General features: G+C 50.0%; 1 protein-coding gene and 1 long non-coding RNA gene across 2 annotated transcripts; both read left to right on the top strand.

Moving 5' to 3' along the window:
- Nucleotides 1-34492: 34492 nt before the first annotated feature.
- Nucleotides 34493-39728, top strand: LOC122393929. The gene is made up of 3 exons (XR_006258778.1): nt 34493-35553; nt 37123-37401; nt 38744-39728. It is a non-coding gene; the product is annotated as an uncharacterized LOC122393929 (long non-coding RNA).
- Nucleotides 39729-50394: 10666 nt separating this feature from the next.
- On the top strand, nt 50395-71784 carry LOC122393940. The gene is made up of 2 exons (XM_043390422.1): nt 50395-50530; nt 70172-71784. The coding sequence occupies exon 2, from the start codon at nt 70174-70176 to the stop codon at nt 71668-71670; it is 1497 nt and encodes a 498-aa protein (XP_043246357.1). The 5' UTR covers nt 50395-50530; nt 70172-70173; the 3' UTR covers nt 71671-71784.
- The last annotated feature ends 305 nt before the right edge of the window (nt 71785-72089 follow it).

The raw sequence follows: 72089 nt of genomic DNA, 5'->3' as shown, positions 1-72089 counted from the left end.
CTAACCACTTGCTCTAATAAAATGGCAACATGGGGCTATGTACCCACTATTGCACAGCCTGGTATCAAGCTGGTTGATATGTGGAGGATAATGAAAGCACGAAAACTTTTCTTAAGTGAATAGGAGCGCTGCGTCTTGTGACTTTGTCAAGACTTTAAATTAAATGATTGTGATTTGTGCCCATTACTTCAATTAATTATTATTGCTAGTTTTGACCTTTTTAATCATCAAGTTTTATGTGTACCAATTTCATATGTCTGTGTAATGTCTGTGCGGCTTTGTGCAGTGTGTGTGTGTCTTGAAACAAGTCAATTTATTTTGTACCTTTTTTGTACTTCAACAAATGTATGTCAAAGGACGAAATTGTCATGTCTATTATCATTGACACTACTACAGCTAACTTTGCCCATATTCCTATCTTTCAGAGGCATTCAATTCAATCTGCTTTCCAGTGCAGTACCTAGGAGGCTGCAACTGTAACTCGCACAAAGGGATCAATTGTGTCACTTCATCAGCCTACAGTAACAGCCCATCTATAATCAAGATATGGATGAAGTGGCATAGAAGAACAACCAGTGCAAACATGAAAAGATTGTATTTTGTTTTGGACTATTTCTTAGCAAAACAGAACAGTACACTTGCTGCTTTTTATGTTTGCCCTGTGTGCAGTTTTGAATAATATAACTATGAAATGCTTTTGCCCACTATTCTCTTTACATAAGCTTCCTTTGTAATGCGTTTTGAGTTTACATGCATGATGTAGGCATATTTCCCTTGGCTTCATAAAACCACTTGCAAGCTTTTGTTATGGACATTGGTGCTATATATGATGCTTCAAATGTGTCCAGTAGTTGATGAAGGGAAAAGAGAAGTAGGACAGCTGATAGCTATTACCAAAAATATGTGCTTGTCTGCACTTCGGGCTGTTCCATCATATGCATTATGCAACCTCTATTTACTTCCTTGAGTTAAAAACACCTCATCTTTTGTTTCTTTCCTGTGTGCCCATTGTTTCCGTGGTGCTATAAATGTCAGGTTTGAAGTTGGTATCCAAGTGAGCAAAATGTGCATTATTTCAGTCCGTCTTGAATCATTCGTCTTGAATTATATCCCTAACTGACATCCTGTTATTTGTCCTGCAATGTATGTGCCTGTGTCCGCCCTTACCTCCGGCTTTAGCCTCAAACCAGCCCTGCTGAGATCTGTCGCCGGCGCGGTGTGTCGCAACGTGCTGTTTCTCCACTCCAGCCGACAGCTGCTAGGAATCGTCCTGTGTCATGCGCCATGCGACACAGCAATTGTAAGCTTCAGGTCACATTCGGACTGATTGGCTCCGCGTATGTGCATCCGGCCGGGTGCTTGTCGATATCAGGGACGTGGGTCGGACTGTTGTGGCGGCGTGCACTGTGGTGGTTGAAGTTGTTGTATTTCTGTTAGTGAAAAGCATTAACCCGCGCCCAGCTGGGGGGGTGTTTGAACACCCCCCCTTGTGGTTTTTCGCGAATATCTCAAAAACGGCGGCGCGGAGCCGCTCCGTTTTTGGTACAACTTATCATACATCAATTCTACACATGTTGTGAAAATTTCAGACCAAGGTCATTCAAGGTCAGGTCACCAGGTCACTTGAAGTGACCTCACCTCATAACAAGTTTCAATGTCTGTCATAGCTACACCGAGTGACCGATCGCTTTGAAACTTTCAGCGATTGCTAAGAGCAATAGCATGTACAAAATGTATATCCCAGAATTTTGATATCGATGACCTAAGGTCAGGTCAATTTTGCGACCTCCCCATTATAAGTCAATGGGAGAAAATTGAAATGCGCCTCTTTTGGACGAAAGACATTATAAACACTCCTAAACACCGAATTACAAGTGGTTTAGACACACTGAACATGAAAATGGCGTCCGTGACCCTTGTTTATGCCCTGAGGTCATCTTAGGTCACGAATGGTATCTAACAGTTTTTCGCAAATAACTTTTGATAGAGGCATGCTAGAGCGATGAAAACGCCTTAGATGTGTTCAGCTCGACGATACGGATCGACTGATATGCAACATGACCCTTTCCGGTCAGGTCATGACCTTGACCTGAGGTCAAATTTTCAAGTTGACCTTTCAAGGTCAAGTTATAGTTCATTCGATGCGTCTTGACGAGAGGAACACGATGACGGTAAAAGTAAGCTCGTACAGGGCTTGGGTCAAAAGTTATTGCAGAAAAACTGTTTCCGAAAAAATCGGCTATTTTTGCAGTTTTTGCCCCCTGCAGGCAAAACCGTTGAAGTTAGGTCAAATCTGAGAGAATTACTCAGAAAGGGCGTTAATAGGGCTATCGAATGCGCTTTTCCGCGGCGCTGTAGCTCTATTGGTTCCCGAGTTATGCGTTGGCTTCTTGGAAATTTTCGACATTCGACCTGGAAATCGGCGAAATTTTGCCTTCCATGACCTCTGGTGACCTGACCTTTGACCTGACCAAAAAATTGACCGAAGTGATTTCGTCATTATTTTTGACGCTCTTTCGAACGCCGCCTTCCGCGTATCGCTACGTGGCCCAGGAGCCGAGTTACAAGGGGGGGTGTTCAAACACCCCCCCCCCCAGCAGGGCGTGGAAATCCAGGACCCCCAGCCGGGCGCGGGTTAATACATAACTGTGGCCGCAGCCCAATGTTATTGTGGATTCAGAGGGAGTGGCCAGTCAGGAGGGCCCCATGTGGGTATGGATCCAGTGTCCACTGGGATTGGCTAAGATTTCTGGCGATTGATAAACGCTTCTATGATAGTAGACCTATTGAGTTATGAGGGGAGGTCACGTGACGGACCTGACCTTACTAAACTCTTGTGAAAACACGACACATACGAACGGTAAGAAACCGACAGCTCTTCTTTCTCCCAAGTGTCATCTTTCTGTGAAGGATTTCTTGGCACTGAGTGTTCAGAAATTGCGTTGTTTTTTGGACTGTGCAGAGGCTCACGAGCGACAACATAGGTCAACAACCTGACGTACCTTAAATATGCGACATGTACCAGAAGATCTAGCCTGGTCAAAAGATTGGACATGTCAAATTTCAGCTCTTTAGCTCAAAAGAATTTTGAGCTATCGTAAAAAACCGTTCAGTGTGGCACCATATCGCCTCCCCGCGCGGTCGGAAGGTAAAAGTTCGCCGGCTCTAACTAAACAAATAGTCGTCGCATCGCAAATTCATTGACGGCGTTTGAAGCGTCGTTCAATTTACTTTCGAAACATATCCTAACATTAACATTTAACTGCCTAACGCAATCTCCAACAAGCAAAAGTTCCGTGCATTCATCCTCATACAGTGTTAGCGGCCGCCGGCCGCCGGCCGCTGACCCACATTCGCGTCATCAGGGAATGCTGCAACTAATTTATTGTTTCCCACTTTTTTCGAGCGTTCTACCTGGTTTATATAGCCTTGGTGAAAGGTGTGGTGCGCAGGTCGGGAAGGAACATCCGACTTGCTTGGCGAAACAAAAACAAACTGAAAAACGCGCTAGTCAGGTCAGCCTTCTCACCTCCTCTCTATCCGGGCGCCAGTCGCGGGTGCTACTGCTGTAAGTGTGGCTTAGCAGGGAGATGCACGACCAAAAATGTGGTTTACAGGATCACGTGTACTCTCTGCAAGGAACAGCCGGCTGTGTATGTGGGAGAGAGCAAACGTCCTGTCAGACTGCGTTTTAACGAGCATGTGAGGAACATGCTGAGTGCGACTCCCGACACCCCCCTCGGAGACCACTTTAGAGTGGCTCACGGTCAGCTGTCACTAGACAGAGGGGCGGATCTACCACTTACGGTGGAGATACTGCACCAGGCTCTGGACTACCCAGACAGAAAGATATCAGAGTACATCACTATCAGAGATTTGGAGCCCTCCCTGAACGAACGTCTTGTGTCTTGGCCTATCATGTACCTAAGTGTGTAAGATAGTGTATGCAGCGTGTGTATTCGAGTCATCGATCGTATCGAATATTCAAAAAGTGTTATGATGAGTTATATGTCCTGATTTTGTCTCGTTTTCTTTTTATCGCTCGTTTTATATATGTGTGTACGGTACATCGGAAACATCTTAGCATAACCAAGGATGTTTTTTCCATTGAAGTCTTATGTAAACAAATACCGCGAGATGAACTTCGAAATATGAAAATAGGCTGCCGTCTGTCTGCTGTAACCGTTTTTGTCTTCTACATTGTTCTTTCTTTCGTTTGATAATGGTCTGTTGGCCGAAATATCACGTAAATAAAAAGGTAACTTTGCATTAATTTTGGTATAGACTCGAGGAATAAGGTCAATGTTTTTCTTTCATATAACTGTATCAATCATGTTCCTCGCCAGAGCACTGGCAAACATTAATACCAAGTCACTTCGGCCGGCGCCTGGGGCTAGCCGCCCGGCCCGGCCCTCCGACTGGCCGGCGCTACAGCGAGCGTAGGCAGCGGCCGGCGGAGCGCCCACCAACGCGATACAAGGCACACAAGCATCACAGCCCCGTGGTACGCGACGTAATAACAAACACAACAATCAATAACAAGTAACAACACAAATATACTTCTTACGCGGCGGCACACCAAATCACGCCGGGACTGTCGCGGATGGGTCCCGACGGGGAGGGGAGGGGAGAACGCCGCCGCCGCCTAGCACCGACTGCAGCGCCAGAGCTGCCGGTTTACCTCTGCAGGGGGCCCACACTCCACACATCCGAGTGGAGTGACTGTCTCCAACGACCCAGGGGCGGAGCCGCGAGGGTACGTCACCAACCCCTCCCCGAAGAGCCCCAAATGGTCACAAGGGGCTGCACAGGACCGAAGTCGCAAAATCCATCAGCCATGGACGGGGACGTGGAAAACACTCAAGTAAAAGGTTACATCCAACGCTGGACGTCCAATCGTAGCTAATATACAGGGTGGACCAAAAAGGATGGAAACATTTTAAACTCGTATAAAACATGTATCATTGCATGCATGTAACTGGGAATGATACCAAACAAAACAAGAGTACATTTCGTGGAAATTCATAATGACATCACTCTCATATGCTTTCTCTCGTTTTCAGTCTCTCACAGCAGATGTTCGAAGTGACCACCTTCGCGAGACAGGCACAGAGCGACCAGCCTGGCTGCTGACACGATAGCCCGCTTGTATAGCTCACACAGCCTTGCTGATTGCTCTCTTCAGTTCAGAGGCTTTCTGGACCTTCCTTGTAGACCTGGCCCTTGAGATGACCCCACAGTAAAACATCCATAGGGGTCAGGTCGGATGAGCAGGTAGGCCAGTTCCGACTGGCACCGCGGGATACCAGCCGGTCACCAAAGTGGTTTTCGATGCACTTTAGCGTTGTTTTTGCTATGTGAGGAGGCGCACCGTCTTGCTGGAACCACATAAGGTCTATGATGAGGTTGCCATGCTTCGTTTGGACTCGCTCTCAGAACTTCCTCAGCGCCGCCTGGTAGCGCTGTTGATTGACGGTCACGGTGTCGCCGCTTCCATCCTCGAACCAAAGTGGAACCACGATTCCTTTTCCGCTGAGGTCACACCATTTCGGTGACCTTGCTGCTGTGCAGTGACTTCTTTATCATCTCATCTCAAGGGCCAGGTCCAGGCCCATGTCACTCCACTTTTGATGACATCATAAGGGGGCCTCAGGACAATTAATGGCGCGGTGCGCCACAATCGCTCCCAAGCTACTTGCCAACAGCTGCCATTTTTGAAAATATTATTTTGAAATAAAGTTTTAAGTAATGAAAATATTGTAATAAAGTTGTAACTTAAATCTATACCATATCTCAAGACTTAATGAAAAATGATTTATCCATAGTAAAAATATAAGCTTGATGCGTTTTTACGTTGCTTTCCTGCTGCTGCAGAGGGTTTTTAAATCGTCTATATCTTCAAAACCGGCCATTTCTTAGCATATTGCTGCTCTTTTTTGTCGCTGGAAAATTAGTTGGGCTTTTTATTGACATCAACGGCTGAGCGGTATGTGTAGAGTGCCATCAATAATCTTCAAATGAAGTTAGTAATTTTTACGTTGCAAAGGAATGGAGTAGGTACCCCTTGCGAGTATCAGGGGTGACGTCACTCAGGATCTGCCTCTGATTGGTCGACGGGGGAGTGACTGTACCTTCTATAGATGGCCTTGGCCAGGTCTACAAGGAAGGTCTTTGTGACCTGAAGAGAGCGATCACCAAGACTGTGAGAAGCATACCAGCGAACATGTGTCGTCGGGCTATCGCGTCAGCCACTAGACCGGCCGCTCTGTGCCTGTCTCGCGAAGGCGGTCTCTTCGAACATTTGCTGTGAGAGACTGAAAACGAGAGAAAGCATATGAGAGTGATGCCGTTATGAATTTCCACGAAATGTACTCTCGTTTGGTACCGTTTCCAGTCACATGCATGCAATAATGCATGTTTTATGCGAGTTCAAAATGTTTCCATCCTTTTTGGTCCACCCTGTACAAGAGAACTACAAGAAACCAGTAAAATTTCAAGACATAAATTGCATCCCAGACAGGGTTGTTACGAGCAAAAACCCAACCCACTGGGTTTTTGGGTTTTTGGGTGGGTAATTGAAAGCAAAAACCCAGGGTGGGTTTTTGCCTCGCTGCTCTCGGCGGAGGCTGCCGGGCGCGCCTCGTGTTATAGACGCCCTGCAACATAAGGCGCGAGATGCAGCGGGCCGCCGGCTAGGCTGGGGCAGGGGGGGGGGGACAAAGTTTAGTTCATACCAGTCTGGCTGCTCCCGTACCTACGTCGCCAAACCAAGAGAACACCCGAGGGCATTTACGTGCTGAAGATCGGGAACATCCGCGATATTCAAGAACGCCTGTGGCCTGATCTGCGCATAGCTTCGTGGAAAACTGGACACCGATACATTCATCAATGTCTCCTGTAGCGACTTCCGGTTCCAAAATATGCATAAGTAGTCAAAATTTCGGATGGCAGGGCAAGAAAGGCGACTCTGAAACTCGGTTAACAAGAGCGTTTATACTGTGGTTTCGGCGGCATTATCACTTTTACGCATCCGTGCGCTCCCTCCCAGCGCGGCTGAAGTGCGACCGACGAAGAGGTTGCTAGGCAACGGTATTTGCTTGGGCTGTTCTATGAACTCAGGTTTCTATAGCAACCCCGTAACAAACCAATGAATCTGAACAGGTCTCCATGGCAACCACGGTACAAACATTGATATAGAACACGTCTGGTAAAATCAGTTGCAACTATCTTTAGCCACCGTGGTTGCAACGATCATAGGGCCTTGGGCTGGGGTTAGTCGGCAGTCAGACCCCGAGTGAAGTAGTGTATGTGATTTACTACAGATAGATAGAAGTTTTTCCGTTGTTCGCCAAAAAAGTAAGATGTCAAGAGGTGGGAGGAGTAAGGCCTCTGAGTGGCTGGAATTTCAAGCTGAGGATGGAATGCAAAAGTGTCAACATTGCGAACTGTTGGTGGCTCCAAAAATCGAACGGCTACGGAACCACCTTGGGAAGTGTGAGCAATATCAGGCCAAGCGCCTCCGAGCCGCTGACGATCCACCTGAGGAAGCGGCTCACGCATCCACTTCAAAGAAGCGTCCGTGTTTGGAGGAATGCCCGAAGCCCGCCGGATCGAATGTAAGTGCTGCCAAGGCCCAAGTAAGCATGGACAAATACGTTATTAGGACCAGCTCCACGATGAAAGAAAAGCTGGACGTGCAGTTCGCCCGTGCCATCTACGCCTGCAACATCCCATTCAGCGCGGCCGAGAATCCGGAAATGAAAAAGCTCATGACCATGGCGAGAGGAGGATCGTACAACCCGCCGACACGTCAGGCGCTGAGTGGAAAACTTCTGGATAAAGTCAGCGAGGACTGCGAGGAAGTGATCAAGGAAAATCTGAATGGTCGCCAGGTGACCTTGGTGCAGGACGGGTGGTCAAATGTCCACAACAGTCCCATCATCGGGTCATGCCTGCACACCGGAAAGAAGGCATTTTTCGTGCGAGCAGTAGACACTGGGAGTGAAAAGAAAACAGCCGAGTATATCGCAGAGCTCACGAAGACCGAGATAGAGAGGTGTGAAGTGCAGTACGGCTGCAAGGTGATCGGCTTCGTCTCTGACAACGAGGCGAAAATGCTCCGAACAAGGGCCATCATCCAAGAAAGTAATGGGATTGAGGTGGTCGGATGTGCCGCGTACTACCTGAATCTCGTCCAGAAAGATGTCACGCCCAAGACAGTGGTGGCTCGCGTGGTCGAAGTACAGAAGTACTTCAAGAACTGCCATCAGCCACAGGGCTGGCTGAGAGAGAAGGTCGGAAGCGTGAAGCCGCAGCTGCCCAACGACACACGCTGAGGCAGCCATGTCGCGTGTGTGGACACGTTTCTGAGAAACTACAGCCACTACATCGCCATCAGGAGTGAGCACTCTGACGAGATCGACCCAGATGTCGCTAAGCTCATCGACAACATCGCGATCTACCGGAATGCGAACACTCAAAACTTTTTTACTACCTCCTGGAGGGTTCATTTTCATCAAACCAGCAAGATAAGAGTATATTGAAAGGGTAACTCTTTGCTACCATTATGTGCATAGTAACGGTACGTGGTTAATATGAACTTATTCGCCAGCGAAGAGTATTATTACCATGTAAATATCAATATTACTCTCGCGATCCAGAACATCACGAAAACTCTTTCCTTCTGGGTATCGTGACTCGTGTACAGATAGTCGTTTCATGCGTGGATCTTGTTTACCCTCGTGAAGATGATATTTGAAATGGAATCACTCAGCCAATCAGAAACGAGATCGGCCGTTTGCGGTTTGAAGGCCGCGCGCATCTGTCAGTTTTCGGCCGTTGGTCTCCGAGAGCGGATGTGAGCAGTGTCGGTGCCGCGCGGCGTGGCCGTTGGTGATTGTGCTTGCGTGTTGTTCATCGCCTATAGAGCCTCTGCATGGACATTTTATTGTAAGTACCGATGTGCTAGAGCATTGCATGCCGTTGAGTGGTGCTAATTTGACCTGGTTAACAGGACCCCGTGCACGGCCACGTGGCCTAGGTTGTGAGTACGTACATTAATTTTGTTGTGATGCTACAAGCTTATGCATTTTGTTGGTGACTTCGAAAAAGCCTTGCACTGTAGTGATCCAGTCTCATTATCTCACGCAGACGGGCGACCACCCAGGAACGCCGTCGCTCTCTTCAAATATTGTGCGCTGTGCCTTATCCAATATGAGGGCGCTGAATGTCTTGTATTCACATTAAAAGTGCATTCAAGTTGTATCGTGGTGTTTATTTACCGCTTGTGCATTGCTGAACGCTTCGTATAAATTCGTATGCATAAGTGAAGAGTCTCACAATGTTCATGGCCGGTGTGCCCCTCGTATTGTTTGTACGGAAGCCAAATATACATTGTTGCTCTTGAAGCATGTTTTTTTAGTTGGTGAGCTCCGGTTAACAGAAGCTTCGTGAAGCTTCTGAAGCAAGCGTCTGTGAGTCTGTTACCATCCTCTGGGGGGCTTACACTAAAGGAAAGAGTAAACATTACCATGTGACAAAGGGTAGGCCAGAAGATAATACTCTCTGTAGGAGGGTAAAGCACAGAGTAGATGATGCGTTACTCCCTAGAAAAGGGTCCCGTTTAAGATTTACCCTTTCAAAGAGTGTAACCCAAAAAATGTTACACTCTAGACAAGAGTAAATCAAAAGAGTTTACCATTCAGAAGATGGCAAAAAACGTATGTGTGTCATGTTACCCCTCCCTGGCGAGTTTACTCTTCATGAAAGAGTAAAATTTACCATCTGGAAGGTGGTAAAAAACGTCTGTGTGTCAAGCTACCATGCTATGGCGGGTTTACCCTTCAGGAAATGGTAAAAAAGTTTTCAGTGAAAAGCCTGCTAGATCAGCTCAAGCTCGTGGCAATCGCCCTGGACAAGCTCCAGGCAGATGCGTGCAGCCTCGGTGACGGTGTCCACATCTGGCTGGAGCTGGCTGCGGCAGAAGAGTTGAAGCCGTACAGAGACGTCATCATGAAGCGGTTCAGCCAGTGGCTGACTCCGGCTCACATGGTCGCCTACATGTCCCATCCAAAGCACAAAGGCCGGGGTCTCACAAGTCAGCAAGAGGAGACGGCTCAGCAGTGGCTTGCGCAGAAGAACCCACAGTTTCTGCCACCCCTGCTGATGATGCAGATCCAGGACGAACGCCTGCCCAAGACCATGTTCATGGAGGAGGTCGTGTCGTCTCTGTCTCCCGCCTCATGGTGGCTGCTGATGGGCAAGAAGGTCGCAAAGGAGGAGCCACTTCCAGATGGCCTGATCGAACTGATGTCGCGACTACACCGGCTCCCGACAAGTTCTGCCTCCATCGAGCGTCTCTTCAGCTCCTTCGGCCTTGTGCAGAGCAAGATTCGCAACCAGCTCGGCAATGAGAAGGCAGCCAAGCTGGTCAAGTGTTACAGGATGCTACGCTCCCCGACCGACGATGATTGGGAGTGAGAGCCGAGTGCCGGGTCCGTGGCACTCCCCCGACGCCCGCAATCGCATCGTCGTCACACTATATACATAGATCGTGAGTGAGGGCAGTCATGCCGTTATCCCGCGTCTGTTTGGCCAGCGCGCCACTTTCACGCCAGTGTTTTATTCTCGTTTATGCCCAGATGCCAGTTGCCACCGTCGAGCAGCTATTGCAATTTGTTATTTGTCAAGTAAGATTGTGTTTTCTTTGAAATAAAAATGTTATGACAAAGGCATGCTGTTGTTAACTCCCTTCATTTTTAGAAACAGAACCATGCCGAGCAATGATTCGAGTGAAAGGCGATAGTGTAAGGCTACCTTAGGAAGCAACAATGCAACAAGGAAGAGAGTCAGTTTGGCGCTCATCATAAGTGCAAGAACAAGTGTCTTTGCAGCTCGTATCCTTCTGTATAAATCATTTATAATACGTAGATAATGGTGATGGTGAACATTAGCTCATTCACTCTATGATACTTTAAAACGGGCTATTATATCAATAACTGATTTGATTACCACCACTGCTCGACAGTGCCATCGACGATGGCAGAATGACCAGTGCATCATCATGGAAGTACCTTCTGCACTGGAGATTACATACCTAAGTGCATAGCACACAATGCTACCTGCTGGAGGTCCACCCTAGAACCTAATGAAACATCACAGCTAAAACAACCAAAGTGTGAACAAAAATATCAAAAAGCCTCCAGTAATATCAAAAACCCACAAAAAAAAAAACACGAAAAACCCACCAAAAACACCAAAAACCCACCAAAAACCCATGAAAAACCCTGGGTTTTTGCAAAAACCCAGGGTTTTTGGGTTTTTCACCAAGAACCCTGGGTTTTTAACAACCCTGATCCCAGATGGTACCCTAGCAAGTGGACCAATCACAGAAGAGATGCTGATGACGTATCGGAGTTGTAGAGAAACCCCCGCCGGAGGCTGACGGACATATAGAGGATTCTTCATGGCTCCGAGTGGAAGATAAGGATATCTTTTCCAAGCGGGTTACTGACATCCATAAACAACCATTAAAAATGTCGTTCGGTTATTGACCCATCATCACTTGAACTCTTGATTTTTAGCTTTGACCCCTCGAGACCTTATCTTCGCATCTCAGAGGGATGCAGAGATAACAAATTCTTATCTTTGCATCTCAGAGGAGTGCGAGATAGAAATATCCCTGCACTGTAGACTCAATGAACCTCAACTAGAAAGATATCCCCGGGACACTCCGGCCGAGTGACACAGTACACGCCCGATCCCATCATGGAAGTTCCCTGAAATTATCCTGGCGGCTGGGCGGGTTAATTAAACTGGGATTTAAGAAATTTATATTGTAACGTAGTAACGCCTAAAGAATACAGCTAAATATCAGTATCGGTCCAGGCTGGACGCGGGCTTCCAAAGCTTATTTAGGAATATTGTGTGTAGATTTTGACTGTTTGGTTGGTTATTATCCGGAAAATGCGTTGTAACTTGGAAAATGATTTAATCAATGATGGAAACTGCGGAAAAGGAAGAACTTTTCGTTAGGAATCAGGGCCTTCGTATGTTGGCGAGAAAAGCCGGCACATACAGCGTAATATTTTGTTTTCAGTGATTGAAAATGGCTTAGATTTCGGAACGTGTAATAAGATAAGATCTGTTTATCTTTGTTAGTTGGAGAACATGCGAATGATTAAATTTTAGGTAACAATTATCAATGCAGAGTATGATATCAGTTGTAAAGGAAAATGTTCATGATCCATCGTTACTGGCGGAGAAGCTAATCATTTTCTCATTCTTTTATTGTTAACACTTGCTCGCTTTGCTTCGAAAATAAGAAATATATCAATCTGTTATTTTCATTAAGAGTCTTGAGGGAAATTTTGGGAAAGGGTAGGAAATTATCAGTACGAAATGAAGGAACGGAAAGAGAGGGAGAACACGTGGGTTAATCGGGACGATCGGGAAAAGGGAGAAACACGGGCGGCAACAGAGAAAGACGGTAGCCGCGAACACCGACCCATCCCGGCACTGCACGCTGGGCCGGCGGACCGGAAAAGCGCTAGAAATACCCCCAAGAGTGACTTTCCACACTATGAACAAAATATGTATCATTCGATCCCAAATTGATCAAAGCATACGATTCTGATGCCATTTTTGCCCTAAGGTCGAAATTGAGGTGGTCAGTTGTCACCAAACACAAGACTATTTAGACCCGCTAGTGGCCACCACATTCGCCGATTTTAATGCCAATCTTTAGTTGATATTTATTAGTTGACCAGTTGTCGTTTTGAACGCAATTTTCTGTCAGACTAGTTCAGGGCACTGTTGTTCACTGTACCAACAACATTCTTACATATTGCATCGCTTTTCTGCAAGATAAGCTAGCTTTTTGCAAGCAGCTGCAAGACCTAAATAAAAATCATATCTAAATTTTTAAATAGACTTTTATAAAAACGTTATTTCGAGCGGCTAAAAATGAACATCTTATACTGTCACCTCGCCGCTCTACTGACGGCCCGGCGCTCTTTAAAGCGCCGAAATTTATGAAAAAAGAATGTTTATAATCTGAATAAAATATATATCCCTTAGCTCAGAATTGATCAACGCACACAATGCTGTCAAAATTTTTGGGCCAAAGTCAATAATTAAGTCATTATGAACCCCGAAACACAAGTCAGTGAATATCCACTTGCTAAAGCTAAAAATGTGTTCATATTTGTACAGAAAGCAACCCTGAGCGTGAAGGAATCAACCTGAATAATTAAACATGCCCAAAAGGCTCTGGAGTTCTTTGGCTTGGATGTGTAAGGCAAGTGACACGGCCGAGGGGAAAGCGTTCCTGCAGGCTGATTGCGGGCTGATCGCAGGCTGAATGCGGGCTGGTTGCGGGCTGATCGCATGGGCTGGTTGCGGGCTGGTTGTTTCTGACTGGAGACTTGCAGGCTGATTGCTCAGAGTAAAGAGGAAGGTGTATTTTTTTTTTTCAGGTGTATCAAATACTGTGTTTGCGCAGCAGATGTGACGGCGCAGGTCGATAGCCATGCATGGGAGGTTCAATAGACGAATGAACGGGAATTTTGCGGTATTGCAATAGAACTGAAAGGGTTCTACAACCGATATTCAGAACACAGGGTGGTTTCCCTATAGACCTCAGGGACTTCTTCACAGACCCTTTGGGGTTCTTATCTAGGTGCTAAGAACGCTCTTATTATAAACCCTAAACCTCATAAGAGTCTTTGGAAGAATCGTGTGGATTCTTTTGATGAGAATGCGAAGCCGTCTACGTGAAGAACCATTGGGGTTCTGAAAAACGGTGGCATAACATTTTACCCCACAGGGGTCTAAATACCTCTGTACGTTCTTAACGTTCTTCCAAAGTGTTTTCAGTGCACTGAAAACAAGTTGAAAGAACGTAATGCAAAAGCATCTTAAAATATTCCACACTTAGGTTTTTTGGGTATTAGGGTAAACTGGCTTAGAGGCGAAGCAGAACGTCTGGCTTATGAAGAACACACACAGTGTTTCACATAGACCGAAGACACGTGCTGCTTCTTCGCGTGCAGTCTTAGCGGCCCCAGGGGGCTTCAACTCGACCAACACCGGTTCTTCTTCGTTCTCCCTAGTCACGTGATATTACGTCACACAAAGCGCGCGAAAGATAAACCCTTTGAAGGTTTTGCACGAACTAGCATCGGGTTTAAGAAGAAGGGGTTGTGGTTTGATCAGTATAATGGCTTTCATCAAGACCACGCCCGCGGTACCACGTTCTAGCGTCCACCGGAAGCGATCGCCATTTTTCGATCGCGTTGGATCACGCTTTGTGCAGTGACGAGCGGCTGGTGCAAGATTGGGTGAATGGCAAGTAATCGAATAGGTATTGGAGAACTGAAATAAGGTTAATTTTTGGCTTGTCAAGTGTTGTGTATTATTTATATTACTTGTGATTGACAATGATAAACAATATCACAACGCTCCTCAAATGTATGGACGGATGCATTGGATGAAGAAAATTCATATGCAAGACCAATCAATGCGTTAAGTATTTATACAACAACGTGCTCTTTAGTTAGACTTTTTTTAGAAATGTTATTTCGAGCCGCTAAAGATGAGCATGTCATGCAAACAACTAGTCAATTGTCTGCCATGCCCTATTAACGATTATTGCCTATTACTGCTACTTTTCGGGATATCGTCTGCTAAGTCACCTGATATAGCTGCTATGCCACCCTACCGCGGTAGGGTGGCATAGCAGCTATATCAGGTGACTAAGCAGACGATATCTCGAAAAGTAGCAGTAATAGGCAATAATCGTCAATAGGGCATGGCAGACAATTGACTAGTTGTTTGCATGACATGCTCATCTTTAGCGGCTCGAAATAACATTTCTCAAAAAGTCTAACTAAAGAGCAAGTTGTTGTTGATTATCACTGACTTGTGTTTCGGGGTTCATAATGACTTAATTATTGACTTTGGCCCAAAAATTTTGACAGCATTGTGTGCGTTGATCAATTCTGCGCTCAGGGACATATATTTTATTCAGATTATAAACTTTCGTTTTTCATAAATTTCAGCGCTTTAAAGAGCGCCGGGCCGTCAGTAGAGCGGCGAGGTGACAATTGCCCCTACATCATGTGGTTTACTGGCGCATATCTCGAAAAGTAGCAGGGAAAAGCAGCAAAGCACCTATATGGAACGAAAGATGAGTAATCAGAGGCTAGTATAAGATGTTCATTTTTAGCCGCTCGAAATAACGTTTTTATAAAAGTCTATTTAAAAATTTAGATATGATTTTTATTATGGTCTTGCAGCTGCTTGCAAAAAGCTAGCTTATCTTGCAGAAAAGCGATGCAATATGCAAGAATGTTGTTGGTACAGTGAACAACAGTGCCCTGAACTAGTCTGACAGAAAATTGCGTTCAAAACGACAACTGGTCAACTAATAAATATCAACTAAAGATTAGCATTAAAATCGGCAAATGTGGTGGCCACTAGCGGGTCTAAATAGTCTTGTGTTTGGTGACAACTGACCACCTCAATTTCGACCTTAGAGCAAAAATGGCATCAGAATCGTATGCTTTGATCAATTTGGGATCGAATGATACATATTTTGTTCATATTGTGGAAAGTCACTCTTGGGGGTATTTCTAGCGCTTTTCCGGTCCGCCGGCCCAGCGTGCACTGGTCGGAGGCTGAGGAGCAGGCGCGGAAAGGTTCCAGAAAAGGGTGAGTGATTTTCTTTCATTGCAATGTGATTGTGTCCGAGATCAGTGGAAGGCTTCTGTAGAAATTTCAGTAGGGTGGCTTAAGTGAAAATATATCAGGTTAGAATCCGGTAATAAGAATAAAGACATATAACGTTCCTCGTTCGTTAGTCTGTGGAATCAACGGCCATAAAATGTCCCGTATTCCTTCCATATGTCCAACCTAGCCCCAACGAGCAACTGGTAGACGGTGCTCGTCAAAATCTCGTCCGTGTCCGACCTAGCCCCGACGAGCAACTGGTAAACGGTGCTTGTCGCAACTCGCAACCTGTCCATATGTCCAACCTAGCCCCGACGAGCAACTGGTAAACGGTGCTTGTCGTAACCTGTCCATCCATATGTCCGACCTAGCCCCGACGAGCGACTGGTAAACGGTGCTTGTCGGAACCTGTCCATCCATATGTCCGACCTAGCCCCGACGAGCAACTGGTAAACGGTGCTTGTCGTAACCTGTCCATAGCGCTGTTCGGCAGCCGGCTATTTTGTGTGCAGGGTATGACGCATTCCGCGAGCCGACGTCACGGGCGATGACGTCGGCTCGCGCGCGAGCCGAGCGCCAACGACAAACTAACGGGAACCCTCGGACACCCTCGGGGCATAAACCGCGGAGTAGCATATTGAGCGAGTCTTATAAGGGAAATTCATATATTTTCTTTTCTAAAATGATAATCAGGGTGTCTCTTACCTTTTTATGTATCATTTAGGCTTACCTAACACTTCATTTGCCAAATATCTGCAATTTATTCAAACGAAGGTATTTTCAGTAAATATCAGTGCTAGGGGAGAGTGGTGCAGGAGGCCCCCCTTAAACTCAGTTGCTATTTTTAGACAACTGATAATATTTAAGAGCTAACGTGTGCATGCGCTGTGAGCATGCATCATTTTCCCGTACATATTTGCATTCAAAATGAATCTAGGGGGTACACAAACCGTGAACTTTAACATTTTGGAAAAATTTGCAAAAGGGCCTCTTACACTATGGGTAATATATTCCTGCCCGGGGCCGGGATGATTCAATAAATGTCACCGAGGTTTTTTAGCGAAAAATCCGAGGGCCGTTAGGCCCGAGGTGATTTTGCTAAAAAAAAGCGAGGTGACATTTATTGAATTCCCGGCCTTAGGGCTGGAAGGTGTTTCCCATACCTGCCAAAAAGCTCACAACTATATGATAGTGACGTCAGCAGCCGTGTGGTTCAACGTGTTTAACCACACCCCTTGAACCACACGGCTTGTAATATTAAAGCATTGCATTAAACTTTGAAAAGTGTGGTTACAGTGCACGTGCCATTTAAATGCCTGGATGTCTCGATTTAATCATGCAATGTAGCAGGTATGGGAAATGGTAAGACGCCCCCCCCCCCGGGCGTTTAACAAGGCAAGTCGACTTGTAAAAGACGCTTTGCGAACACAGCTGCAAGGCCTTTTATTTCGAAAAGCTAAGCAAATACGGTGTTATCGAAACGAAAAACACTTCCAAAGCGCTCGAACAACGCGAAAACTAGCACAACCAAACGCTGATGACCAACGAAAATTGTACCTATTACCTCTTAGAAAAGAAACAGAAAAAAGAAACAAGAACAAACTCCTTGAAAAAAGAATGCCACGCCTGCCGCAGGTGCAGGCGTTTAATCACCGGGGGCGTTTTTTATCGGGGGGCGTTTTATCATCCTCGAAGGGAGGGCCTCTTAAAAAATGCAGTGTTCTAACGTCACAATATTTATGGCTTATGAGACATTTGCAGCGCACCAGAACAGGGTCTATTCTGAAGCTAACATGTGACAATTTCGATGAGATAAGATTGTATTTGATAGCCATTGTTTTTTCAGATATATAAGGGTGATAAAGATGCATATGTCTAGCAAGTAAAGGGCCAAAAACAGAAAAGGACTTACCAAAAGTCGCTGCGACGCACCTGATGCCTCAGGTTTCGTGAGTTGTTGTTTCAAGAGGGCTTCTGCCTTACAAGAACATTAAAAAATAAATAACATTATTGGTTTGGTAAAAAAAGCGATGGGGCCTCTTACCGACCCTGGGCGTCTTACACGGATCTCCTCTATATACCGAAATCTTTTGAGTAAAAACTCCAACCAATAGAAATAAAAATAACTTATTTTATTCCAACCATTTCCTCCAAATTAACAACATAAAAACTCACTTTTACACATATCATTCATAATAAAGCATACTAACACGCCGCTTTTGACAATTGCGGCGTCGAGTGGCGCGCTGCTAGCGCTCTTTTTCGATCGCAGAGACCCTGCACGCGCGCGAGCACACTACGTCACGTCTGGGGGGCACAGGTATATGCAAAATCGCAGTGACGTAACACTTTTCTCGCTTCTCATTGGTCAATAGCCCGTTGCCGGGGTAACGTGCACGTATGTGAGCGCGGGCAAGAGTACTAGCCGGCCGCCGATCAGGGCCCATATGTCCGACCTCGCCCTGACGAGCAACTGGTAAACGGTGCTTGTCGTAACCTGTCCATCCATATGTCCGACCTAGCCCCGACGAGCAACTGGTAAACGGTGCTTGTAACCTGTCCATATGTCCGACCTAGCCCCGACGAGCAACTGGTAAACGGTGCCTGTCGTAACCCGGTCCGAGGAGAGCCCCAATCTGGACCCCCGGTACTAAATGCATTATCTTTCAGTCTTTCCATTTATTGAAGGCGAGCAATGGCATGTTTGAGCATTAGGATTGTTAGAAAAATAGAATGGAATAATAACCTTATGCTCATTCCTTGAAGGTTTTTTGGTTGATAATGAATGATTAAACTAATTCATTAATATATTTTAGCTTGCGCCATCTTCAGAATGTACAAAAACACAAACAATTGTCGACACAAGCAAACAGAATTCGATTCCATGAATCAAATCGTGCAGCATTTCACTAAGCTCCTTGATGACAGAATAATTACACATAACTATACACATTGCTCTCGGATTAACGATGCGCTATCAATGACACAATCTGCAATCTACAATATAGGTACAATCTATAATACACAATATACTATACAATATATACTACAGTATACATTAAGCAATATACTATATACAATCTCAATCAAATGTTATGACACAATATACAATCTACAATATAGGTACAATCTATAATACAATATATATATATACCAGTATAGCGCCTTTGGGGCGACTAACGGAGCGAGCGAGGGGGTGAGTCTTGCACGTGCGAAATTTCGAGGGGGTACCTCCAACTGACTTGTGCACGGCACCCTACTGACCGGTTTCTAGCGATGTGCCAAATTTGAGCACAATCGGCCCAGCCGTTCTCGAGATCTGGGAGCGGCACCCTGCACGTGCGCACGTGCAAAATGGGTCCCAACTGACTTGTGCACGGCACCCTACTAACTGGTCCCTAACCGTGTACCAAATTTGAGCGCCATCGGTCCAGCCGTTCTCGAGATCTGGAAACGACCCCTGCACGTGCGCACGTGCAGCAGCACCCCAACTCTGGCACATGGATATGCAGTGCCTAGTGGGTGCCTACCTACATGCCAACTTTCAGCGCAATCGGCCAAGTAGTTACCGAGATATTGCAACAATTACAAAACTGACACCTCTTCGTTTTGCACGTGGCACGTGCATAAGGGGTCACCCAAATGCATCGGGAATAGTCCAATACTTGGTAGAAGGAATGAAGCTACCCTACAAAAATTACCGCATGTAAATCGGTCAAGTGGTTGCTGAGATATAAGCCTCGCAAAAGCGTCCGCACGGCCGGCCGGCCGGCCGGCCGGCCGGCCGGCCGGCCGCTCATACTCAGAAATTTCCGTTAATCTAAGGAAAGACTACGCTCGCTTCGCTCGCTCCGTAACAATATATACTAATATACAATATATACTACGATATACATTAAGCAATATACAATATGCAATATGCACTATACAATCTCAATCTAATGCTATGTATGAAACTTCGTGTGTCTTGCACAGCCTAAAATACAAGATCATTGCTTTGTTAAAATCAATTTATGGATATGTACTATTGTTTCCAAATTGAAGGTAGTGTGCCACCGTCCTATGATTTCCCATTTTATTTTTCCTAGGATAAGAAGCTTCTGTTTTTGCCTAATATCGCAAAAAAAAATCAAAAATGGGCCTAAAATAGTGCTTCTTTCGCCTAAAAGTTTATCGGTTTTTCGATATGTATAACAACTGTAGTGGGCTGACCTGCAAACAGGCGTCGGCAACAATCGCGAATGCGGCGCACATGTGACAATAAGCAAAGGTCATTATAGAGTTACGACGTACGGGAATGAGTTATCAGCTGTCTAATCGTAGACAACACAATGTCGAATTTAAACTGTAAGCCTGTATTGGTATTGTTTCATTAATTTGGCTGTCGAACATTAATTTATGGTTTGAAATATTATTTTATGTAAAATAATTGATATGAAACAGCCGTCTCTAAAGTTATGACTCCATCTCACCACATGAAAGTGGCAGAAATGACAATGATCAGCTGACGCATTTTTCTTGGCCGAAGTCAGAGCGCGCGGCCCGACGCACCACCACCGCACCACAAAGTATGAGCAGAAGCCGTGCCCAAAGCCAGGGCCCCGGTAACGTGAGGTAGCCGAGTCGGGGCAGCGTGCGCTGACCCAAGCCGGGGCCGCAGCTTTGGGCGCGGTCTACCGCATCCCTGCGGGCAGCCCCGGGCTATCACATGACACCGGGAGGACGCGCGGCCCCGGCTTGGGTCAGCGCACGCTGCCCCGACTCGGCTACCTCACGTTACCGGGGCCCTGGCTTTGGGCGCGGTCTACCGCACCACCTATCAGGCGTGTTCGAAACCGCAGGAGATGATGATGAACGGGTTTATCGAAACTTGATTGGATGAGCCTATCGGTAATAGCGATTTCAGTGTGTGCATTTATTGTTCATAGTGGTGTGAAATGTGGTTGGGGTACGACCGACAACCCGTCGGGGCGAATTTCGCACTGGGGTACTCAAAATTTGAAGAATTTAAGACGTTTCCATGAGTTTTGAAGGTATGAATAAGTTCTAAAAATCCGGTTCTCCTTATCTGGGCCATTAACTCCATACGGTCCAGGAAAGCTGGCACACTACCTTTAACCCGCGAGTTGCTGGGGGGGGGGGCGTTAAACGCCCCCACTTTTTTCGCCGGGCCACAGCATAAAAACGGCGCGCTGCAGGCGCGCCAAATTTTGGGTACCTGTAGAGAATTGATTGAAGTTTATTGTGACAAAGTTTCAAAAAAATCGGTCGGAAAATTTTTGAGATATCGAGGTTTTAGTGACGTCATGATTTCTGAGTTTTCGACCAAAAACGGCATATGTTCAAAAAATCATATAAAATCACAGAATAAACACACAGACATGCCGTAAACGCCATTAGACTGCCAATACCATGATCAATCAAATGGCTATCTTCAATTATTGATTATTGTTCCGCATTTTCAAAAATCTTGAACTGAATCTTGGCAATTTTTCGTGACCATGATACATGAATTTCTTAAATTGAACTTTTTGAGCCGAAAACGTACACATATGATAAAATGAATGTCACCATCGTGTTCTACGCCCCAAATTACCAACAAAACATGTGTCACAGGCTGCGAATTTCAGTTTTGATTTTCGGGGATATGTGCCTACCCGGTTGACCTGACCTTGACCCTGACCTATGCTTGACTGACCCCTATATGGAGCTGACACTCTTGTAGGCCTTATAAGATGGATTGTGCACCGTTTTGACAGAGTTTATGGCGAGAGGCGCCCATTGCGAAGTACTGAAGTCCATGCTACTGAAAGCCCGATTTCAGGTGTTTGACCTGACCTTGACCCGACATGTGACCTCAAAATTCAACTTTAAAGTACTCATCTGAAGCGTCCGTCGCGCTCTTTCGTTTGCCGCCTCGTGCGTTTCGCTGCGCCTATTGGTTCTCGAGTTATCGGCTGGGGGCGTTTAACGCCCCCCCCCCAGCAAACGGTGGGTGGCGAAATACCCCAGCAACTGCCGGGTTAAAGGGACTATCCCACCTTTAACATGGGGTTTGAGTTGAGATAGCCAAGTTTGCGGCGAGGTTCAGAAACCACTATCTATCTAGGTTGCAACCCCCGCGGCCTCTTTGTGTTGAAGAAATTCGTTCCCTTCATTTGAAAATGGGCCTTGTACAAGGCCCTATCTTCAACATGGAGCGACCGTTAGTGTGACGTCACCTCGTTTAGTCATTCTGATTTAAATGGGTTTGTTCGTTGAAAAATCGCTTAAAACTTGGTCTGAACTTTGTTGTGGTGCCTACAGAGTAAAAAGAATCAGCTTTATGACAGTAATGTGGCCTGGGGAAGGAGGTAATTTTGGGCTGTGACGTCACATATTTGAAAGTTTGTGTTTGGAATATGGGAAGCCTAAGATGTTTAATGAAAAATAAATGCCAGAACCGTGTTCCTGGTCATCCAATCTATAACGTCGGGCACAATTTAACTGGTTTTAACAACATTTTAGAAGGTGGGATAGTCCCTTTAAGCTTGATCCTTTTTGTGCCGCTCCGCTGTAGTGAATACCCCAGCCGTGAGCGCCGAGACCGAGGATTACGGGAAGGAAGACTGACTGCAGCACTCTGGTGTTCAACGGGATAGTCTACCATTTCAGGCTTACGTGGCCTGGCTAAACGAGCCGTGTCAGCCGCGCTGAGGCGGTGCCGGACATCGAGGCTTGGGACCGCGCCTGGGGCAGGGACGCCTGTGTGACCTTTGATTGCGACACACCTCACTCGCTCGGTTACGGCGGGGCAAGACCGGCCGGGCCAGTCCGGCGAGCATGGCTGGATAAGCAGTACGGCATGCTATCTATGATGGCAATGACACCGGACCTCATTGCTGAACACCATTTCAGCGCGACAAAGCCAGTTTTTTATATTCTAGATGAGGATGAGTTGTAAGTAAGTTTTCACTGGGTCAGCACTCACCAACCACTAAAAATGTTCAAAACCATGCCTTCTGTAATTATACCTTTCTGTCCATAGCACCATCTGTTGGGTAGGTAATGTCAAATATCCTAGCTATCATAATCTAAAAACGGGAGACATTCAAATGAACCTGCCCTCTAGTATGCTCAATGCTTACGCGGTAGAGTATGTGACAAAATGATCAATGAACGCTTTCGTTAAGCGCATGTGTTGCAATTTCGCATTATGTGTGCATGTTTGTTTTTGAAAATGTAACTCCACTGCGGTTCGAACACACGACCCATCTACCCGAACTTCGCCGCTCCACCGTCGCGCCACCGAACCGCTACAACGGCAGCGGGAACTGGGGCGGGTGTGTGTGTAGCCGAGCGTTCGAGTTGCGCCTCTCCCCTCCCTCGCCGCCCGGCGGGTCGGCCCAAGGTCGGCCATCCGTGGCCACTGGCCCGCCGCACGTCTGCTGCCGGCCGGTCAGTCAGCTGACCGCCCGCGGCTGCTGGTGCTGTGCGGGTTGCCTACCTGCGAGTGGCCGTCCGGCTCCGTCCAGCGCCGGCCCGAGCGGACAGAGAGTGAGTTGGGCTCGTGACCCTGCGTTGGTCTGATGTGTATTGAGCTCACCATAAGCCAATACAGTGAGTGGTAGAGAACCAAGGGATAATGTGCATAAGCTATTTGCGAGCAATACGTTACAATAACTGAAAGCATTCTAACAAGTAACACAATACAAGCAGACGTATGTTATTTTTTATCTGCATGGACCAACATAACAATAAGGTTTAACAGTAACAGAAAGGTTTGCAAATTCGTTGCACAAATGCAACGAACTTGTGCTGGTATCTGAGCTGGCATAGCATTTATCGCAGTCAGTGCCAGCTGTGTGACAAGCTCCCGGACGTTTGGCAGCGAGCCAATCGACCACTGGCGTGACCTGTCAAGGACACATTCGGTCAGCTTTTCGGCTGACTGTGGGAAAACTAGTAGTCAGTGCCGGCATCGTGTAGCAGGTCAAGGTCATACGTTACCTGTGGGCGAAGCACAGACCATCGCGACTCAACATAAGTGACCTGACCCCAACCGGAGCCGTGTGCACCGTGCTGCCTCGTATCATCGGTAGACGACCTACTCGGGTCAGCAGTTTTGTTTGCTTTGTTTGTTTTGCTGGGAGCAAACTCTTCCGGCATGGGAGGCCATCGTAGAACAATGGGATGACATGATATGGGGACACTGGACGGTGCGAAGTGCGAACTATGCGGAATGCGCGCCGCGGCGTTTAGGAGAGACAGCCCTGTCGCTCAAATGGTTGCCCCAGAGCAGGTGTGGCCCAAGGCGGATTTGTCCTCACCACCGGTTACCTGGCGGGGTTATCAGCCAGTCTAGAAAGGGAAGCGTGTGGCGAATGCGGATGGGCTGGTCCTGAGGAAAAGCAAGGACGGCTGCTGAGCCGAATGATGATCTTCGCTTGTGGTCTTCTGTATAGAATGAGGGTAGAAAGAAAATATCCTTATTGAAATGGATGGTCACTACATAGCCATTGCCACTGCAAAGCTAATTGTTGAACCCTTCGCCGCAGAAACAGTAGGTATCACTGGGAACTGTGCAATTCATATTTTTTAGAAATCATCGAAAAGATAAACTGATTGTTATTGAAAGTAATTTAGACCTCTTCCTTAGTGATAGCTTCTTCGTCCTGCCTGATTCTCAGGACGCATTTATTCCTTTGATTATTTTTCCCTCGTGCTCCGGTCCAGACGGCTGCTGCTCTCGGGACCAATCTTGGTTATTAACCGGCGAACTATTTGTATTCGCCGCATTTGATAACTTGTATCACGATACCGGTGCTAACAAGTGCGTAATCAAGTCAGTCAAGCTTGCAAAATGATTCCTGGGACGTCGATACATGATAAACGGAAATGCCCAATGACCATTTTGCATCCGACCACTTCGTTTTCTGCAGCTGACCATCAGCTAGCGCTGCCATATCTTATGTTTTGTTGGGTTAGGCGCCTTTTTGGTCTGACAAGATCATTTCAGAGCCGGAATTATTGTAAGAATTAGGGGGGAGACATTGGTCTGGGTAGGCACCCTAGAGAGTCACCGGGACTGAGCCCATCTGAATGAACAGACCGCCCAGCCCCCAAGCACTCTCTGCACCCGGCTACGGGTGTGCTCCCTCGGGAGCAGCGGTGCCACTCCAAGGGAGCAGCCAGCATGAGATAAAGTTGCCTGCCCAGCCCGGAGTGGGGTTGGGATTTCAGTATCCTGAGGATGGAAAAGATGGACGGTTGCTGCCAAATCCTTTCTACGGCATTTAAAAGATTGGGCTCGGCATACATACAGGTGAGATAACTCCCATGGAGCTGCGGTGGTTTACCAACTGGCGGACACCCCGGTCCAGGTTCTCGCGTCCCTATTCGAGGAGACTTCACGTTGGAGCAGATGGAAATTACAGGTAATCAAGGACGAGTCTAGGTTAACATTTTCAGGTGGACAGGTTGCAGTTGTAAATAGATTATTACGTTTCATTTGTGACAATGCTGGCTCATCAATAGCCGCGTTTACATAGGGCTAGTTGCCAGATAGTGGAATTTCCACTAACAGAGGGTTCCCGAGAAATACGCCATGGCCAATATCCTGGACGCAATTCGGTGTGCAGACGAAAATATGCATGTGAGTGCTAGAAATTCGTAAATTACATTATTTCATTGACTTTTTTTGTTAAAATCACGTGATGACAAGCTCAGCAAATCTATTCATGGTGGCTTACGTGGCAAATTGGCTTTCCTTTGTGGGATAATGCCATTTTCATTAGCTCTACTTTGATTAGCGTATGACAGGTGTTCGTGTAAAATAAGCAATTTTACCTATTTCCTTCATCAGTTTGGTAGCTGAAACAGCTACCAATTTACTTCCACTATGACAGTTTCCAGTAACATATGCTACTGATTGGCTAATATTAGCCAATCAGATCTCTGGAGTTCCCCGCAGTGCGTTACAACTATGACGCGGCAAAGACATATTTGGACATATCATTTCTATATTGATATGCCTATCTACATTGCGTTGGCCTTGTGTGGATGTCGTCAAGAGAAATATTTTTGCCTAAGGTCTGTGAGACGCTAGTCGCTACTCTTCTATACGTTATAATACCCTTTTTCAATATGAATACGGTGCCGTGTTCTGACTGCAGACTCCTGGTAAGTTTGTGAAGGTCTCACGGAAGGGTCGAGAGCGCTCTTTCGCTTTTCGATCCAGCAGGCAACAGCAATGATTTTTGTAAGGGAGTATCAGTGGAAGTCACAAATTTATTTAAAAGTTGGTAAAGTTGTTTTGGTTTAAAAGTTGGTGCATTTGCCTTGTCAAGGGTATGGAACCTCAATATATTGCTTAATCATATTTCCAGGATGTTGATAGGTATGCTTGGAAAAAGATGTTTTGATAATGTCGAGAAATGTAGCAAGGACCTTCCTATCTTCAAATCAGTTGCTCCCTACAGTTTCATGATTTTAAGGTGTGCATGAAATAATGAGAAAAGGTAAAAACAAAAATATGAACAAAATTTTTGTTAATTCATGATGCATGATAGAAAAATAATTTTCTGTCGTTGATTAAAGCAAGGCTTGCGACTGAACCATAATGATAATGTGCATTGACTGCTGCGCAGTGTCCCAAAATTTGTAGATGTGGGTGGGAAACGACATCGAAATGCAAAAAAGCATTTTCCACTCTCACATCCAGTTTTCAAGCCCAATTTTCCACTCCCAATTCCACCGAGGAGCAATTGCGGGAATGGTTGTTTTACATCTGTCACAATTGTAGATAGATTAATGTTTTTGACCATTTTCCCACTATTTTTGGGCCTTACCTGACCGACAATTTTTCACTCATCTTTTTTTTTTGTCAGCAATTTTCCCCTCTGACACCCAAGCAAAAATAGGATTTTGGTACATTGGCAATGTCCCAAAATTTGTCGATTTGGGTGGGAAACGACATCCAAATTAAATTCATTTTTCACTCTTACCACCAATATTTAAGAATAATTGTCCACTCCCAACCAAGAAAACTTAGGATTATTTACCAGGAGCAGTTGTGTGGATGCCAGGTTTAGCATCAAACATTCTACACCCTGGAATAAAATACATGTTTTTGTTGTTTCTCACTCCTTTTAGATCTCATCGAATCAGCAGTTTTCTACCTCCCCCCCCCCCATTTTGGTGGGTATTTTTCCCCTCTGACACCCATGACAAAACTCAATTTTGGGACACTGCTACGCCGGACGCCGGTGAGACCATCTTGCGCCGAAATTCGGTGCAAGCGATTTTGCGCCGAAATTTCTGAGTGATTTGCGCCAAAAATTAGGTGCCCACTGCTATTGCTTAACGACGCTTGGCGACGTTCAACAAGGTTTTCCATGCCTATCTCTACGCCGAAGGGTGAGGTCTCACCTGGGCGGCCGTTCCTCCGCTGAGTAGACTCAGGGCGGCTCGCCAGTTCGAGCACGCAACGACCGGGGCGGGGACGTCTCGCCCCGCAACCTCTCCAGAGCTGCCCACGGGGCGAATCTGCTGCTAGATTGACCAGCGTACCGCATAAATTCTCGGTGGTGAGCAGCCTTAACGCCTAAAGAGACCCTCCCACCTTCAAAAAAGCTAATGAATTGGCATAAAAGTGATGTCCAATGGATGAGAGTGAGCAAAAAGGAATATCTACTGGTGTACATCAGTTTCCATCGAAAAATATTCACTGTTTTTTATAGATATTACACTTATTATTTATTTCCCGGGGCCTACGCTGTTCATACGAAGTCTTTGGGAAACCGTTATTTGGTATTTTAAAAGTGCGACCGATGTTGCGCGCAAAGCAGCATATACCACCACTGCTTCTTGATGATGTTAGGATGTACAAAACTATGGTCCTTTTAAAGACGATAATGTATTTTACTTGACGAGAATGCTGCAAAAATTCCTCTAATAATTATAACCAGTAATTACTTCTATGATATACGTATGAAGGTACCTATTTTGCAACTGTGTCAAAGCACAAAAGAACAGCATTCTGACAGCTCACTGTGTTATGTGTAAATGGCAAGTTTGGTTAAACTTGGTCAGTGCTGAACTTGGATTTTAATTGCTAATTGTTTTGTCATTTCAGAGTGTTAATGGAAACAGACGATACTGAGCTGGGGCTGGATGCAGGAGGCGACGGACGCTGTGGTGTGCTGGGCAAAATAGTCCAAGATGCTGGTAGCGGGTGAAATACGCAGCTGCTCGTCGTCTCCTAGAGCGCCGCGGACGCCGTGGACTGCGCCATCAAAGTCGACGGAAAGTCGGTTCCAGCAGCCGACCGTCTCAAACTACTCGGAGCCACCCCCTCAACCTGCTCCTTCACTTCGGGGCCCATTGCCGCAGTCTCCGCTCCCGAGTGCTCCCCGGATCCAGCAGCTTCGCAAGCTGACAGCGCGGGGCTGGGGACTAGAGGAACGACAGCTCTGCGCTGTAGCGTCTGGATACGTCCGTGGAGTGCTGGTGCACGCGGCCGCCACCTGGCTCCTGGTGACGCCACAATCCCACGTGGAACTCCTCCAGAGGGAGATGCGGGCGGTGACCTGTATATCACCGGCTGCCCCTTGTTTACCCCAGCCCACGCAGTGATGGCGGAGGCCGGACTGATTGATGCCGGTGCCCGCTGGCCGCCCGGCGAGACGTGCTGGTAGCGAAGCTCTTCGCCAAGGCGCACGCGCTCCCCGAGGGCAAGCCCTCAGGACTATCGCGGAAGATGGGCCGCCCAGCCGACTGAAGTCGGTGACGGGCTGGCGTGGGGAAGGGCACGAAACCTGGCGAGCGGCTGGGATAATCTCTGATTCATGCTCGTGTCGCCAGTCGCGAGTGACATCTGTGTGCTGCGCGCGCGTCCAAGATGGCGGGCGGCGATGAGGCGCAGTCGGCCGCCGCCGCCGAGAAGCCGTCTGAGATGGAGCTGCTTCGGGGCATGCTGCAGCAGCAATTGGAGCTGGCTGCAGCGGCAGCGCGACGTGAGGACCGGATGGCCGCGCTGATGGAGCGGGTGCTTCCCGGCCCGACGGCCGTGCAGGACGCCACGGCACCCGCCCAGGCAGCCGCGGGGCCCGATTCCGGCGCCCGGCCGCGTGCACGCATGCCCGCCGCCGGCACGCCCACGCCCCGGCTGGCGGCTACCGCTACCCTCAAGGAGTTTGAGGCCTGGAAAGAGAAGTTCTCCGGCTACTGCCTCCTCACCGGCGTCCACGATCTCACCGAGGCTGAGCAGCGGGCCGCCCTGCTCGCTGTTCTCGACGACGACTGGGCCCGCGTGGTCCGGTTTGGCCTGCCCATCCCGGCCGAGGCGTCCATGGCCGATGTAATCACCGCCATGCACGCCCACCTTCGGCGGCAGCGGAACGTGGTGATCGACCGCTGCGAGTTTAACATGCGGATGCTGGAGCCAGGCGAGTCAGTGGACGATTTTATCTGCGCCCTGAAGGAGATAGCGTCCTGCTGCGATTTTTGCCCGGGCTGCACCGATGATAGGTTCCGAGACCATCTGGTGGTGGGCACCAGTGATGACGAGGCCAGACGCCGCATGCTGGAACTGCCCGATCTGACCTTCCAGATGGCCGCCGACCTGTGCCGGGCGTCCGAGAGCGCCCGTCTCAACAGCTCGGCGATCCGTGGCCCGGGCAAGCCGTCTCTGCGCCGGCTCTCCGAGTACCGGCGACAACGCGGTCGGCCGAGCGGCGCGGACTCGCGCCCGGCCGACCAGACCCGGCGGTGTGACCGCTGCGGTGCCGCGCAGCACACGGACGGTCGTGCCTGTCCCGCCCTGGTTCGCACCTGCCACCGATGCCACGAACGGGACCACTTTTCCTCGGTCTGCCGGCATGGCGCGGGCACTGAAGAGCGGCGCCGGCAGACGCCTAGTTCCGAGCGCAGCCACCAGGGACAGGACTGGCGCCACCGTAGCGCGAGCAGCAGCCGCCAGGGGAGGGGCCGGCGCCACCGTAGCGCAATCAGCCGCCGCCGTGTCAGCACGGCTGCCGACGCGTCGCACCGGCAGGTTTCGGTGCTGGCAGCGAATGCAACCACGAGAGACACGGGGAACCGGCAGCAGTCAGCGCCGCCGGCAGCCCGGACGCCGGGCGCGCGCCTCAACAGTGTGACGGCCCACCGGTCGCCGCAGGTCTGGCTACAGCTGCACCTACCAAACGGAGTCAGGCGGTCGACCGTATGGACGCCCGACACCGGCGCGATATCAGCCCTCTCACTGCAACAAGCCGAGTCCGTGGGAGTGAGCAGAGCGGACCTCACGCCCTCCACGGCTGTGCTGTGGGCCGCCGACAGCCGCCGGCTGGACTGTGTGGGCACGTGCGCCCTCACCCTGCAGCTCGGTGACGTCATACAGACCGTGCAGGTGTCCGTTCTGCGAGCACTGCACTCACCACTGCTGTCGTGGCACGATTGTATCGGCCTGGGAATTCTACCGGCGAGCTTTCCCCGGCAGATTTGCCAGCGCGGCTCGGCAGCCGAGACTGGGACGGACGGTGGGGCACCGGAGCCGCCGCCGCCCGGCGAGCCGCCTGAGGCCCCCGCCGCCGGCAGCCAGCCCTCACTACGGCGCTGCAGCGGCACGACGGCGGCACCTGAGGAGACCCGGGACCTAAGCCGCGTCTCTGCCGCCGACCGGCCGGCCGCCAGCTCGGCCGGCGCCGACCCGACCGGACGGGCGCCGCCGCCCGGCCCTACGCGCGCGCCGCCGCCCGGCCGCGCGCACGGCCCGGCCGCCGGTGGCACCCCCTCCGCACGGCAGCGGCGGGCAGATTTCGGCAAATTGAAAGCCGAGTTCCCGAGGGTCTTCGATACGAAGTCGACCCTGCGGAAGATGACGGGGGAGCCGATGAAGATCGAGCTGACGGACGACGCCGTCCCTCACGCTGTGACCACCGCCCGGAATATCCCGTTCTGTTGGCGAGAGGACGTGCGACTGCAACTCGACGAGCTGATGGAAAAGGACATCATCGAGCCGGTGGAGCACCCCACAGACTGGTGTCATCGATCGTTCCTGTGGCCAAGGGGTCGTCAGACGGCACAGTGTCCGGCTGTCGGCTGACCGTGGACTTCACGAAACTGAACCGGTTCGTGAAGCGACCGACGTACCCGGTCCGCTCGCCTCAAGACGCAGTCGCCTTCGTCTCACCCGGCGCTGCGTACTTCACCAAGCTGGACAGCAAGGCGGGGTACCACCAGGTCCCCATCCGGCCAGAAGACAGAGACCTGACGTGTTTTATCACGCCGTGGGGCCGCTACCGGTACCTGAGTGCTCCAATGGGAATCGTCAGCTCTGGCGACGTGTACAACCAGCGCGGTGACGCCGCGCTCGGCGACATCCCGCGCACGTGTAAGGTCGTGGACGACGTCCTGGCCTATGACGCTGACTACGCCGCCCACCTGCAGCACGTGCGGCAGATTCTGCTGAGGTGTGACCAGCACGGTATCACACTCAACCCGGACAAATGTCAGTTCGCGGAAGACGAGGTCGAATTCTGCGGCTTTCGCATCAATTCGGCTGGCTATACCGCCGACGGCAAGAAAGTCCGTGCCATCCAGGCCTTCCCCAGGCCGGGCAACATCACCGACCTACGGTCGTTCCTCGGCCTGGTGACCCAGCTCGGCGCCTTCTCCCCAGAGGTCGCCGCCGCCGCCTAGCCGCTGAGACAGCTGCTGCGGCCGCGGAACGCGTGGCTGTGGACGCCAGCGCACGAGCAGGCGTTCAGCGCGGTGAAGATGGCACTCACGTCGCCTCCCGTGCTCGACTTCTTCGACCCTCGCCGCCGCACAGTCCTGAGACTGACGCCGCTCGCTCCGGCGGCCTGGGCTACTGCCTGCTGCAGCAAGACGCCGCAGGCCGGTGGCGACTGATCCAGTGCGGCTCACGCTTCCTATCGGACGCCGAGTCGCGGTACGCCGTGATCGAGTTGGAGCTGCTGGCCCTGGCCTGGGCCTGCAAGAAATGCAGCATCTATCTCGGCGGGATGCAGCGGTTTGAAGTCCTGACCGATCACCGGCCGCTCATCCCGATCCTCAACAGTAAGAGCCTTGCGGAGATCGAAAATCCGCGGCTCCAGCGGCTACGAGAACGGCTGGCGCCGTTCCACCTGCTCGCCACCTGGCGGCAAGGCAAGCTGCACGCCATCCCGGACGCGCTGTCGCGCGCGCCGGTGGATGACCCGGCGCCTGAGGACGAGGAAGCCGAGAGGGACGCCAGCCATCAGCTCGCCAGCGTGCTCTCACGGCTGGCCACCGACGGGGCGGACGACAGTCCCAGCCCGTTCAAAGACGCGGCGCTGACAGAGGTGCGCGCCGCCGCCGCCGCCGATCCGGAGCTCATCACACTCACTGACCTGATCCTGAACGGGTTTCCAGAGCACCGGTCACAGCTGGACCCGCGCCTCCGACCGTACTGGGGAGTTCGGGACCGGCTGGCCGTGGATGACGGCCTGGTGGTGTGCGGCCAGCGGCTCGTGATACCGCCCAGTCTGCGGCGCGCCACGCTCGAGCGCCTGCACGCCAGTCACCAGGGCGTCGAGCGCACCAAACGCCGCGCGCGGCAGGTAGTCTACTGGCCGTTCCTGGACAGTGACATTGCGAACCATGTCGGAGCGTGCCCGGCCTGCCAGCAGTACCTGCCCAGTCAGCAGAAGGAGCCGCTGATGCCGGAAAAGACGCCATCACGAGTGTTTGAGGCTGTCTCCGCTGACTTCTTCGCCTGGGCCGGCCGCACGTTCCTGGTATACGCGGACCGGCTGTCCGGGTGGCCGTTTGTGTCGCACGTGGCCGGCGAGGCGACTGCCAGAGACCTGGTCTGCAGCCTGCGCCAGATGTTCGCGGCCACCGGCGTGCCCACCACCCTCCGGACAGACGGTGGACCCCAGTTCACCGCCCGGCTCACCCGAGAGTTTCTGCGCCGCTGGGGAGTGGAGCACCAGATCTCCACACCGCACTACCCTCAGTCTAATGGGCACGCCGAGTCGGCGGTCAAGGCCCCCAAACGGCTCATCCAGAAGGCGACCAGCAGCGGTGAGCTCGACACGGACGCCTACGCTCAGGGGCTGCTGGAGCTGCGCAACACGCCGCGCGCCGACGGCCGCTCTCCGGCTCAGGTCCTATTCGGCCACCCGCTGAGATCGGCAGTGCCGGCGCACCACCGGTCCTTCGCCGACTGCGGACGGCGGACGACTGTGACGCCAGGGCCGCCGCGCAGCAACAGGAAACAGCCGAGCGGTACGACACGACAGCCCGCCAGCACAGCGCGCTCACCATGGGTCAGCGTGTGCTCGTCCAAGACCCGCGGTCGGGGCTGTGGGACCGCGTCGGCGTCATCACGGCGGTCGGACAGCGGCGCGACTACCTGGTCCGACTGCCCAGTAGCCGAGTCTACTGGCGGAACCAGCGCCATCTGCGACCCCAGAGATCTCTCATCTCGGAGGGCGCCGCCACACCTGCACCCGGGCGCCGGCAGCAGCTCGCTCCGAGCTCGGCACCCGACGGCACGGAGGAGACCGCCGCCGCTGCGCCGGCGGGCGGACAGCCGGCACCACCGGTACTGCGGAACAGCGCCGACGACCCCAGCTCAGTGCGCCGTGGGACGCGCCGCCGTCGCCGTCCGGCCCGACTGACCGTGCGCTGGGCGGACCAGACGTACGACTGAGTTCGTGCGTCCACACTGTGTGTGGTGTACATTTTTGTTTATGTGTTAGACCGTAGACGCAATGCGTATCTTGTACCGACGCATGCGTCTTGAGGGGGGGGGGGGTGTTGTGATGGGGCACGTTTTCCTTTCCCTTCATTTGGTCTCACCCCCCGGTCATATGGAAGCACATAAAAAATAAACAGTTCCATGGTCGCCGCCATCGTGTTTCGGTCGTCCTGTGTCGCTCCAGGGATATCGCCGTGTTAATCGCCACTACCGACCATAACAGAACTGACGCATCGGCGGAAGCGGGAGTCCGCAGCGGAGAAGCCTTCGTGGAGTGTACACGGGTGTGGGAAATGAATGCTAAGTGTATCCAAATTGAAGGCACTGCTCTCGAATGATATAAATACTAGAGATGTCAATCGGATGCCAATTTTTTGGTATACCGATACCAAACCGATACCAACTTGGTATTTGGTATTTCAATCCTAATGTACTTGGTATTTTGTTGGTATTATGAACCCTCACTTATGTATAAGAGGCTGAGAAATTGGTTAAAAGTCGGTATTTCCCTCATGTTATGAAGTTGGTTCGGTATCGGTATTTCTTCACGGTTTATGTTGGTATTTGGTTTGGAATTGGTATTCATATTTTCTATAATTGACATCACTAATAAATACTGAACAGCTTTGGATTGTTTGTATTCCAAATGTTTACTTTCAGGACGAGTACTCCTTGTCATTCGGTCGTCAACTCCTCTCTCCGACTCCGGCTTAGCGCAGGCACGTATAACCCAGAATTTGGCCGAGGGGGGGGGGGGGAGCGGAGGAATCCCGTAGAGAGAGCCTCCTACCTACAGAGGGCCCTCTACCCGAGGAGTCAGAGGGGCCCTAGTGGTCAGACACAGACACTAGCGGTTATTCACAGGAGGCCCCATGTAGTAAATTGAAGGACCCTAGGTGGTAGGCGAGTCGGAGAGCCTTGATTGTCCTGACGTAATTTTTTGGGGATTCCCATGAATTTCGTTCGTCTCCGACGTGATTTTGGCCAACGTGGGCCTTCTGCCAGCATGGGCCCTGAAAACCCCTACAGGGAGGCGCACCCCGTCCGTCCCCCCTTCTGTACGTCCCCGGTCGGTCCAGCGGCTCCACACGCGCCTACCGACACACAAGAAACTCTTGCCATTATGTTTGCTTCTGACGCAATCATGACAGAATTACGTTCTATTGATATGCATGCTGCCATTGCTTTGGAGTCGGTCTTTTGAATTTCTGCGTTTTTTTTTTTTTTTTGATCGGCTCCACTCTCCAGACAGCTGGCTCAGCCTGATCGACCAGAGCAATGCGACACCTATACCAACTTGATACCAACCTACTTGGCGGGGTGGTCAATTCATGAAGTGCGAATGCGAAACATGGCAATAGATGGCGGCAGGCGGAACGAACAGCATGGGGAAGGCTGGGACACGCATTGAGAAATGAAATCCGTCACTTCCCAGATTTCGAACGCATCCATAGAGTGCATTACTTTTATGTGCTTGCGTTCGGTCTTGGGATTTCTCAGCAGATGTCGCCAACAGTAGAGAGATTGATCTAGAATGTCTCGTTATCGGAAAAGTATGGTAGCCATACACCAAATGGTTTTTGCGTATAGCTACCATATTACTTCCGATATGACTGTTGACATTACTGCGGATATGACGGAGCAGTGCATTGGCAATATGCCAAGGGCAGTAACATGCCGTCAGTCACGTCAGTCATCGGCCTTGGCTATCTGTAAGAATCTTGGCAGGAATCTTGGCCTTTTCTTGGACCCATAGCCTCGGCCTTCGACCAATCATATCGCCGAATTCGCAGGCGGTGAGAGACAAATACGGCGTGCCAAAGACATATTGGGTGTCTCAAAATCACTGAGAACTCTATAGCTCAAAACTGAAGCCCTGCACTCTTTTATATCTACCCCGTAACCCGTTGAGTGGCATTCTTGTGAAAATTATGTAAAGATATTTATCAGAATAAGGTAGAAGTGTAGGGGGTGGCAGGTGAGGTGCAGAAGGAGAAGAAGAAGAAGTTGTACCTATCCAGTAATTTTATCTTGATTTGTGGATTAGACGAAGACTAGATTTTGATGAAGAAATCGACAAACTTGAACTGCAGGTAAGGTGTTGGTTTGTCATGCCGATTGTCTTGAAACCCTTTCCTTTTAATCTTCCAATTAAAATCATCAACTCCTATCCAAACCACCAAAGAAACGACAGATCTCACTCAGTCCAAATTTTCGTTCAGAGGCCAGTATTACTTTACCCGATTTACCAACAAAAATAGCTGCCTGGAATTTTTCTCCTCATATATCCATTCCACGTAGGTACAACATACAGAGGGTAAACGCGATAGGCATGTAGGTAAGCAGGGAGGGCTTCACCATTTATACTCCATATGTGAATTAGCCTTTAGGCAAAATAATCCGGCAGGTGGCTATTTTCTGTTTGTAAAACTGGCCTCAGATGGAGTGCTATTAGGTATTTGATTTACCATCACATGATCAGGCATCAACTAAGTTTGTGGTTTTAGAATCTTGAAAAACTTTCTTGGGAGTGGCACTTGGTAGACATCCGTTTGAGATTCTGCTAGAGCAATAGCATCGCGCTCAAGCCAGCCAAATTTTAGACTGCCAACACAAGAAAAAAAATGTTTGGTTAATCAGATTTCAGGCTTCAAAATATTAGGTAAAGCATCAATAGGCATTTAATTCAATTCTGGTGGTAAAAATCATGACCATATGTTGGCATGACATCAATTTTTAATTTGTTGTACAACTTGCTGTATATTGAGGCTTGAAGATGCTCAAATAGATGATATTTTTGATGCGTGTGTTGATTAAGACTGAAGTCCAATGAAAATAAAAAGCAGAAATTATCCTGAACTTACCTTCCCTACTAACCTTCAACCTCCAACCTATCAGCCTACAAACCACCATTCAGGCTTCATCTACACGCAGGTTTAACATTTTATGATAAAGTAAAAAAATCTCAGCTTGTAATCCAATGTCTTTCAAAACCAATTGGGCTTTTTGGCCTTGCGAATGGTAAACGGAGAGAGAGAGAGAGAGAGAGAGAGAGAGAGAGAGAGAGAGAGAGAGAGAGAGAGAGAGAGAGAGAGAGAGAGAGAGAGAGAGAGAGAGAGAGAGAGAGAGAGAGAGAGAGAGAGAGAGAGAGAGAGAGAGAGAGAGAGAGAGAGAGAGAGAGAGAGAGAGTTACCTAACTCTATCATGTAAAAACTGTTTTGAGAAAATAGCACTGTGTTTTATCCTGGCTTCATAACTCTCTAACGTCCTTGAAACACCTGCTTGTTTTCTGACAATTGGTGATACAGAGAGGGTCTGCATTAATGTCCAAGTATGGTCATTTAGGATCAATTTTTGGTGCCCTCGTTTTATATTATTCCATCAGCCTTAGTTTGCCCAACTGACATGCGCTGAATTTGTCGCATGTGACGTTACACCTGACGTGCGCCGAAATTTTAGGTGGAACCCTGCCACTACGCCAAACATAAGTTATGGCATGATCACTGCTCAGTTGGGCAGGTTCACCAGAACAGCTTCATGGGTGCAAAATGACCACCGCAGCGCCCGTAAACCCTAGTAAACAAACAAGCAAACATCAGTTGCGCAGTTAATGCCAATTTTTACAATTTTGATTGTCTATTGATATTGTTTGGTCTTTTCAGGACTCGTGGCGCTGCTCGCCTCTTCGCCAATGCGAATGCGTTCTCTGAGGACAACCCGCCCAAGGCTACCATGACGAAGCCACGCCACCGCGCCGGCTATAGACTCACGGCCTGAAGCGAGTTTGGGCGCGACGGCTGGCGAGCCAAGGCGGCGGAAAGTCGTCTGGCGGAGCTCCCGTCTGAGGCGAGCTTGATCTGGTCAGACAGCTCCGCCACCGATGGTGTGCTAGATGGAGGAGGAGGGGCCACCCCCCCCCCCTGAACCGCGACATCCGAGAGGTGCGTGTCGTGACCATCCGGGGTGACCGGATGCCCCCGGTCCACCCCGGCACATGCCCTGATGGCGGAGGCGGGACTCGCCCCGGTGGCTGAGCGCCGCACGGCCTTAGCGGCGCGGCTGCTGGCCAAGGCGCGCGCCCTGCCGGAGGACGACCCGCTCCGTACCGTCGCGGACCGAGAGGTTCGTTCCCGCCTCAGCACGGTGTCCAGCTGGCGTGGAGTCGGCGAGGAGGCCTGGAGGGAGGCGGGCATCACACCGCCGATCGCTATCGAGCCGCTACTCCCCCGACCAGCCGCGCCATGGGAGCCGCCCCCACCAGTCAGCTTCTGCCTCGACGTCGGTGCTGCACTACCACCGTCAGCAACCGACGAACAACGAAGAGACGCCGCGTCACACCACCTTGCGGGTCTCCCACAATGTGCCACGTGGGTCTGGACAGACGGTTCCGCCACGGAGGGGGTCACAAACGGAGGCGCCGGCGCCCTCATCGTGTGGCCGGACGACGAGACGGCGGAGATCCGCACACCGGCCGGCCGCATCTGTTCCAGCTACCGGGCCGAGATGGTCGCCCTGCGGGCGGCTCTCAACCACCTGCTGGAACACCCCGCGCATACGGAAGACCCCGTCGTCATATGCACGGACTCTCAGTCCGCACTAGCGGCGCTCCGAGAGGGGCCAGCGGCCCAGAGCTCCCCGCTCGGCTCCGAGATATGGGACGCCCTACGCCGGCTGACGACGGGTGGCCGCAGAATCCACCTCCAGTGGGTGCCATCCCACTGCGGCCTCGGCGGCAACGAGGAAGCCGATCGACTCGCGGGAGAGGCCGGCGCCCTCGACCAGGAGGACACCATGGTGGACGTCCGCACCATCCACCGCGCCGCAGCCAGGTCAGCGCGCGCCCGTACTGCCCAGGCCTGGCCGGCCGGGTGGTACAGAGACCTGATGGGCGGCCGACTCCCACCACCAGTATCGGGTGAGGACCGGTCGACCGCGGTGGATATCCACCAACTGAGAGCGGGCCACTGGTCCAACTCCAACCAGTGGCGTCACAGAGTCGGGCTGGCGCCCTCCCGGCAGTGCGAGCAGTGTCCGGACCACAGCTGCCCTGCGGCCCGCTGCTTAGTATGCCGGGAGGAGGCAGACACCCCAAGGCACGTCCTGCTGCGCTGCCCGGCTCTAATCTCCACTAGACTCAGACTGCTGGGATCCATACACCCCAGAGAGGAGGACGTCCGGAGCAGCGACATCATGGCGGCCATAGTGACCGCGTACAGGTCGCTCCTGAGCCGGACGGCTACGTCCCGCTAGGGACGGAGGGAGCTACAACAACAACAACAACAGGTGCGTGTCGCGGCAGGCGCCCTCTGCTTTAGCACGCGCGGCGAGCTATTCGCCCTAAGAGCGGTGTTGGAGGAGCTGGCCGGACGGATGGTACCGGTCGATATGGGTCGACCGCCGTCTATCCCAACGGTAGCGCCGATCGACGTGGGCACTTTCTGCAAGGCAGGCGCGCGCGCGCGACAGGCGCGCCACGGCAGGCGCGCGCGCGACGCTGCGCGCGCCTGGCAGCGGAACTGGCCGGACGGATGGTACCGGTCGATATGGGTCGACCGCTGTCCTGGCTCCGTCCTGGAGGCCGACCGTGCAGTCGTTATCGACATCCGCCAGTACCTGCTCTGCATCGGCCGCCTCCCGAGGCCGGATGCCCACAATGCAACGACGTGGAGTGCCCTGCTGCCCGATGCCGCGTCTGCCGCGAAGAGGCTGGCACTCCACGGTATGTGCTGCTGCGATGCGCGGCGCTGGCGGTGTTGCGACAAAGAGCCTCGGCAGCTGAACTGCTTCAAGCGACGTAACGATATCTGCCCTCCCCTCCCCTATCGAGCCGCGTGGGTGTGGACGGACGGGTCGGCAGACGCGAGAATTTGCAGCGAAGGAGCTGGGGTCTACGGGGAGTAGCAGCACGAATGGACTGATGAGCCGCGTGTCCCGGCCGGTCCATTCTGCTGTTCCAGCTCCAGGACCGGCCGCGCCGTCGCCACCCGTCCGGCGTCAGTGGAGGACCGCTCATCAGCTGTCGATTTTCATCAGTTTCGTTTGGACCACTGGTCGGGCTCCTGCCAGTGCCGACATTGGGTTGGGCGGAGTCCTACCGATGAATGCCGCGAGTGCTGCAACATTGGCTCGGTACATCTCGGTACATTTTCCCGAGTCTGGTGTGGCTACGGGGAGACGGATTTGGTGACCCTGGCTGCCGCCGTGAGAACCATCCAGAACCGTACGGCTATGCTGCGGCAGCGGCTGAAAGGAACGCAACAACAATAACTACAACAGCAGCTGCTAATGAAAGGGGAAATCATGGAGCCGGATGACCCGGCACATGGCGCTCAGCCAGCTGAGAATGAGAGCCGCTATCAAATCGCCAGCAGGGTGCTGCGGCTGGTAACTGACGACCTTGGTAGAGAGAGCGCCTCCGCTGATGCGGATGAAACTACCCCCTCTCGGGTTTGTTTGACGCCGTCTCCGTCGACTCTTTCGCCTGGGCCGGCTGGCGACCGCGACATTTCTTGTGCAGTGACTCGTAACTATATTCACCAAACTTTTAAAACTCCTCACGTTAGCATCTTTAAAGAATGTTTCCCTTGTACACTGCTGCAATGTCTTATGTAGGCATATTGTAGGTACAGTCTAAACGAGTGTGGAATGCTTTGTTGTGCTTGTTCTGTATTTTGTTTGCTATTTATCACGGTGACTATAATTTATTTTGACCAACCCTTGCCTTGTTACAATTTTAGTGGATGGTTTCTGAACTGCTGTTTGCATTATAGATGTTGCTAGTGCGTAGACGCCAAAGATTACTTTATACCTATTGACGCGCCAGATAAAGGAGGTGAAGTATTCCTCTGATCTATACCTACGAAATTCCTTTATGTGTGTTTTGTAATCGATATTGGCGGTTTTCTTATGTGATGCGGTGTACGAGTAGAGCGTGGCTGAGGAAGGCGATGTTTAAAGTTGCTAGTTATTTTTCAATACATCTATGATCGGACTGTCGTGCTTGCTGTAGGTCGGACTCCGTTCTTGATGGTGATTGGACGCACGTGCCGGTAGTTCACAACAATGCGGCTTTCGATTATAGTATAGATTTAGATGCTTTTAAAGTGTTTGTATGCGTAGTCCTGAGTTTGGAGATATTATCCTTGCGGGCTCCTTGCCAACAGATTGTCCACTTCTGTGTCCAGTACTCATCCCACTCACGAGGCTCAGTTGTGTTTGCCAACCCCTATACGGAAACATTGGCCAGATGACTGACTACTACTGAAATTTTAAGAAGCGTGGGCAGTAGGGCATAACGAACGGTCCTCAGGTTCAGTAGCCGCGGAGCACCTTCAATTAAGGGGGGGGGGCACCGCCGACTTTTGGTCCCATTCTTTCCATGCAGCGCCCATAGGGCTAATGTTAAAATGCCAAAATCAAAGGGGCACGGTGCCCCGGTGCCCTCCCCGTTCCGCCGCCTATGCTCAGGTTATTTCTGACCTGACAGGCTCAGGGAGGATTGCTCTTTGTTGTTTTTCTCCGATGAACCCTCTTGCTGCACACTGGCTGATCCAAAGGATGGAAGGGACGGGGGGGGGGGGTGCAGACGTAAGGAAAAAGAAGACAATGTTCTTTCCTTAGCGCACGAAATCAATTCTTAAATGAAAATAAAACGAATAAGCTTCCGTTAAGAAGCCCCCGTTCCGTATCTTCCGTTCCATTCCACGACTCCCACGTTCCAGTGACTTGCTGCAGTAGCGTCATCTATACCTCGCCCTTACTGCCGGGAAGGCCGCGAGTTGCGACATCTATACTATGTCTAGGCCTGAAGTATTCATCCGCCACGATGCATTTATTTTTGTCAATCGGTTTGGTCCTTCTGGCCGGATAGGTCGTCAGAATTATCTGAAGGTGCCTGAAATGTCTCGTTAGTGGAAAAAATGTCTCGTTAGTGGAATTCCACTATCTGGCAACTAGCCCTATGTAAACGCGGCTAATGATTGGGCATCGTGATGAAACTATTATTTTCATTTGTCCTCCGTGGGTAGTATTCCAGAATGCGACATTGTCTGAATGATAGAAGCTCGGGCTTGGGCGACTGAGTCCAGAGTTCAGGCGACTCACAGCAGTCTGCTTGGTTCGCTGGCCCCGCCCGGCGGCCATATATGTATGTCCTTGCCCTGTCACGCCTAGCGATCGGCTGGTTACCTTCCAAAGCTCCAAGAATGACGGCCAGTCGCACTGAAGGGGACGAAATTCGACGACACTTGGGACTAATCATTTCGCTAATTGTTTTACGTGTATTTCACTAACCCACGCCCCACTGGGGGTCCTAGATTTCCACGCCCTGCTGGGGGAGGGAGGTGTTTGAACACCCTCTTCTAACTCGGCTCCTGGGCCACGCTGCGATACGCAGCAGGCGGCGTTCGAAAGAGCGTTAAAAATAAAGACGAAACTACTTTGATTACTTTTTGGTCATGTCAAAGATCAGGTCACTAGAGGTCAAAGATGGCCAACTTTCGCCGACTTCCAGGTCGAATGTCGAAAATTTTAAAAGAAGTCGACGCATAACTCGGGAACCAATAGAGCTACAACGTCGCAGGAAAGCGCATTTCATAGCCCTATCAACTCTCTTTCTGCGTATTTCTTTCAGATGTGACCTAAAGAGGACAGTTTTTCACCAAAATTGACTGATTATGGCGTCCCTCTGACGTCGATTCCGGCCGCCCTGTTGGGATCTCCGTATTTTCCTTTTGTCCTGAGTGCCAGAATGAATGCAGAAAGTGTATATAAAGTTTCGTGGCAGCCTTTGTTCAGGAGGTTTAGAGAAAAAAGAGGGCATGGGACGTTTCTTCCCCCTCCCGCCTAACCGGGCACGGGATAACGTTGTTTGACGATCTATCATACGCCACTTACTGACTGTCGCTCAGTGGACTTTGGCCGATCCAGGAGCATAGCCAGAAGCGGGCGTGAAAGCGTCTCCAACCCGAACCCCCGCTTCAATGTTTTATCCTCACACGGTGTCAGTGACCACTGACCAGTGTAATGTAGTGCGGCGCTTCACCTGTCTAAATTTGTGTCGCTCACAACTAGCAAAACCAGTCTGGCCCACAAAACTAGTCCGCGGCCGCCCTCGCTGTTTCCGATTGGATGGAATATGGCCCAACAACAGGTCATACCCACGTGCCCGCCACAATCACAGGTCACGCCCACCTCCCTGTCCCCGGCGCGGTCCGGACTCCCGGATGTTCAGATTCCCGGATGCATTGTAAATCGCAGCTTTATCGTCACAAAGTTTACATAAAATTTTGTAGACGGCATTTTTGATGTGGCAGCGGCCTGGAAGCCCTGATTCGCATGTGGCACAGCGTTTGGCGCCAGCAGGGCAAGGGGGGCTTTCTAACACTGATTTAAAAATATCCGAATCCGTAGAAATAAGGAACCAAAAACCATGTTTGAACACCCAAACCTCATCTTGGCCACTTCTGCAGCGCCCATCGTACGCCCCTACATAACTTGTGTGTACATATCCATAAATTAATTTAAAAAAATCAATGATCTTGTATTTTAGGCTGTGCAAGACACACGAAGTTTCATACATAGCATTAGATTGAGATTGTATAGTGTATATTGCATATTGTATATTGCTTAGTGTATATCGTAGTATATATTGTATATTGTGTATTATAGATTGTACCTATATTGTAGATTGTATATTGTGTCAATTGTCATTGATAGAATTTTAGGCTGTGCAAGACACACGAAATTGCATGCATAGCATTTGATTGAGATTGTATATTGTATATTGCTTAATGTATACTGTAGTATATAACTATTGTATATTGTGTATTATGACATATTTTTGCCGTTTCGTAATGTTGAAGGAACGTGGTTTAATTTCCATAATAGTCTTGAATTTGCAAGCAGCGGTGTGCTGGCAATTGCACGTGTAGATAATTAAAAAAGTCGCAGGGTATAACTGAATTATTTCCATATGTGAATAATTCCGTTATACCATGATTTTCTTCCCAGTGAAGGTTTTCTATATTCTGTGAGCACATGAACCATTCACGAGAAATTTTATCTCAATTGTTGCACAGTTTATTATTGCCCATAGAGATTGATCTAAACCTAGCTCATCCACATGGAATCGCAATTTCATGCACTTCTTGCAATGTCCAATGCTTCATTTTTGCATCCTAACCTAGCGTGACGTCATTTATGACGTCAAAAAGTTCACAAGTTTTTTCGTCAATAACTCCTGATAAAATTGAACTGGCAAGTCGAAAAAGTCGCCAATGGACTCGGGAAGACCTACCGAATCGAATTATATACGATATAACCTCCTCCGACCAACTTCGTGACCTGAGTGCCTCTGACCTGACTTTGACCCGATGTGAACACCTTATGTTGACCCCACCCAAACAAAAGTGTACCATTTGACGCACCGGAGCATGACAAACATGATGGTACTAAAATCGCGACTCTGCGCCGTTTTTTGGCAAAGTTATTTCTTAAAACCCGAAATCGTATTTTGGCCCTCGGGGCACTTGACCTGACCCTCAGAGGCCACCAGTTGACCTGAGACTTAAACCGTGCATCAATCGCTGCGTCCCCGGTCCCGTAACGGCACACATGCTCGTTTTTCCCGCGAGGCTAGCTCAATTAGGGCGAGGGAGTCGTAGCCGCCCACTCTGTGGTAGGTATGTAAAAAAAAAAAACTGATAAGTCTGGTGATGATCGATGCAAGATTCTTACAGATAATGGTTGATGAAGGTAGGGTATAAGCTATTAAAGATAAGTGAAACAAATTTGCAGCCCTCAGTAGCCTTGATTTATGCAATAAGAGTTATAGAACGACTGTAAGCTGCAGGCTCAGCTCTTCAGTTTCTATTCTACCTATGCCTGCAAACACAATACAATCAATGGAAGAGTAATAATAGTTAAATTATATTTTATTGATGCTTTTCAAGTTTCAATGGTAACTATGTCACCGATGATTCAATATTATTTGCACGGTATCATTAACCACCACACGTTTAAATATTTAGTATCTAAAATAATGCAGTAAAGTAAGCTGCGCCACATCTGCCGACAAAATCTGGTGCCAACTCAAGGTCAAACGGAAAATGTGGTCACGTGACCAATGTCCGGCAGCTGTATATACCTATGTATGTACCTATGTATGGGTATGTTGCTTTTGATCGCGAAAGCGCTAAGCCCTGGCTCGCGTTTGTAGGTAGCTAGTCAATACTCGTTCCATTTCGGCACAATGTGTTGGCTTCTTTGCTCTTAACGGGCAACTTTTGCGTCTAGTCTGTTGATGTTCCGCTCGTTTCGATGTTTCGTTCGGATTGCATTGACCTAAGTTTGGTCTAATAAAAGTGAAGCCTTTGAGCATATACATTGTATTATGACATATTTTTGCCGTTTCGTAATGTTGAAGGAACGTGGCTTAATTTCCATAATAGTCTTGAATTTGCAAGCAGCGGTGTGCTGGCAATTGCACGTGTAGATAATTAAAAAAGTCGCAGGGTATAACTGAATTATTTCCATATGTGAATAATTCCGTTATACCATGATTTTCTTCCCAGTGAAGGTTTTCTATATTCTGTGAGCACATGAACCATTCACGAGAAATTTTATCTCAATTGTTGCACAGTTTATTATTGCCCATAGTCTTGATCATTGCCAATCACTTGCATTTTTCGCATTGCAAGTTTTAGCTGGCACTTAAAGGCTTGTTTGTAGATGTAATTATACAATATTTAGCGCATTCCTGATTGAAATAAACAAAAGCAATTTCTAAGTCAGCTTTTGTAATTGTAATTTGCACATATTTGCCTTAGCAATATGAACGACAGTGATGATGAAACCGTAGATAGTCAAGATAGTAATTTGGCCTCACAGGAACTGCACGATAGAGCAGCAGAATCGATCCCTAAAAACACAAGGAAAACGACTCACTGGGCGTTGGCAACATACAAGAAGTGGGCACAGAGAAGACGCCAGGTCAAATATGTCAAGGACGATATAACTGCGTATGGCCAAGATCTCGCGGCACTTGACAAAACGCTGTACAAGTTCTATGGAGAAGTCCACACAGTAGAAGGCTTGCAGTTTACTCCGAGCTCGCTGCAAGTTCTGCGAGCTGGGCTACAGCGTCACCTGTCAGAGATGCTGGAAGATATGCCAAATATGGCCACACACCCTACTTTCCGCAAGTCAAACGAGCAGTTCAGAGCCGCTAAAAGACGATTTGCTTTGGAGGGCAATCGGGCTGAGGGCACTGCCAAAATGCCTATGGATCCTGCGGACCAAGAAGTCGTCAGGCAGTATTTCGCCAGCGAAAAGACTTACGAAGACCCCACAGTGCTGCAGCAATACGTTTACTACATGCTGTCTATGACGTTTGGCTATCGTGGCCGTGAAATTTGGCACCAGCTGAAAAAAGACAGTTTTGTAGAGGGAAGGGATGCGCTCGGAAGGGCCGAGATAAGGATGGATCAATCCCTCATGGAAAAAAACTATCAGCACACGGGTCCAAGCTCTACCTGCCGACGAGTCACATCTCTAACAGACGACCCGGAGGCAGGAGTCTTTCTGTACACTACGCTGAAGCTCTACTTGTCAAAGCTGGATGAGCGTCAACCAGCTTTCCTTCAGAAGCCAAAGACAGCTCTGCAAATGCTGCAGGAGCCGGACAGTGACTCCTGGTACGTGAACGCGCCGAAGGGGAAAAAACGCCATCGACAGCATGATGCCGACAATAAGTGCCTCTGCTGGCACTTCTAAAAGGTACACAAACCACTGCATCCGGCACACCTTGGGAACCAACATGCTTCGGCTTGGGTATCCCATCGCAGCGATCCAGGCCCGGCTTCGTCTGAGGTCCTCTAGAACCCTGGAGTGGTACACTTCGCACCGTACGGCGCAGGAGCTGACGGAAGAGACGAGAGAAGTGACGAGACCACTGCGAGGACTCAGACCGCCGGAAATGGCCTCAGGCGGCGCCGGACCGCTCGGCCCGTCGAAGCCCGTATACCCTGAACGGCGGCAGCTGCTGGAACAGCCGAGCACAAGCGGTGCTGGACACCAGCAGGCTGGACAGGAGCAGCTGCTTGGACAGCCGAGCACCAGCAGCGGTGGACACCAGCAGGCTGGACGGGAGCAGCTGCTTGGACAGCCGAGCACCAGCAGCGGTGGACACCAGCAGGCTGGACGGGAGCAGCTTCTGGGACAGCCGAGCACCAGCAGCGGTGGACACCAGCAGGCTGGACGGGAGCAGCTGCTTGGACAGCCGAGCACCAGCAGCGGTGGACACCAGCAGGCTGGACAGGAGCAGCTGCTTAGACAGCCGAGCACCAGCAGCGGTGGGCACCAGCTCATGTTGCTACCAGGACAGGAGCAGCTGCTGGGACAGCCGATCGCCAACGGCGCTGGACACCAGCTCGTGGTACCGCCAGGACAGGAGCAGCTGCTTCGACAGCCGAGCACCAGCAGCGGTGGACACCAGCAGGCTGGACGGGAGCAGCTGCTGGGACAGCCGAGCACCAGCAGCGGCGGGCACCAGCTCATGTTGCTACCAGGACAGGAGCAGCTGCTGGGACAGCCGATCGCCAACGGCGCTGGACACCAGCTCGTGGTACCGCCAGGACAGGAGCAGCTGCTGGGACAGCCGATCGCCAACGGCACTGGACACCAGCTCGTGGTACCGCCAGGACAGGAGCAGCTGCTAGGACAGCCGATCGCCAACGGCGCTGGACACCAGCTCGTGGTACCGCCAGGACAGGAGCAGCTGCTGGGACAGCCGATCGCCAACGGCACTGGACACCAGCTCGTGGTACCGCCAGGACAGGAGCAGCTGCTGGGACAGCCGATCGCCAACGGCGCTGGACACCAGCTCGTGGTACCGCCAGGACAGGAGCAGCTGCTGGGACAGCCGAGCACCAGCAGTGGTGGACACCAGCAGGCTGGACGGGAGCAGCTGCTGGGACAGCCGATCGCCAACGGCGCTGGACACCAGCTCGTCGTACCGCCAGGACAGGAGCAGCTGCAACTCGTGTCCGGACACCAAGGGTTTCTTTATCCAACCTTTTCTGGACATCAAAAGGTGTTCTATGGTACGTTTAACAACTGCACGTTCAACTGAGGCTGACTGTTCTTACTCAGTGTGAGGCTGACTGGTTGAGGCTGTCTGTCTTTACTATGGGTCTCACGGATGGTGAGGATTCAGAACGGTAACGGAAATACAACATAGTCAGCAATGCTGTTTTTTTTAATACCGAGATTATCTCAGCAACGGAACAATGGCAAAGGCTGCAAATGCTACAACTGAACGAGGGAGGAACGAGGGGAGAGAGAGAGAGAGAGAGAGAGAGAGAGAGAGAGAGAGAGAGAGAGAGAGAGAGAGAGAGAGAGAGAGAGAGAGAGAGAGAGAGAGAGAGAGAGAGAGAGAGAGAGAGAGAGAGAGGAAAAATGAAATATATTAATTAGGTACGGTATAATTTATGTTATACAGTCTAGCAATGCTTATCTTCACAGGGAATAAATTCTGTTATACCCTTTGAAGTTAATCTCTTCCCCCAAAATACTTCCATGCCCCGTTTTCTTATTCTCGTCCCCCAAAGAAAACCCCTTTAACACTCATAGCTACAGATGTAATGATGGTGTATTGAACTTCTATATAGTTTTTTTGTGAAGAAATCAATCTCGATAAGTGTTACCTATGTTTAATGTTTAAGTTATTGCATGATAAATGCACGAAAGCTTAACGGGCTAGCGAGGTTAGCATTTGATTCTGATGCATCATTCTAGGGAATCCGACTCCTTATCGTACGATCTTGTATAAATAATTCATATCTTAAAAGGATTTAGCATCAAAACGACAAAAAATTGCCATAATATAGTTAACTCCGCTGGATGCTCGGTATACCGGGCAGTATTCGGCCAGATTTCCCATAGGATATTTACATTTCATGCACTCGTAAACTCGTGCATGAAATGAGAAAATAGCACTCATTTCATTCGTGCAATTTTCAAAATAGTACCCTCACTCCGTTCGGGTACTATTTAGAGGCAAATTAATACCCTCACTTCGTTCGGGCATTAATTTAAATATCCTTGGGAAATCTGGCCGAATAATGCCCGGTATACCGAGCATCCAGCGGAGTTAACTATATTATTACGACTTTGCGCCGTTCACGCATGTTAAAGAAGTATGCTTAAATCTTGATAGCACGAGTGATTTTTGCAGCATCGGAGGGCTGTCTGTAAACGCGCGCGTGATTTCAGTTTTTTTTTTTTTTAAGTAAAACGTCGGTATAACCAAGGCCATCTATAGAAGGTAGTCACTCCCCCGCCGACCAATCAGAGACAGATCCTGAGTGACGTCACCCCTGATGCTCGCAAGGGGTACTCCATTCCTTTCAACGTAATAATGACTAATTTCGTTTGAAGATTATTGATGGCACTCTTCACATACCGCTCAGCCGTTGATGTCAATGGAAAGCCCAACTAATTTTCCAGCGACAAAAAAGAGCAGCAATATGCTAAGAAATGGCCGGTTTTGAAGATATAGACGATTTAAAAACCCTCTGCAGCAGCAGGAAAGCAACGTAAAAACGCATCGAGCTTATATTTTTACTATGGATAATTCATTTTTCAGTAAGTTTTTAGATATGGTATAGATTTGAGTTACAACTTTATTACAATATTTTTATTACTTGAAACTTTATTTCAAAATAATATTTTCAAAAATGGCAGCTGTTGGCCAGTAGCTTGGGAGCGATTGTGGCGCACCGCGCCATTAATTGTCCTGAGGCCCCCTTATGATGTCATCAAAAGTGGAGTGACATGGGCCTGGGTATAACAGAAATTAATCCCGGGAATAATATTGTTAATCAGACTTTTTCTTCCCGTGGTGGAGCCCAAATATTTGTTTCGCAAGAACTTGCACGTTTCATGAAAATTTATACATTTTAACCCTCGCCCGTATAACGTATTGGACATTGGTGTTTTTCCAGCCGCGAACGTATAAGGGGGGGGGGGGTCCGTTGGACCCCCCCCCCCTTGCCGTTTCGCCCCTGATCGAGCTAGAGCTTCGCGGAAAAAACGAGCGTGTTGCCCGTGACGAGAGGAAGCCGATGATACCTTATTTTAAGGTCCTAGGTCATTGGTTGACCTTCCAGGTCAGGTCAATGACCCAAAAGTCGGGAAAATCGGGACCTGTTAGAACGTCGTAAAGTGTGACTGCTATGGGGTTTTTCGGGGCGCTGATCACGAATATCATGTTAGTTTTGATCACAGATGATGTCTTTATGCATTTAGTCCAGGTCGGGTCAGGTCAGGTCAGGTCAACCAGTAGGGGTCCTGCCGGGTATTCCTAGTAGGTATCAACCGCCTCTGACAGCTTCGTAACATGTTACGAAGGCACCAAAACTACTTAGTAAATGTTCATATGGTTGCTAAATTCGAATTCAGCTCCAAAAACTGGCCTAGAAACATGTAAAACTCGAATAAGTGAACCGAGGTCACCAAAGGTCAATGACCTGACCTGAACTTCAGATGACCTTGACACCCACCCTAATGCATGGGGGCAACATCATATCACATGTTTGAACGCTTGAAACCACGAAAAGCCTGCAAACGCGCGGCTAATGAGAGCCGACATACGCCGAATCGCGATTCCGGCCAAACATGGTCTCGAAAAGTAGGTCACAGGTCAAAGGTCATTGGGGTCAGGGTCATGAAATTTTAAGGGTAGGTGTAAAATTGATTAACGCGAGGGTACTGAAAGTTTCGTCGCGATCGGCCGTTTTTTACGCGAGTTAGTCGCGAAAAACCATGGGGGGTCCGTTCGACCCCCCCCCCCCCTATACGGGCGAGGGTTAAACTGCATTGAAAACATGACTGAATGAATCTTGATAACGCATGAGATCCATCCAAGGCCATATATAGGATCCATCAGATATCTGAATGATTCAAAACTAGCTTCGAGCCGATTTTTTTTTTTATAACTCTGAGCTTTGAGACCTAGGTGCCCAAACTTCTTTGGACGATTGTTGAAATGTGATTTAAGTAATTGTAGAAATGTAAACCCGTGTTTACTGAAGGTGAATCGACATAATCAAAAGTGAAGAACATTACATTGTATTTAGCTTTAGGTTACATTTTAACAGAGCCAGGAGCGCAACCTCACTCCTTGAGCTCTCAATCCAGACTCCCCGCCCACAGTCAGCCGAACACCTGGCCGTGATCAGCTGAATGGGCGAAAACATAGTGCACCATGAGATGCTCCGATCGCGGCATCCGCTATATAAAACACTTTACTAATTGGTCAGTAAAGCCTCTAAGCATGAACAAGAGTGTTTACCATTCTAATAATATGCTGTACATAATAAAACATTTAATTGCATTATCTAGGACAGCTTCGAGTTCATACCTGAAGCAACAATTGAATAGCAGACGATCACGCGCAAAACCGTTGAATTAAATTCCTGTCCAGACATCATATGGTCACCGGGCTCCTCTCGCCGGTGAAACAGTTAAACTTTAATCGGCGCAAAGCTTGCCGATTACACTTCTCCCTCCTTTGAATGAAAGGCGTGCACTTACATCTAGAAACACTCATTGACACATGCGGCATCATCAGCACGCGCCACGCGACACCATAACACCGTGGTCGCTAGATGATGCTTGGCAGCATCCGGCTGACTTTGACTGGCAGTCAGCAACAACGAAAAACACAAACACGTCATCGCACAGCATCGCTCACTTATCAACTACCTAGCTGAACAGGTATGGCTAACCGTCAATGATGGCAATGGGTACCCTGGGTCCCATCCCAAACACAGGCTAACCAGACCATGCTATTTACATCCCATGCCATGATGCTCTGAACAGGCTGCTAGAGGGCTCCTACTCAAACTGAGTTTAATGACATTGACATGTCAATCAGAAACGTCCCCAGGGATTGACCGAATCTAGCTCGACGCGCACACTCTCTTTCCATAAAGAGTTAAACAAATCTGTCGCACTCCGGCGCCAGGAGCCAACCGATTGTCTGCTGAGCTAGTTAAAAGGAAAATCAGGGCGACTGATTTTACGTTAATTTGAGCGCACCTCTTACCTCTTGCCTTTTGAAGCATTAATGTTAATCAGGCTACCTACAAGACTGGAACAAAGCGATCAGGCGGTCGAGTCCGTCGCTCGGACCGTCTGGCTGGCACCGGCGGCGGTACCTCAGACCGCGGGGGTACCGGCGGACACTCGGGTGTCGGCACCGCCATCTGAACTGTGCCGGACGATTGCTCCTCAATCGCTGGCTCCTTACCTTGCACGGCTGTGCCGATGATGGGCAATCGTGCCCAGGCTGTGACACCAGCCGGGCCATCCACTGACCCACTGTCCACGGAGACCGACTCTGTCTCTGCTGGCGGCGTGGTCTGAGCGCGTGTCACCGGTGACGCAGCATCAGCACCAGCCTCATCCTGACTCTCAGTGACCTCTGGCACAGGTGGGGTAACTATCGGCTCAGTTCGCGGCTTCAAACGATTATGGTGAACCAGTCATGTTTTCCTGGAGCCCGTGACCTTGATACGATAGTTCAAGTCCCCTACCTTTGCTACAATCACCGCAGCCTTCCACGGTCTCACAAACTTGTAATATTGTCCCTTAGGAACCACAGCTTTGTGCAAAAATACCAAATCTCCCTCTTTGTATTCAAACTCATTCATTCGTTTTTCGTAGAACCGTTTGTTTTTCCCATGTGAAGCGTCAGATACCTGTAGCGCATGCTTGTGTGCAATTCTCAAAGACTCGCGTAGCTTATCTACATATTCTGTGACGGTCTGAGATTTGCTCGCGACTGGAACCTGGAGCTCAGCCTCCACAGGCAGGCGCGGCTCTTTACCGAACATGAGAAAAAACTTGTGTCATTCGCAGATGACACTCAGATCTGGATATCTGGTCGAAAACAGAACATATCTGATATGATTAATTCTTTGGAAAGCGAACTATCGCTGCTGTTTGACTGGTTTGCCCAAAACTCACTGAAGTTAAACTCATCAAAGACGCAGGTGATCGTTTTTGGAACCAGGGCCATGTTGAGGGATGTCCCCACAGTGTCTGTCAGAGTGGGCAATACTGCAGTCAGTGAATCCCGCGAAGTGAAGAATTTAGGCGTACACATGGATAGGCATCTGACATTCGGCAACCACATCGATCACCTCGTGAGAAAATGTACCGGAACTCTGTTAGGTTTAGTCCATGCTAGTCACGTAATACCTCACTCTGTTCTCAAGCAAGTCGTGTTGTCGTTAGTGCTGTCAACCATCCGGTACTGTATGTCAATTTATGGAACTTGCGGCATAACCCAGCTTCATCGCATACAGAAACTGATAAACTTCAGTGCCAGAGTCGTGTGTCGTAAGAAGAAATACGAACACATAAGTCATGAAACACGTCGTCTAGGATTTCTGACAGCATCAAAACTAGTCACGTATCACCAACTCTGTCTCGTGCGCCGTATACTTGCGACGGGGGAACCGCGGGAGTTGAGGTCGCTGTTCGTTGGTGTTGACCACGAGCATGGCACAAGACACGCAGACAGATTAGTGGTATCCCGTGCCAGAACCTGCGCGGGCGAGCGACGCTTATCCAATGTTGGACTGCGGAAGTTCAACAACTTACCGAGTGAAGTGCGGTGTGCTGTAACCATGGCCGGTTTTAAGCGTGCTTTGATGGCTGCACTGAGCGATGAGTGATGTTTATCTTTTAGCTGTGTATTTGTGTCTTTTATCCTTTTTATGTATACATACTTTTTATTTTTACAATAGAGATACTTCTACAATTTTTCAACTGTGACGTGACGTCTGAAAAGCCTCGGTTATGTGAGGATGTCGTTGAATAAACTGAATCTGAATCTGAATCTGAGAAAATACGGACTGTAGCCCAGCGCACTGTGCTCGAGCGATCTGTACCCCAGCATCAACAATGGGAGGTGCTCGTCCCACTGATCGTGATTGGCGTCGAGATACTTCGAAAGCATGTCGAGCAGAGTCCTCATCATCCTCTCGACCTTACCGTCACCCTCTGGATGATAGGCACTTATCTTTGTTTTCTCGATGCCGAAAAGACGACACATCTCGGCAATCACCTGTCCCGTGAAATTGGCGGCACAATCCGAATGGAGCTTTCTCGGGCACCCGTACCTGGAAAAGAATTCACTTACCAGAGTGGACGCTACTGTGGTGGCCGTCATATCCTTCAGCGGGAACACCTCACACCAGCACTCGGCGTCACTGGTAGGTTAGTCAGAAAATCGATCGCTACCGTCTCGAACGGCTCGGAAGCATGCAGTTCACCCAGCGCGGCTCTCGGTCTCGGCACCGGCTGACTTCTGGATGAACACCGCTCACAGCGCTTGCAGAACTCCTTGACGTCTGACAACATCCCTACCCAGAAGAAGCGTCGGGTCACTGCTGCGTGTAGTCTGTCCGGTCCGGGGTGACCGGCAGTCGGGCCGCTGTGCAGTGACGTCAGCACACCGGTCACAAGAGATCGCGGGATCACCAGCTGCAGCTGAAACTCATCTCTCGCCCTCCTGCGGTACTTTCGGTACAGGACACCGTCAAGAAGGGTCAGTCGGGACCACTGCCTCAGCAGGGGACGCAAGGACCTGTCGACACTGCGGCGATGTGGACGCTGTCCCGAGGAAAGATGCTTCACGATCTCTGAAATTGTTGCGTCCTTACCTTGCTCTTCTTTCATGAAGCTGGCGGACCACGGACTCTCATTGATCTGATGGCACCACGCTCCCTCAGTCTGCACGCCTGCGTCAGCTGTGCTCTCGGGGCGCCGGCTCAGACCACCAGCTGCTGTATTAGTGGCCCCCGGACGATAAGAAATGTCAAACTGATAATTGCCCAAAACTTCAAACCACCTGGCTAGCATGCCGGTGGGGTTCTTAAAGTTCAATAACCACTGCAGACTACTATGATCAGTACGTAGTTGAAATCTCGCTCCCTGAAGGTAGTGGTTAAAATGTTGCACAAAATGAACACACGCTAATAACTCGCGCTTCGTGGTAGAGTAATTTCTCTGTGACTTTGACAGCGTCTGGCTGCCGTACGCGACTGGACGCTCGACACCATTCTGCACCTGTAGCAAAACGGCTCCCATACACTCCCCACTGGCGTCCGTCTCCAAAATGAATGGACCTGCCTCTGAATCAAAACGCGGAAACGCAAGCACTGGTGACTCGCATAAGGCCTTTTTCAATGAAGCAAAAGCAATTTGAGCGCTGTCCGACCATTCAAAATTTTGATCCTTAATCGTGAGGCGGAATAGCGGCGCTGCAATATCCGCAAAGTTCTTAATGTACCTTTTAAAGTACGAAGCTAGCCCTAGAAAACTGGACATCTCCTTGGCTGATCTGGGCACAGGCCAGTCACGCACCTTCTCTACCTTGACAGGATCGGCCTTGATACCCTCCCCTGACACTTCATGTCCCAGATAGGTGACCTTTTTCCGGAAAAACTGACACTTTTTCAAGTTCAAAGTCAACCCTGCATCCATGAGACGACTCAAAACACAATCCAGTGACTCCAGAACACTCTGAAAGGTTGACCCGTGCACAATGATGTCATCAAAGTAACTCACACATTTTTCTGGCGCAATATCTCCTAGCACTAAGTTCAGCAGACGAGCACAGCTCGCTGGCGCTCCTGCGAGACCAAAACAAACCCGTGTGTACTGCAGACACGAGAAAGGTGTCACGATCGTTGCCTTTTCTCTATCCTCCGGTGCAATTGACATCTGATGGTAAGCCGAGTTCATATCAAGGGTACAAAATAGCGACGATCCCGACAGCGCGTCTAGCGTATCATCTATTCTGGCTATCGGATAGGCGGGGACTCGAGACACGGAGTTCAACCGACGTAAATCGGCCACTATTCTCGCCGACCCGTCCTTCTTGCGAACCACGCAAATTGGCGACGCCCACGTGCCCTCTGACTCCTCTAGGATCCCCTGTCTGACTAACTCGTCTAACTGAGCCTTCACCTCCTCTTTGAGGTGCGGCGGAATTCTACGTGGGGCCTGTCTGATCGGAGGGCTGTCACCCGTATCGATACGGTGCTCCACCAGAGTGGTGTGGCCCACATGACCATCGAACATTGACTCGTACTTTTTAAGGACGCGAAAAAGGGCAGCTTTCTGTGATGACGTAATATCTACTCCCTCTAAGTTCACTAATTCTTCCAAGTTCACAGACTCTTTAAGCTCAGACTCTTTGACTTTAGGCTCCTCTGAAAATCCTACCTCTAGCTGAGCCAGCTCAGCATGCTTGGGAACAGTAACAAAACGATCAGAGTTGTTTCGCAATACTAATGGAACGCTCGTGCCAGACACTTCCACTATGCTCCTCACAACCTCTAATCCCGGTTTATCCCAAGAAGGTTCAATCAGAGCAGAACCCCTGTAGTCACAATTGTGAGAAAACCCACGAACCACCGTCTCACTACCGGGTGGAACGGTAATATCTTTGCCCAGAACTACGGTTCCTACAGTCACTGCCTCCGCTGAAACAGATCGAACTGCCTCCGACGGCACAAAGCTCAGGCATCTCCGCTGCAGATCTATTACACAGGGTTGCACGTGCTGAAGGAAATCAATGCCAAACAGGCAGGGCACATCAATCACATCTGACACATAAAAGGGGACAGTCTTTTGTACGCGACCTATCTGAATGGAAAGGACAGTTCTCCCTAGGAGAGGCAACTGTTCCTGCGCGGCCGTCCGCGCCCGTGTCGCTGTCATGCTCAAAGTGGCGTTCGGTAAAGCATCAAACACTGCCTTATACTTATCGTCGAGCCCGTATCCAACAAACAGTTACACTCAACCCCACAGATCCTAGCCGGGAAAGTCATATCTGGGTTGAGCTGTACGCTGTCACCAGCATCATTTACTGTTCGGGAGGTGCCGCGGGACCCGGCCTCGGGCTTTGACCTGGGCCCCGGTCGGCGTTTCCCGACGGAGCTTGGCACACGGCTGCCAGGTGTCCCTTCTTACCACACGAGTGGCAGGTGCTATCACGAAAACGGCATCGGGACCGCACGTGATCAGCGCCACCACAGGCCCAGCAGGCGCGCGCTGGCGCCTCGTTTGACCGGGACGGCTGCGACCCGCGGCGCCGTCCGGTCCGCTCGGGGCGTCCGGGGCCGTCCAGACGCCGCTCGAGCTGCTCGATGCGATCGAGTATCAGGCGCAACATCGGCGCCTGCACCTCTACCTGCCGCACTGACGCGCTTCGCAGCACCTCAGCGCTGCGGATATTGCTCACCTTTTGCACGGCGGCCGGGAAATCAGTAATTCCCGCCATCACAATCTCTGAGCGATATTTCTCGGGGACGGCTGACAGAAAGTAGTTAAAAAGCAGACCATCAGTCGGCTGATCTGGGAAGGAGCGCCTTACCAGAGACTTAAACCGCACAAGGAACTCGTCCAGAGACTCGGCGGGGTCATACTTTAACTCGGTCAGACGAATGTGCGCGTCGATTGTGGTCCCCACTGTGAACGTTTCCCGCAAACCATTGAAAACGCTGTCCAGGGATCCTTTCTGACTCGAGCTCAGAGCATCATAAGCATCCCGTGCAATGCCTTCTAGGGTCAGTGGCAGAAAAGCCAGCTGCTGGTCCTCATCCCAGCCCTGAAGCCGACCAAACGTTTGAAAGTCCTCACGGAAACGGGACAATGAGCCCTTCCCACCGAAACGGGGTGCCGGTACAGTAGGTCTACTAAAAAAGTCCCCCGCTCCAGAGGCGGCCGGCCGGCCGAACCCCCGGATTCCAGCCCCGACTCTATTGCGCAGGCTGCGGCAGTGACACGGGTCAGGTCGCGGCGCACGGCGAGTGGGTCAGTTGGCGGCGGCCGGCCGTGGAGTGAGGACGCCGTGTGTGGGGCGCAGCGATGCCGCAGTGCAGAGGAGGGAAGATAGTGACTGCACGATGCCGGAAATGATGCCTTTGTGATCTAAATTAAACACCTGCACTGCAGTGCATATCCTCCCTTGCCCCATTCCTATTATGTATATCATAATCCTTCAATAATACGGAATGACCATTCAACGCAAGCAAGCAAACAAAACAACCCGTTTAGCGGCGACATCATCTCGGATAAAAAAGCGACAGTGATGATGAGAATTGACTTAGCGCGAGGGCAAATCGAGGGGTATATATGTATCATATGCCGAGTATTTTATTCCCATCTAGCAAATTAGGATTGGGGATCTTGTCCAACAAGTCAGCGGCCGTTCTAGACACAGATAAATACTTTGTTTTCGGTCGCATCCTTATCTGCAATAAATCGAAACGAGGTTTAACCCTCGCCGGCCGAGAAAAAGGGGTGGATGCCGCCACCTTGTATTATTTTTTGTGGTAGCTCAAAGCACACTGATGATAGAAGGCTGACATTTCACATGCCTTACATTTGATTCAAGCCGGATCATTTTAAATCAACCACGTTTTCATGTCAGGTCACTTAACCCGCGCGGGGCTGAAGTCTCCAGCCGAACGCGCGGGGCTGGGAGGGGGGGGGGGGGGGGGGTAAATTTTACCCCTGTTATCTCCCGAACTAATGGTCCGATTTGGAAAATTCAAACGCCCATCGAAAGATCTCATCATGAACAACTAAAAACATGTACTTAATTTAAAGTTTGAGGTCAAGGTCAAGGTCAGGTCAAGGGTACAAATTGCAAGTTCCTACAGTATCGGCCTTGCACCGTAGTTGCCGAAGAATGGAGTCATGGACTGAGACTGATTGCCCAAAACGTGTTCTTAGGCTACCAAGACAATATTCGCTGCATGCAATATCATTCAGAGGTCAAGGTCAAGGTCAGGTCAGGTCAGGTCACCAAAAACAAAATATAGAAAAGGGCATGTGCGACACATGTTTTATGGGTCATTTTACTCATAGAATTCAATAGGCACACTCAATAAGTGATGTGGACCACCTATGGATGATTTTCAGGTCGAGGTCAGGTCAAGGTCAGGTCAAGTGAGGTCAAATTTTGAAATTGGTTGTTAAGGCCTAAAAAGGTGTCTATCTGATGCAGTTTTTCACGGCGAATCGAATTGTGCTATTTTTGTTTTCGTACGAGGTCTAGAACTTCCAAAAAAATCATTTTTTCAAAAAAATTGTGTGTCGTGACGTCATAAAATTTTGAATAAATCCCACATTTTTTGAACCGATTCTTCTGAAAATTGGTATGTAGGTGCACATAGACCACTTCTCTGAAATATATTCCGGTTTTTTCGATACACTCAAAATTTTGGATGTTATAATTATTTTCCCAAAAAAATCAGTTTTTTGAAGAAAAAAAAATTGGGCCAAAATCCAAAATTTTCTAAAAACCGAGATAGCCATTTGATAAACAAAGTAGAATTACGTATAACCTTTTTGTTACGTCTTGATTCCTTTAAAAATGAAGATGTAAGCGGTGTTTGAAATTTTGCCGTTTTTGAGGCGAAAATGGCGAACATGACGTCACTAAAACGTCAATTTCTAAAAAAAAAAAATCCGACGGATTTCGCTCAAATTTTCAGAGAACGTGTCAAATTGATGTAAGAAAAGGTACTGAAAGTTTGGCGGCGCTGCGCGCCGCCGTTTTCGAGATATTGCAAAAATTCGCGAGGGGGGGGGGGGGGTAAAATTTACCCCCATCAGCCCCGCGCGGGTTAGCTATGACGTCTTAAGTAAACCTCTGCAGACTGCACGGTTGTCGGTGATAAAATGATGCAAATCCGTAATGCACTTAGTCTCATATAAGCATAATGGGAAAATATGGAAACTGTTAATTTGGCGTCGGAAATGACCTAAAACTATACCTCAAGCACATGAAATCGTGACTTCATACATTCTTGGCAAGGTTTAATGCTTCACTTTTGCATTGTTCAGTGTTCACCTTGCGTGACGGGGTGCTCGTCAATAGGAGTGCTTCGTCAATAACTCCCGATCAAAATGAGCTAGCCAGTCGGGACAGCCATCAATGGACTCTGCAAGACTTGCCGAATCAAATGTTATGCAACATGTCCTCCTTTCAACAGCTTCGTGACCTGTGTTGCCCTAACATGACATTGACCTAAACATCCTAAATTGCTTCACCTAAGCAAAATAGCATATAAATCGACGCGTCTGAGAACAGAAAACACGATTGTATCGAAATGACGATAATGCGACCATTTTTTGCGAAGTTTTTCACCAAAAACCAATCCAATGCCGTGGGGCCCTTGACCTGCCCTAAGAGGTCACTGATATTTTAAAATGGGGTAACAGTCGCTGCGTCACGTAACGACGCAAACGCTCGTTTTTTTCCGCGAGGCTCTAGCAGTTAGCTCAATTATAGGAGCTAAACATGAGGTTGGGGAATCGCTCCCTTCTCACTCACTATTTGGCCGGGATAGTGTTCGCAATTATTGTTAAAATCTAACATTTTAAGATTTCAAATGACCCATTTGTTTCCGTCCAAGTCTTTCAATTGAAGGTCATAACACCAGGTCACGTCAAGTGACCTTACCTCAAGGAAAGTTCCTGTGCTCATCATATCTAAATGCATCGACTAACCGATCGCTTTAGAACCTTCAGCGATTTCAATGGGCAACAGTAATGTATTTGAAACGTTTACTTTGCAAGTTTGACATTGCTGACAGAAAGGTCGAGTCAATTTTGAGATCGCTAAAGTCAATGGGAGAAAGTTGAACTGCGCTTTTTTGGACGGAACGCATAATAAACACTCTGAAGTCTGAAAACATGTGGTGCCTGATGAGATACAATACTGAATGAGAAAATTGTTTGTTTTGTTGGGAGCCATCTTTTTCGGTCTGAGAAGGCCCTTGCAGAGCTATAACATAACTATGCTCTGGTGTAGAAATTTGGTTGTGCGAGCCAGTGACAGTGATCTGCGGAAGTGTGACTGTTCCCGTGGGACGATTGCCCTGTCGGGGCATTCCAGTCGTCTCCCCAACGGTCACCCGAAGAGGATTATGTGTCCTGGAATGGAACCGACATCAACTATGCAGGTTGGCTGGTGGGGTGACCTCCAGTCCAGAGAGGGAAGCATGAAGACTAGGGGCGATGCGAATTGGTTTTTCCTGAGGATAGCGAGGACGGAAGGAATCTAGCACCCTTGACCCTTCCTTATACTGAATGTATCTCAGGCTGTTAATCTCCTAAGCGTTTTTTTTTCTCGACATCGTCAAGGTGTCATTAATAAAAGTATGAAATCCGGGAGGATAAATTAAATATAGAAATTGTGGCCAACAGAACATTATCAGTTGCGTTCAACATACTCGTAAGCATGATCACACACCCAGCTTACACGTGAGCCATGTAATAAATATTTTTGATAGACATGCTTAAGTTATGAAATCATCTAAAGTGTTTGTAAAGTTCCACGATACGGATCTAATATCCTGCTATGCATCATGACTATTTCTGGTCAGGTCATGTCTTTGAACATCGGCCAAATTCTTCAAATGACCTTAAAAGATCAACTTTTGATTCATTCGAGCGTTTTGATAAGAGGAACACGAGGCTGGTAAAATTAATTGCATGCAAGTTTAGCTTAAAACTTTTAGTGTTTGTGGAAAAGCAACTTGTTTTCTCATAATACCGATGATGGCAGTTGCTGTTATTTAGGTACGTGCTTAGCCGTTGACCTTAATTAAATCTGACAATATTATTCAGACATAGCGGTAAACGAGCTGCTTGTTGTGTTAGGTAATAGGTTAGGCTCTTTCGGTCAATTTCAGAGTGGTAAGGATGACAGGAATTAGGGGGAGACAGGGGGCCTGGGCGGGAGTCCTGGGCCTCATGCTCCGCTGGGGCCGAGCCCATCACGTGGGTTGGATTGCCCTGACACATGGATAGCCGTGGGCGGTGTTTCACGGCCCCGCGCTGCAGCACGCTGCGCTGCGCTGCCATGCATTGTTGCGGCGGTTGATATGAATTCGGCTCCACGCTAGCGTTATGAGCTTCCGAGTCTGTTGATGCATCCATGGAAATTGGAAACCCAATGCACCGGTGCGCGCAACGCACCCTGTCCAAGCAAAATTTTATCATCGATGACCTCTGGTGACATGATCTTTTGCTCTGACCCGATCTAAAATTGGCTGAAGTATCTTTTCTTCTTTTTGCTACTTTTGACACTACTTCGAATACCACTTAAATGCTCAAAGCTGAGTTATAAGAATGATGCTCAATCCCCATTTCCACTCCAACAGGGCTTGAGAGTCTAGGCAGTAGGCATTCCTGTGGGGCACTGGCTAACAATGACTATCTTATAATCATTGTGGCCATGAACATCTACTGCCATTCATTAACACCGGTTTCGCTGCGCTGAGCGGTGGCCGTCCCGTTTGTTGGATTCTACAGATGGCTGGCGGAAAGCGTTACCGGCCGCCCGTCCACCGCCCGCGGGCCGGACCGAGCGGTCCCGCTGACCCTACCTGACCTGAGCCCGGCGCGATATGGGACGGGCAGACGGGGGTTCGGCTCAGCGAAGGCAGCGCCCACTGGTGCTGGGGACTTTTTTAATAGACCTACTGTACATTAAAAGAACTCATTTTAAATTCCTGCTTAGGTACCACATTAACTGGTTAGCCAAACCTGACCTAGCTTTACAGTGAACTCTAATATCATTTCCATTGCGTATTCACTTTGATTTTTTCGCACATTGCTTTGACACCACTACTGAATTGTTCATTGTCAAACACTCAAAACACAGTTCACCGACCCCGAAATCCCAGTTCCCCAGGCACAGTACCGTGAGTGCAGTGACTGCCAGTCCTCTCCATCCGGCGCCTTGCCTGCTGCTCCTCGAATCAGCTGACGCGGTCCAGTGCAGCGCCAACGGGCCGCAGAGCTGGGCAGAGCTCCGAGCCGAGTCGCGGTGGACAATACGGCCGGCTGGTGCCGACCACCAGCAGCGAGGAGGTCGGACGCCAATCGCTATGGCGGTGCCGACTCGTCCAGGGGGATGTCGTCCCGGTTCTTCCCATGTATTATTCGCCAATCAGCTTAACACTACCGGTGACGTCACTGGAGGACCGCCAATCGGGGCCGGCGCGGCCGGCCGGCCGGCCGGGCCCGTAGAAGGCCAAACGCAGACGTTTTCAGAAAAGCGTAAGCCGTATAGATACAGTCGTGGGTGGATTTTTGCTGTGATTCGGCTCTCCAAGAGTGCGTCAGGGTACCAGGACCCGGACAAAGGTCATGGTGAACCGGCATCTGATAAAATCCGCTCACCACTTAGCAGCCGACTTCGACCCTTCACCCTCGTAAAACACAAAAGCTTGCCGGTCATCAATCCACCTGCATCTCTGCATCTGCTTACTACCTATATCGACTAGTTACTGCAGCCGTTTTGAAGCGGCTCACGGCCGATAACACACCGGGCGTGCGCTAGCCGTCGGTGCTAAGCGCTAACCATTGAGTGCGCACTGCGCGTGGCCGACTGCCGCCCCGATGGCGCTGGCCCCCGGCACCGGCGCGGCGCTGCTGACCCATGGGGGGGGGCTGCTAATTAGTTGAGCCGGAATTGGGATAGAAGCCGGTATGGGATTGGGATAGAAGCTCAGCGAGACTAAGGGATTGTGTGATGCCTTCGGTAGGCCCCTCAAAATCACCTGTGTGGGGCCCTCAGGGCCGCCGGTTATGAAGCCTTTGGAGGCACTGGTGTGGGCCCTCACAGGTACCGGTGTGAGGCTCTCAGATGCATTGGTGCGGGGTCCCCAGAGGTGCCACTGTGGGCCCTCAGAGGCGCCGGTGAGGGTCCTCACAGTTGCCGTTGTGGGCCCTCAGAGACACTGCATGCAGTGTGGGGTTGTCACAGTCGGGTGTGGGACCCTTAGAGCTGCTGGCTCGAAACTTTACAGGCCGACAGGGGCTCTCAAGAGGTCTGCGGTGCCTTCGGGAGCCCTGTGGAGTCCTTAGAGACCAGCAAGATACATTCAAACGCCAGTGGGGCCCTCAGAGTCGTCGGTGTGGGGCCTTCAAAAGTCACCGGTGAGTGGCCGTCCGATGCGCAGGTCCCGTCTGAGGCCGTCAGAGGCTCCGGCGTTGAGCCCCCAGATCGCCGCCGATATGAAGCACTGGTTTCGGGACCTCATTCAAGGGTGCTGGTCGCACTCAGAGGTGGCAGTGTGGGCCCTCAGCTAGGCACCGGTGTGAGGCCTTCACAGCCGCCGGTGAGGGCCCTCGCAGGCGCCGTTGTGGGGGCCTTCAACCATTGGTTTAGGGGGTCATCGCAGGCGTTTGTGGAACCCTTGGAGCTGCTGGTCCCTGATAGGCCGGTAAGGGCCCGCAGAGGCCGGCAAGTAGCCCTCAGAGGTCGCCAATAGGCCCTGAGAAGCCGGCAAGGGGCCCTCAAAGGCCGACAAGGGACACTAAAAAGCAGGTGTGGGGCTCTTATGGATAGAAGTGTGGCTCTTCAGAGCACATAAGGTGTTCTTCAGAGCATGGGGCCCTTCTGAGTCGAAAGATGCCAGCGTGGACTCTCAGCCGCCAATTGGCGTCGCAAGGCCCCTCGGGCCCGAGAGGCCCCCTGATCCGATGGGGGCACGTGCCCCCTGCTTCCCCCCCCCGATGCAGATGGAGAATGCAATCGGCGGTGCGGGCACAACAATTGCAATTGTTCCTTCTCCCGTCGCGAGGTCGCCCATCCGACCCATATCCCATGATTGTCAACCCTGGGGCTCGGGTCGGCAATGTACCGGCAAGGAAATCAGCTTTAGGTGAGTAAAAAAGTTATTAAGAGTCATTGGTTGTCGTTACGTTCAGTAATAACAACTATACGGTGCCAAATGTACCCGACGTACAGCTTGGAGCCGGGCGCCGCCCGGTCTCCACCAGTGACGTCACGCTAATGCTTAGCGACCGGTCCATTGGAAATCGCGGGATGATTCTACCTCTCTTATACGGCCTTGGACTCGTCACTCGCTCACCACTCGCGCACCAAATCACTGAGCACTGCACACCGAATTCGCAGGCCGCAGCAGCGTGACGGCTGGGCCGAGATCACCGCAAGCCACTGCGCACTGATCGCTGTCTCTCAGCCTCCTCACGGACGTCACCTCCATCACAGCTGAGACTGCAGGTAGCCGGTAGGTACCACGAAGATTGTAGAAGCAGGGAAACAGCGCGGTCCAGGACTAGGCTCCTCTTGCTTCGATAGCCCTGGGCTGGTCGATCTCCATGACGGCTTGTAACTGGTCCATCTTCCGATAAACTTGATGAGTAAATGTGTTGCAGCAACGGCGCTCAGTCGACACTTGCAAAGCCAAGTGGACCGAGGATCAGTCGACCGTAGCACAGCTCAAGAAGCGGAGCTCAGTGCTAGCGGGAACAGACGGCACTGCTGGACAGTCGCCGTGCAGCGGCCAACATGCCGCAGTCTTCAGTCGGGACAAAAGGCGAAGTCGACCGACCTTACCGGCTAACTGACAACTCGTCAGAGTGTTGCAGAGCCGGAAAACCAACAGCAGACATCTTGAATGGCGATAGCTGCTCCGAAGATTTCAAACAGTCAGTTGAATTCTTGAATTCTTCATCTTGAGGCCGCGAAAGCCGAGGACGTCGGTTCGGGCTCCAAACTTCATTTCGACTAAGTCGATCCCACCGCTGCCACCAAATGAAAACCCGTGTTTACTGAAGGTGAATCGACATAATCAAAAGTGAAGAACATTACATTGTATTTAGCTTTAGGTTACATTTTAACAGAGCCAGGAGCGCAACCTCACTCCTTGAGCTTTCGATCCAGACTCCCCCCCGCCCACAGTCAGCCCAAGGCTATAGAACTCCAGGTAAGGACACCAGCCGTTTGACCTTGAACGCCGCCGGCCGGCCGATGACGTCATTGGAGGCAAGCCGGCTCGGCGGACACACAAGGCGAATGCATAACGGAGGGGCGTTGGAGCGTTGCGGGAGCCGGGGAGATATTTTAATGTGGTTGCATACCACCATTGTTATGTTGATTGATCTACAGACTGCATTCTTTTAAACCTCGATGCATCCTAGGCCTGGATGGTGCGTACATTCGTGGAACGATCACCCCGTCCGACGTCCGTGGTCGAAGCTGTCGTAGTATTAAAGACATTAGACGGGTGCAATAACGGCGATCCGATCCCGTCTCTGGCGAATGTAAAGGGGTCGTAAGGACCCAGGCCGAATCTGACCGTCTATTTTTAGGGAAACGGGGTGGGTGAATTGACAACCGATGGCTTAACCCTCGCCGGCCGAGGGGGGGGGGGCGGGTGCCGCCCCCCCCCATAGGGTTTTTTTTTCGCAATAGCTCCAAACACGCTGGCGATAGAGAGCTGAAACTTGGCATACCTGACCTTTGATCCAAGCCGCATCTTTTGACACCAACCGCATTTTTGGGTCAGGTCAGGTCACTGACCTATGACGTCATAAGTGAACCTCTGCACGGTCTTCAGATGTCGCAACTTCGCAACGCCCTCACTGCCAGAGGAGATGTCACAGGGAAATGAAACTTGCAGGATCTAGTATCCATTATGAGTCCCACAACTTGTATATCTCGGATTTTTCCTAAAGGTCATATGAGGTCAGGTCATTTTCGTGACCTCACCATTATAAGTCAATGGGGAAAAATTCAAACTGCTATTCTGGCGCCGGGAACGATCTCCAACTATCTCAAGCACACAGAATCGTGATTTTATGCACTCCTTGCAAGGTTAGATGCGTCACTTTTGCAATGTTGACCTTGCGTGACGTCATTTATGACGTCATCAAGGTCATATTAGTTTTTCGTCAATAACTCTTGATCAAATTGAGCTAGCGAGTCGGAAAAGCCACCAATGGACTCAGGAAGACCTGCCGAATCGAATGATATCGACATGACCCCTTTCAACCAACTTCGTGACCTGGGGGTGCTGACCTGACCTGGACCTGAGGTCAACACCCCAAGTTGACCTGACCCGGACAAAAAGCATATCATTCGACGCGCCTGAGCGAGACGAACACGATGCTGCCAAAATCGGCGCTCTGCGGCCGTTTTTTGCGAAGTTATTCACCAAAAACGGAACCGTACCTTGGGGCACTTGACCTGACCTCAGAGGTCACCGGTTGACCTAGGACCTTAAAATCGGGTACCAATCTCTGCGTCTCGTAACGGCGCACACGCTCGTATTTTCCGCGACGCGCTAGCTCCACCAGGGGCGAAACGGCGAGGGGGGGTCGTACCCGCCCCCCCCCCCTCGGCCGGCGCGTATGTAGAAAACCAATAGGTCCGGCCACAGTGTATATAAATACAGTGGCGGCAAATGCGCTTGGTCACGTGACCAAATCTGCACGTGCGGTTGTGGCGAGGGCACTTCCCGAAACTCTGGTGCCAACGGCCTCGCGGCGCCCATAGAGAATACATGGGACCTTTTCTTTTCAGACATATCGTGTCTAAACCAAGCCATTTAGTGCAAGGATACGACTGGTTTGAGATTCAGTAGTCTTTTGGCTACAAGTTGGCATAAGAAACGTATTTTTATCGGCAAAATTCGCAAAGTACCAGGTGGTTTTCCGATACCCTGCACGCCTCCTTACCCCCGGCGGCCGACCGGAGGAGTCAGTAGCGCTCCACTCACGACTTTTGGCGATAGCTCAAAACACCTTACAGCTAGAGGGCTGCTATTTGGCACACCTTATCTTTGCTTCCATACGCATCTTTGGAAACCAATTGCATTTCCGTCTCAGGTCAGGTCACTGACTTATGACGTCACACGTGAACCTCTGCAATAGTCCCAAAATACCGAAACTTCGCAATGCCCTCGGTGCCAGAGGAGCTGTCACAGCGAGATGATACTTACAGGACCTAGTATCCTCTAGGAGTCTCAAAACTTGTATATCTCAGATTTCTCCTAGAGGTCACATGAGGTCAGGCCGATCGCGCGACGTCACCATTACAAGTCAATGGGGAAAATATGGAATCTGTAATTTTGACGCCGAGAATGATCTAAACCTAGCTCAAGCACATGGAATCGCAATTTCATGCAATTCTTGCAATGTCCAATGCTTCACTTTTGCATCTTTAACCTCGCGTGACGTCATTCATGACGTCACAAATGTCACAAGTTTTTTCGTCAATAACTCCTGATAAAATTGAGCTGGCAAGTCGGAAAAGTCGCCAATAGACTCGGAAAGACCTACCGAATCGAATGATGTGCGATATAACCTCCTCCGACCAAGTTCGTGACCTGAGTGCCTCTGACCTGGCTTTGATCCGATGTGAACACCTTATGTTGACCCCACCCAAACAAAAGTGTACCATTTTGACGCACCGGAGCATGACAAACATGATGGTACTAAAATAGCGACTCTGCGCCGTTTTTTGACAAAGTTATTTTTCAAAACCCGAAATCGTATTTTGGCCCTCGGGGCACTTGACCTGACCCTCAGAGGGCATCAGTTGACCTGAGACTTTTAAACCGTGCATCAATCGCTGCGTCCCCGGTCCCGTAACGGCACACATGCTCGTTTTTCCCGCGAGGCTAGCTCAATTAAGGCGAGGGAGTCGTACCCGCCCACTCTCGCGGCTGGGGCGTAGGTATGTAAAAAAAAACTAAGAAGTCTGGTGATGATTGATGCAAGATTCTTACAAATAATGGTAGATGAAGGTAGGGCATCAGTTATTAAAGATAGGTAAAAAACAAATTTGCAGCCCTCAGTAGCATTGATTTATGCATTAAGAGTTATAGAACCATAGGCGGCGGAACGGGGAGGGCACCGGGGCACCGTGCCCCCTATAATTTTGGCATTTTAACATTAGCCCTATGGGCGTTGCATGGATAGAATCGGACCGAAAGTCGGCAGTGCCCCACCCCCCTTAATTGAAGGTGTTCCGCCGCTACTGCATAGAACAACTGTAAGCTGGAGGCTCAGCTTTTCAGTTTCTACCTATGCCCGCAAACACAATAAAATCAATGGAAGAGTAATAATAGATTAATTGCATTTTATTGATGCTATTCAAGTATCAATGGTAACTATGTCACCGATGATTCAATATTATTTGCACGGTATCATTTACCACCACACGCCTAAATATTTAGTATCTAAAATAATGCAGTAAAATAAGCTGCGCCACGTCTGTCGACAAAATCTGGTGCCAACTCAAGGTCACACGGAAAATGTGGTCACGTGACCAATGTCCGGCAGCTGGGTCCGGCGAGGGTTAAGAGATGATGAGAAGGGATCCAGTCGTCGATTGTCGTTTGACAGACAACACATGTTGTACTGGGCGTATGACCATCAGAGGTAATGCCTGAACGAAGGCAAGCATAATTGGTCTGTCATACTGTTTAGGAATATAAAATGGTAATGGAGATCATTGAGGATATGATCTCTATATTACGGGAATTCACTAATTACTACGGCCGCCGGAGCTGTTGTTTTGCCATCGGTCCCAGGCAACTACAGGGAGCTGCAGTACCCGGCGGCCGCGGCCACCTCGCCGACTCGCAGGTCCTGTGGGATTCCGTGATGCTTTAGTGCTTCACCCACAGAAGCACGGGCATAGCAGTAGGATGTGGGGCTAGGTGTCTGTCCACCTCTTCATTGAAAGAACAACGTATACAGCGCCTGGTCCCGCCGAAGCTCGGTATCGACCGTGACTTATTCACAACTGGCGGATCCAGGAAGCGGTCTTGGACACTGCGGGGGCTTACCCCAAAAAGGTTTCTCGAAATTAATTTTAAAAAACTCGGATTTCGGTTCCTTGCGCATTGCTGTGCAGTGTGATTAGCCAACATTTCCTCAGAAAAGTTGTGAAGTTTTCTTTTATTCTCGAAAAGCGATTTCGGGCGCTGCCCTCAGCCCTGGTTGTGGGGGAAGACATTGGCCCCAAATGCCTTCCCCTGGATCCGCCAGTGGGCTGCCCCACTCCGAGCTTGACTAAAAACGTCTTCAAACCCCACCAGAAACCGATGGTAAGGTGAATTTAAATCCAATAACTCATCTCTGTCTGCCCGCCTAAATATACTACACATGGTACGGCGCCCGGCCCTGTCGGGGCTATGAGCCGATCGTGATATTTTCGGCTTTCCCCATCCCAAGCTCGATTAGAAACGTTCTCCTTCCCCACCCGATTGCTGATGTCAATTCAAATTCAATACCTCATCTCTGTCTGCCCGACCATAACCCACCCTCACCGTGCATAACCCATTCATTGCACACCGTTCAGCGCCCGGCCCCGCCAGAAGCACGGTGACTGCCAGAAGTATCCTAGCGCGCTGAGCTGTTGCCTCCAGCCGCGTCATCGCGAGGCCCCGCGCGGCCCATAAATGAATACATTGCGCGAATAGCCGTGTCGCCCCCCTGAGTCAGCCGAACACCTGGCCGTGATCAGCTGAATGGGCGAAAACATAGTGCACCTTGAGATGCTCCGATCGCGGCATCCGCTATATAAAACACTTTACTAATTGGTCAGTAAAGCCTCTAAGCATGAACAAGAGTGTTTAACATTCTAATAATATGCTGTACATAATAAAACATTTAATTGCATTATCTAGGACAGCTTCGAGTTCATACCTGAAGCAACAATTGAATAGCAGACGATCACGCGCAAAACCGTTGAATTAAATTCCTGTCCAGACATCATATGGTCACCGGGCTCCTCTCGCCGGTGAAACAGTTAAACTTTAATCGGCGCAAAGCTTGTCGATTACAGAAACATGGATTCAGATGTAACTGACAGTGAAGAAAACAGCGATTTGCCTTCCCAAGAGCTGGCAGATAGAGTGGCGGAATGCGTTCCAGCGAACACAAGAAAGACGACGGAATGGGCTGTAACAACGTATAGACGATGGGCGCAGCGCAGACCAAATGTTCGCTACGTCAAAGAAGACCTCCTTGCATACCGAAACGACCTACAGGCATTGGACCAGAGCCTGTATAAATTTTTCAGTGAGGTCCACACTACCGGCGGCCCTGGCTTTACGCCAAGTTCCCTTCAAGTACTGCGAGCGGGCCTGCAGAGATACATGTCAGAGCACGACCCAGACATGCCACTGATGTCGGCTGATTCTACATTCCGGCGCTCCAACGCAGCATTCAAGGCTGCTAAGAGACGCTACGCCCTAGATGGCACGAATCGTGCTGCAAACCAAATGAAGCAGCCATTGGACCCGGCGGATCAAGAGCTAGTAAGGAGGTACTTCGCCACTCCTGAGACGTACATCAATCCCACGATCCTGCAGCAATATGTGTACTACATGCTCTCCATGACGTTCGGCTACAGGGGTCGGGAAGTATGGCGTCAGCTCCGCAAGGACAGCTTTGTGGAGGAGCGCGACCAGCATGGCAAGCTCCGATACGTCATCGACCAAGCTATCATGGAAAAGAACTACCAACACACGGGGCCCAATGCGACCTGTCGCAGAGCTACACAAATCACAGATGACGTAGAAGCTGGAGTTTACATGTTTTCTACTCTCAAACTGTACCTGTCGAAACTCCATCCAGAGCAGGATGCTTTCTTGCAGAAGGCAAAGAATGATCGCCAGATGGCTGTTGAGCCAGACGCTGCGTGCTGGTATGTGAACGCACCACTCGGTAAACATACCATTGATCAGCTGATGCCAAGAATCAGCGCCGCAGCGGGGACATCAAGACGGTACACAAATCACTGTGTGCGTCACACCCTCGGCACCAACATGCTACGGCTGGGGTACCCGATCACAGTCATACAGGCGCGGCTTCGACTGAGATCGTCAATGACACTACAGTGGTACACGGGCCATCGCACGGCAGAAGAACTGCAGGACGAGACCCGCGCTATCACCCGGCCACTGCGCGGGGTGGCGCCGCCACAGACCGAGGCTGGAGATGGTGCAGTGGCAGGACCGTCCTCAGCTCCCCAGTACGTGGCGCCGCCGGCCAGTGGCCCTGAAGCGTCAAAGGAGACGTCCAAAGAAGCCCCAGTATCTGTACCTGCGGGTTCACGACGTGATCATCCGCCACAGCATGTAGCGCCACGCACCGTGACCGACGCACGTGCACCGCGCCTTCCGCCAGGTGCTGGCATTGAGCGCTGGGATGCTCCCGTAGGGGTTGTGCCACTGCACCAAGCGGATGTAACAAGACCACCGCCGCCTCTGCCGCTCTGGGCCAGAGGTGACGCGACGCCGAAGGTGTATTCTGGAGTGTTCCACAACTGTGTCTTCCATTAGTTGGGCGCAATGATGTTCGCGCCCGTGAAAGTCCGAAAATTATTTGATGTGCAGCCTACTCAATGGTACAGCCTGTTATTTCTTTGTGTCTTTGTGTGTAAAACCGAGTGTGTCGCAAGCCAATAAAGTTGGTTCTTTTCTTAAAGGGACCCTCCCACCTTAACATTACATTTGAGTTGAGATAGCCAAAATGGGGTCCCTGGCTCACAATTACCGGTTTCGGCACTCACAACATCGAGAAATCCCTTAAATCGGAAATATTGAATTTCAAAATTGCAGCATTTTGATTCAGAGGGGCTAATGCATAGGAATACCCCTCTGAATGTGTGACGTCAGCGCAGATATCTAACGATTTTTAAATGTTTGACTAAAACGTTTTGTAGCACGCGGTGGTATATACTGCTTTGCGCGCAACATCT

Source organism: Amphibalanus amphitrite, unplaced genomic scaffold (assembly GCF_019059575.1).
Source record: "Amphibalanus amphitrite isolate SeventyFive unplaced genomic scaffold, NRLGWU_Aamphi_draft 000564F_arrow, whole genome shotgun sequence".
NCBI classification, from domain to species: Eukaryota; Metazoa; Arthropoda; class Thecostraca; order Balanomorpha; family Balanidae; genus Amphibalanus; species Amphibalanus amphitrite.
This window is presented reverse-complemented; position numbering and strand designations above follow the sequence as displayed.

What these genes read in the sequence shown, in the direction of transcription:
- LOC122393940 (XM_043390422.1), top strand. Translation starts at nt 70,174, where the DNA reads ATGGATTCAGATGTAACTGACAGTGAAGAAAACAGCGATTTGCCTTCC.